The sequence below is a fragment of the Amia ocellicauda genome, chromosome 15 (genome assembly GCF_036373705.1).
Source record: "Amia ocellicauda isolate fAmiCal2 chromosome 15, fAmiCal2.hap1, whole genome shotgun sequence".
NCBI lineage: Eukaryota > Metazoa > Chordata > Actinopteri > Amiiformes > Amiidae > Amia > Amia ocellicauda.
This window is the reverse complement of record NC_089864.1, coordinates 19,268,738-19,340,826: the sequence shown is the minus strand read 5'-3', so window position 1 is coordinate 19,340,826 and position 72,089 is coordinate 19,268,738. Positions and strand designations below refer to the sequence as shown.

General features: G+C 35.7%; 1 protein-coding gene across 1 annotated transcript; it reads left to right on the top strand.

The window, feature by feature from the left end:
* Positions 1 to 31,533: 31,533 nt before the first annotated feature.
* Positions 31,534 to 63,552, top strand: LOC136771430 (solute carrier family 23 member 2). Its single transcript, XM_066723747.1, is given in 14 exon segments — positions 31,534 to 31,662; positions 34,467 to 34,624; positions 35,036 to 35,137; positions 35,139 to 35,184; positions 35,357 to 35,538; positions 36,910 to 36,997; positions 38,642 to 38,750; positions 38,753 to 38,797; positions 39,328 to 39,587; positions 44,640 to 44,804; positions 46,819 to 46,927; positions 58,029 to 58,071; positions 58,073 to 58,122; positions 63,135 to 63,552. Coding segments are annotated over 14 exon segments (1,563 nt in total). The 3' UTR covers positions 63,212 to 63,552.
* Positions 63,553 to 72,089: the final 8,537 nt, after the last annotated feature.

The window sequence follows — 72,089 nt, the reverse complement described above, 5'->3', positions numbered from 1 at the left end:
TTAAAACAACCTTACTAAGCACCTATCTATTTAATTCAATAACTTTCTACTAGATTTTCTAGCATAAAGAGCAAAATAGTCAACCGATTGTGATTCAGTGGAACAGACAAACATGATATATGAGATTATTGCTGCACTATTTGAAATAATGGACATAGCTTTTATGTATACAACAAGTCTGCCCTCCTTGAGTTATCGAAGTATTTTTTCTCTTTAGTAGACAGGAGGAATCAAACTTGTGTATGATAAATATCTCCAGGCCTTTGGTACAGCAGGTTTTCATCTGATTGGGGCTTTATGGGTCACGTGGTTGGACGTGCACCTGGGACAATGGTTAGAATCCCATCGAGGTCTGAAAATACATGATACATATATACCATACAGTTAAAACATTTTGCATTTTCCTAACCATTACACACAGACCAAACGATTGATGTCTGAAGAAACCGAGCGCACATGGTTGATTTAGCAGTGTTTACCTGTGTTGCTAATACTCTATCTTTTAAGTAAGCTTATACAAGAAAATGAGACACAGATTAACCATTGTAGAACAGATTTATTTACTGCATACACTGTGTTAGCTCTTACAAAAATGATTTGCTGAAAAACACGTCAATGTTTTTGGCTCCAGAGGACCGTATGATATTGGGGTAGAGGTGTAATTATATAAGTAAATCTATATTCTTTTTACTATCAGCTCCTGGCATTTCATAATTCCACAATACATTTCTAGAGTAATTACATAACTGGACCAGAATACCACTGGCTTGGATGTCTAGAAGCTCAGACTCCCTACTGGCATTGTTTATGTTATCAAAGTGTTTGCATTTCCAGGAAAACTACAAATACTATACACTCACCTAAAGGATTATTAGGAACACCTGTTCAATTTCTCATTAATGCAATTATCTAACCAACCAATCACATGGCAGTTGTTTCAATGCATTTAGGGGTGTAGTCCTGGTCAAGACAATCTCCTGAACTCCAAACTGAATGTCTGAATGGGAAAGAAAGGTGATTTAAGCAATTTTGAGCGTGGCATGGTTGTTGGTGCCAGACGGGCCGGTCTGAGTATTTCACAATCTGCTCAGTTACTGGGATTTTCACACACAACCATTTCTAGGGTTTACAAAGAATGGTGTGAAAAGGGAAAAACATCCAGTATGCGGCAGTCCTGTGGGCGAAAATGCCTTGTTGATGCTAGAGGTCAGAGGAGAATGGGCCGACTGATTCAAGCTGATAGAAGAGCAACTTTGACTGAAATAACCACTCGTTACAACCGAGGTATGCAGCAAAGCATTTGTGAAGCCACAACACGTACAACCTTGAGGCGGATGGGCTACAACAGCAGAAGACCCCACCGGGTACCACTCATCTCCACTACAAATAGGAAAAAGAGGCTACAATTTGCACAAGCTCACCAAAATTGGACAGTTGAAGACTGGAAAAATGTTGCCTGGTCTGATGAGTCTCGATTTCTGTTGAGACATTCAGATGGTAGAGTCAGAATTTGGCGTAAACAGAATGAGAACATGGATCCATCATGCCTTGTTACCACTGTGCAGGCTGGTGGTGGTGGTGTAATGGTGTGGGGGATGTTTTCTTGGCACACTTTAGGCCCCTTAGTGCCAATTGGGCATCGTTTAAATGCCACGGCCTACCTGAGCATTGTTTCTGACCATGTTCATCCCTTTATGACCACCATGTACCCATCCTCTGATGGCTACTTCCAGCAGGATAATGCACCATGTCACAAAGGTCCAATCATTTCAAATTGGTTTCTTGAACATGACAATGAGTTCACTGTACTAAACTGGCCCCCACAGTCACCAGATCTCAACCCAATAGAGCATCTTTGGGATGTGGTGGAACGGGAGCTTCGTGCCCTGGATGTGCATCCCACAAATCTCCATCAACTGCAAGATGCTATCCTATCAATATGGGCCAACATTTCTAAAGAATGCTTTCAGCACCTTGTTGAATCAATGCCACGTAGAATTAAGGCAGTTCTGAAGGCGAAAGGGGGTCAAACACAGTATTAGTATGGTGTTCCTAATAATCCTTTAGGTGAGTGTATATGCTCTTTCATAATTTAGGCTTACACAACACAAATTTATATTTTCTTTTTATGACAAACCATTCCTTGATATTTAATGTGCATGAGCTTTATTACATTTTGAAGCCCACAGCTATGTAATTGGGTTTAAAGGGAGCTACTATATAAGTAGAGGGGTGCTCTTTCTTTAGAAAGAACCTATGTAATTTAATTAAAACCTAAATATCTCCTCGAGAGAATAATGATTGTCTTTTTCTTACAGCAACATGATAGGTAAAATTACAAATTTAACTTAGTTTAAGTTGACATCAGCTTTCAGAATCCATGACAAAAAAACACACACACATTATGAATAATGAAAGAATGCATAGCTGCCACAGCAAAATGTTGTGCTTTGCATATTAATATTTATATTGGGACTTACTGCTATACATAAATATTTCAGAAGCCATTTTCTTTAATGACCCTCCTCCAAATTCAGACCTCATGCATATACCCCCGTTGTGTGACTGCAAATCACAGGGGGTTATACGTCAGTGCTGCAAATGTCTTTGAACAAGATTAGCTCTTTGTCACCTGGGAGCACTTTTGTTATGATTATAGCTATGAGTAAAGAGAAGTCCATAGAAAACAAAATCCCACAATCCTAGCCAGTGCAGAAACAACACAAGCTCCAATGAGTACATTGTAAACACCTGGACATCAAGTTTCCATGTAAAGTTTATGTGAGTTTAAATTTACATGCAAGGAAAGAAGTCACTCCAGTGGCATTTTGAACATTAACTGGAGTGACTATTTGTTTATTTATTTTCAATTCATGAAATGTTCTTTAAATGTTCTCTATTTTTTCCACACTTGCTTGCAGAGATTCATCCTGGTATGTTTATGCAAGGAGCAGCTGACTGCTTCTAAGAAGAAAAAAATGAACCCTGAGATGTTAAATCAGCCCCCACAGTGTTAGCAAGCTGGCATTTTATCAGCAGGAAATTAGACTTTGCATACACCCCACAGTTTGATGGCACACTCTTTCAGATCTCGAAAAGTGTTAGATTTGGATAAAGGTGCGAAGTGTTATTCTTAGCCACCATAAATGTTCAGGAACTCTCAAGTCATTTTCTTGGCAAAATATCTGAAAAGCCTCATATACTTAGTATTTGCTTCACATTCCAGCGTGAATTGTGATAGTTATTCTTGAAAACCAAGGGGAAATAATACTAGTGCTTGTTGTATATTGTATTGATAATTAAACATTTTTTTAGTTTTTAGCAACATACATTTTGGGAATGTTTCTTAACATGACTGAAAACCCAAGTGAACCGTTCCTGTTTCACGATCTTAAACATGGGGAGTATGAATTAGCAGGACAGATAAATACTGTTTACTTATTTAGTAACATACTTAGCATATATATAACTGAAAAATACAAAAAATAAAATTAGCACTTTACTTATATTTAGGGCTAGACCAAATCAAAACTTTGACTGAACTGCAAATCACAAAATACAAACCTGTATCATATCACTTTTTACTTCATTGTCAGAAGCCACTTTCTACTACTACTACTACTACTACTACTACTACTACTACTACTACTACTACTACTACTACTACTACTACTACTACTACTATTAAAACAGGAATAGGTACTAGTTTGCAATTTATGTTTTGTGGATAGGTCAAAGTTTTGATTTGGTCTAGACTTTCTAGCCCAGTAGCCAGTAAATATATCCCATCATGAAAATTCTATTTAAATGTACTTACAATGTAGGAACATAGATTAAGATAACTTTTATTTTTTAAATTTCCATTTGACTAGTATTCTAGTTGCAATAGCTACATCAGTTTTATTACAGTTATTATTATTATTATTAACATCAATAACAAAAATGATAATAATCCAAAGTGGAAGCCTTTTGTAGGATATATCAAATACATTCCTATGTCCCTATATCAGCTTCATCCAGGCCGCAGGATCGCAGATCAAACACATTCCATTTGCAGCAAACTTCCTGACATCCTTCAACACTGTATGGCTGCGAACAAGTTTTTTTTTTCTTTCTTTCTATCTGCAATATTTGGCCGGTAACTTTAACCCCATTCAAACTGAAACAATTGCTAGCAATTTACAGGCATTTTGTTGCCAGCAAGGTCTGTGTGAATGGGTTATTGCCGGCAAATTGTTGCCAGCCATTTTCCGTCACGGGTCCTAGGTCCCACATAGCACACTTGCTCCCTCGTTCCCTTCTCTTGAGGGGCGGAAGTACTATGTTGGCCATCTTAAGGGGTGTCCCAATCCCTTAGGGAACGAGTGAAGGAGCCTAATGCTGTTTGTGCTCTTCAGTGCTCCCTTCGACGGAGTGAACAAAATGACGTATATCTGATGTCAGATTATGGTTGGCATGGTGGGATAGCAGAAGGTCTGGGAGATGGATCATGTCCGACTAAATGCCGACAGATGCGATATCAGTGCAACTTGTTTTACTAAATGGACCTATACAACTTTAAAATGTCATACCTATGAATAATAATCATTATAAATATGTCTGATACTTCAAAAATGCTCCAGCTTCAGTTTTGAAAGTGCTCCAGTGCTCTTCCTCCAGACCACATTGAGAAGAGGCGTGTCCTCAGATGACGTTAGACCGAAGAGCCACTGGAAAATAAGTTCACCTTCATGACTTATTATTAAAATGTTTAAATTTACTGTTTAAATGTACTGAAAAGTAGAATATTTCATTGTCTGAAGTACCAGGTTGTTTTCAAAATATCAGATTTAAAACATCAAATTATAGGCTTTTTATTTTCTGTATCAATATATAGCCAGTTGGTTAAGTCATTATGTAAATGTATTTAAATTTGTAACTAAGTGAAAAACATAAGTGTTTACATTTTCTTCGCAATGTATTTTTCTTCAATGAGCCGGTTTCTTTCCTATATATAGGTGTAGTGTGTGAAGATGCCACGAAATGAGTTTTTTTGTATGTATTCCTAAGAAGACACTGAATTAGCCATGAATGTAACTTAATGGCTACAAGACAGAAGGGAACTTATAACTCATAAATATTAAAAAAGTGCTCAATACTGATAATTAAGATTACAGTTATAATAATTAATATGGCTTGTATTTATTGAATGCCTTGTAGTTTAGTTATGTTTTGTTTTTCTGTTTAGAATTGAGCCAAGTCGTGTCCAGAGGATTCCTGTGGTTCAGTTCAGGAACTCAGTCACTGGGAAGCAAGATCAGATGTTTGTCGTTTATTTTTTTAATGTTTCATCAACTATTTATGAATACAATTGGTGCTTGTTATTCCTAAATAATGCTTCTGTTGAGTGATTTGAATATACCATCATACATGTCTTACTATTGTGTTTTGATCTTGGGGATATGTAATTCTCCAAGTGGCTACTGCACATTTACTTATTTAATATTAAATGCGTTATTTAATTAGGCTTGGTTCTGTTATGTCACCCTTTTAAATAACTGAGTGTATTGGATCATACAAATTTTAGAAATACTCTCTCAAGCTTCCCGCATTCATACCTCACAGGGAGAGCGAAAACGAAGCATTGACACAGTGTGACTGTATTTATCTTTGGAGTTAGAAGCACTGCCCAAGGGCAAGGGGTTTTCAGCGCGCATCGCTGGAACAATGTTTTGTGGCAAAAACACGGAAGGTCCTGAGGTGTTACACCAAGCACTGCCGAAGTGCGCCGAACAAAGCACTGTACACTGCAAGTGCTGTGTGGGCCGTACAAGCCTAGTCACACCACGCGTGCCGGGGGGGTACCGGGGACATTGGGCGTCACGCCGTTCAGAATCCGGAGGGCTCACGGTAGAAAAACCACCAGCTGAAGCGGGGCTTAACACATCAGAACCACTACATGGATGAGTGAGCACAGCAGAGCTCAATCCAGTAAACTGGAAGAGCGAGACCTCCTACAGCAGCAGCCGCGGGCTGTAGTACGGGCACAATTTGGCGGAGGTCTCTTACGACAGACCAAGGCTTAGAATGGGCTCTGAAAACACTAAGGGCTATAGGACGAGGACAGCGATGGAACGAGCAACACTGGATACAGGATAAGAGCAAAGGATACTTTTGGGGATTTGCAGATCAAAACATGGATGGACTGATGCTGGACTGATGTTGGGCTGTCGTCATTTTGCTCATCGGGCCAACGTGGGCACGATGAACAAAAAGACGACAGCAACATCGTTCCGACCAGTCATGATCAGTCGGGCCAATGTTGTCCCAGCGCTGCTGTGCTATCTGGGTGTATATTTCCTATACACTTGTGTAAATTGGAATTAGTAAATTGCATTATGCTTTGAACTGTACTGTATTTTTACACTTTGTATTGCTCTTATTTGTAAGTTGCCCTGGATAAGGGCGTTTGCCAATAAAAAAAAATAATAATAATGACGGCAATGAAGTTACTACATGCAGTAGTCTAACACATTTGTCTACTTCTGATATAACCAATTAATACATGGGTGCATTCAGGTTGTGCAGAATGTGCGCAGATCTGACCAGCAAAGCAATTCATTTTGACAATCTAAGACAATTACTGAATAGTGACTGCACCCAACTGTCTATTTAAACACACTGTATGCAGTTATTGAACACAACAATAGGCCACTATATTTGTGAATTTAATCAGTGTTGTGCTGTCACAGTGTGACGTCTCCTAAATATCCACCTCGGAGTATTTTACTGCTCCTGCCATACCTTTAAACAGGAAATGTTCGCACTTGTACAAACATGTCCAGAGTGTTGGTCCGGGTCTCCTCTCCCAAATCCACGGGCTTCTGTAGTGTCTCAGTCCCATGGCTACAGCACTCTTGCCAGCAATCTCTGTTTTCTGTGTGAATGGATGGCATTCAAAGTCAGTGTGAATGGGGGGCAACAGGAAAAAAGCAGGCAAACATTACCGCAATTTGCCTGCATTTCAGTTTTTTTAGATTATTGAAAATATTTAAAGAATCAAACTGAGCTAATTGATTCCAGCCAGTTTGCTTGACCTGAGTCCTTTATATGACCAATATAATGAGAATTTTGAAAACCTGAATCACATCCCTTCTTATAACCTCTTGCATTGAAGATTACAGGAATTCATTTTCTAACTCTTCCCAGAACAGACATATCCTTTTTATAATATTATGACCCAAACTGAGCACAGCAGTTTAAATGGGGTCATAGTAGATCTATTGTACTGTTTTAACATCACTACCTATCCATGCATTTATTTTGAAGCAACGGAGAATAAACTATTGTTACGGTTGCAGTCAAATGCTAATAATTGTATCAACATTGAGCAAAGTTCATTGCCTTCTGGAAAAGCAACCACACGTGTGTGAACATGCTCGATTGGTCGGTAGCAACAGGCAGCTGTGTTTTCTGTGTCAGAAATGGTTTGATAGCATCAGCCAGGTTTGGGAATTAATCTCTATTGGGAAAGGAGAGATTATGATGCCACTGGTACTCACAGAGGTAGACAAAATGTAAAAATACTTCCTCAATTTTTTAAATCTCTGTGGTTTATGCACAGCGGTATTACTAATCCTATCATCCTAGTTTTATTTCACTGTTCACGGTAGATGCTTTCTCACATCTGGTCCCAAAAGCTAAAGTTCATTTCCTGCCTAAGGATAACCTCAAACAAAATAGCAGCTCGTGATGAGACACTCTTGGTAATTATGCCCTTCATTAGATTTCTGTTGCTATTTCAGATGTGCCCATGAGACAATCTGTTATAAAATTAATTCAGAGTTATTAGCTTTAAGTGTTCTGATACAAGTCTTATAAGTGGAGTAAAGTGCAAGGTAGGAAGTTTGATTAAGTAATTATTAAACATCCTGATCAAAGTGTTTTTTTTTCCACAATGGCTTTCTGTTTTTCTGACCTTTATAAGGAACAGCCTGAAAACTAGGGAGGAAATGATTTGTAAAACTGGAATAATTTGTACATATGTATTTTAATCATAAATGGATAATAAACATTTGCATAAACCAATTGTTTATATGTGGTATGGCTTTTCAGTCAGAAAATATATCATATAGAATAGGTTTTACTGGCATATTACCTCGACCTGTCCTAAGGAACAAGGTATCGAGCAACATACCTTGATGTTTTATAAGGTAAGTTACTATGGCTTCAAAGAAGGAACTACAGGTAATGATTATGTATCCAGAATCTCAATAATAATACTGACACGTGTTTAACCTTGAGGGGGCTTTATACACAAAGCATAATGAAGTTTGCATTCAATTGTAAAGCTGAGGTGTAGCTCCACTCTCGAGGGCCTTGACTAACTACACAACACATTCCTGTCTATATAACCCGACTATGAAGGACTACTTTGCAGGTACCCCCCTGGCGGTAGTCAGCTATTCGCACACACGTGACAAATTACATAAACCAATAACATACACAGAATACACCTGATAGGGTCTTAATTTAGTAGGGACCCACAATTACAACACAATGTGCCCTAGCACTCCTGTTGCATTCAACATATTCCTACACCATACGTAAACTGTTGCAGAAACATATTACTCTGACCACAAGTTGATGTTCTCTAACTGTTGCACATTAGCATTCCATGTACATTCCATAGAACCATCTCTGGAACATCAATACATACAGTACAATGTATTGTAGCAGGTGTTCCCAATTACAATAGTGCACGACTACGCCACCTTGTGTTAAAATGAGGACAAGGATCTCATCTCAAGTCAAACTGAGTCAGTCATATATTAGTAAAAAAAAGGTCACTATATCAAAGTTCATAAGAGAATGGGCAACAATTAAAAGTGTGCAAGACAATTAAAAAAAAAAACAGTTGCAAGAAGTTAGATAGCACAATTGTTTAAAAAAGACACCATTAATCTAGATACATTTTACCCACCTGATAGAATCAGTGATTATGTGAAACCATTAAAACATAGAGAAACACTCCACACTAATCAGTGTAGAAGTATATTAAATAAATGTCCACCTAAAACTAACCACTATATTAGAAAGTGGGACCCACGTATACAATCACAAACATCTGTTCACCAATTATAGCAGCAAATACACCATTTACAATGTTAAGGAAGACTTTAAAAATGTTATAGTCCTCTGAACCTCAAAATTATTGCACAAAGAACCTCTGCAGTGAGGCGTTCCTTCACAGAGTTGAGTGTCCATTATTGCAAAGGAACTAGGCTTATAAATCAATGATCTGCCTTAGATTGGGACAAATATCTGTCTCAAATATCACTTCTCACTCAACCTCACTCAACCTTTGCCCCACCCCATGTTTTACAATGCATTCAAATTAAACAGTGGTATAATTCTGCATAAAACTATTCAAGTTATTAGCCATCAGTCTTTAACTTGAGACAGGATTTTATATATTTCTCAGGCATAAATTGTGTTGGATGTTGTTGATTTAACCTGTTGAACTCCATGTTACAAATTAAAACACAAGATTAGGCAAAGGAGTGAGGCTTGTGCAGCCAAAGGAAAAAAAAAAACATAGTATGAAACAGCACTTCACAAGTCAAAGGGAGGAGTTTATTGTGGCGAGGGAGAGTGGGAGGTTGGGTTAGCTTGATTAATCTAGCTTATAGGCAAATGTACTTTAGCTCAATCAAAAAACAAAACCCAGTCACAGACATGTAAAGGCAGACAGTGGCTTCAACGAGATGAAAGGATAATGTCGTAAGGATACAAGCAAGTAGGACACTGGCTCTAAATAGGGCAACATCAGCTTTAAATATACAGTAATTATACCCAAGCATACATATCTGTTGCCATTCCCAGATTCTCTCCTTTATAACTATGCATTATTAGTCATGTGTTCATCCTTCTTGTATGTTTGCAGCAGTTCCCGCTTTATTGAGAAAGCAATATAACCTCTGCAACTTTCTATAAATATAAGATCAACCACTTATCATCTTTGAAATTCTGCTTCTATTATCTGATTGATCTGCATCATGTGTAGGTGCTGGCATGGGTTTAGTATCACTTTAAAGACCCTATGATCACACAATTATATATATATATATATATATATATATATATATATATATATATATATATATATATATATACTATATACAAATATACTATATACAAATATCAATCCCATCAGAGTCAAGAATGGAGGTCAAGGTCCATAACATGAGTAAATCAATACTGAACATTGTAGTGTCTCAGTGAAGACAGGACATGTTCATATTAATAATTTAAAAAATCACTCCAGAATGTGGAGACAACGTGGAGCCATACGTTCAGTATTTGATATATTGTTTCTGGGTGACAACGAAGAGTGCCTAACCTTATTCTTATTAATAGGAATTTTTTGCCGAAATGGTTTATCAGACAAATGCTGGAGGTGTTTGCCTCCAGGACTGTTGGATTGCAACTGCTTTTAACTTTTGTTTGGGACTTTTTATTTGTGTGCATGCAACTGCAATGAAACACTGGACACTGTTGAATATTCTGCATGAATAATTACACAGTGCATTATTTTCATGAACTGGAAAAATATCTATAGCCCAGTGATTTTGTATATTCATTATATTATATTATATTATTAAAAAACAATTGCCAAGGCTTGAAAGAAGAAGAGAAAAGATCACATTTAAATCTTGTCAGAGATTATACTGTTGACATGTGGTGGTGGATTGTGGCAAGACTTTGTGGCAAGTAACCATTGCTGATTAATGATTTCATAAAAACAAGTATACACATAAACATAATGATTTTATTTATTTATTTATTTGTATGTCTTGTGTGTGTGCCTTTTGCACCAAAATAGATTAAGAAGGACTATTCTGTTACAATGAAAGGTTTCTGCATGTTATCTTAACATCATTTTTTTTTGCTCCAATCCTCCAATTGGTTTCTTAGTTTTTTTCTATAGATTTTTTAGTACAATTGTTAAGACGGTTTAGAGGGGTCTGAAGCAAGCTCTGATTCCAACATTTCTTGTCGGAAAGATACTTTTCCTTTATGGAATATCTTACCAGACTAGAGTATAATGGATTGGACTCCTCAATTTGACTCAGATCCAAAGGGACAGGGGGAGGGGATGCGGCCAACTTCATGTTTACCTTTAGATCTTAATGAAACCTTTGAAATATTAATGGACTTGATCTTTGGGAAGCTCAGTGGGAGGGTTACAAAACACCTTCTTTCCTACGCGTATTGATGAGAGCTAGAAGGGATTCTCGGGAGTTATGTAAGACATTACTCATCGTGGCATGATTCATATTTTTCAGTCAAGACTTTCTCAAGTTTTCTACTTTGTGTGCAAAAATCTTTCAATGTTGACCCATTTTAGTCTGGGTCACGAGACAGCGATGAAAAAAGATGAAATCAATTTAACTCAGCGCATTTGATATCAAATGCATGTCAATCCAAAAGTATTTTTAAAATTCAGTTGAAAATGCGATGTGGGAAGGTTACAGTATTCAAACGGTATTTAAAACCTGGAAATCACTGTATGAGGTCAGTGCAGACTGAAGACATATCATCAAAATAAGACATGCCAATATGTATCAGGAAACTTTGCGAAAAATAATCATGTGTTCAAATTAAAATTATTCTGGACATTCTGCTGGCCATCAAATGCTTTTAAATGCTTTAGGACATTTTATTATGTTTGTATTTTTATCCCTGTCCTCCTCTGTCAATCGTTAGGCTGAAAAAAAGTTGACTATTTATACATTTATTCTAAAAATTACTGGCTTGATAGTGACATGTTTGATGTATCTATTAATTGGCATTGACATTCTCTTAATTTACTTGCACCTGTCAAACGTATGCAGCCCCAGAGGCAACAGCTCCAAAAACAACAAAACAGTAGATTAATTTCTCCAGTTTCACAAAACTGTATCTGTAATCTCATTTTCGAACATGTTGTCATTGCAGCCCTATAATAATATGTATACTGTAATGTTTCTGTATCATCCTGATTTAAAAAGACCCAGAATAGAATACGCTGATAGACCTATTAGTAATTTATAAACTTTCAATGCAATAGACCACTGAAAAGAATTAAACTAGCATAGGAAATAATACATAATAAATCATGTATAGGAAGTTCTGCCTTAGCTGTTCACCCCTTACTTTAACACTGCCCTCTCCCTAATCGAGGGATATTATAATTGGAAGTGGATTCCTGCTAGGATGACTAATTGTCTGTTATCCTGGCTACTGGGAACTCATCTTCCTAAAATTGTCATGTTCACCAATCAGTCGATCTGAGCCTTCCAATCACACCTCAACCTGACAGATTTCAGTTAAGCAGGGCTGTGCGGCACATCAACAGATCGAACCAAGTCTAGCGCAGGGGTCCAGCCTTGTTCCTGGAAAGCTGCAGGGACATCTGCTTTGAATTCCTATCAAAACCTAAATTACTTAAACAGATTATTTGATGTAAAGGGTAAAAGATAACATAATCTGAAGCTACAGATTGAAGACAGCCATGAAACCTGAAGCACTGGAGCTCTCTTGAACCAGGGTGAGAGACCACTAGTCTAGCCTTAGAGCCCATAAAATCGTTTTTGTTCATGTTTATAATATAAACAATTAGATTATCATAAATATTAACAATAAGACTACAATTATTGTTATATATTTAACCTAAATTATGGTTGTCTCCCTTAATATGAAGAAAAATGGGTACCAATCCAATATTCTAAAGAGAATATATATATTAGCTTGTATGTGTGTCCATGGTTTGAGTTCAACTGTGTTTAATTTATGTTGAAAGTTCAATGCAATTTGGGTTTATCATTAAAACCCACTTTTTTTTAATGAGAGCCGATAAACTGTTACAGTTCTGTGAGCATATTAAATTTACGGGATGGGTACGAGATGCACTACTGCAGTTATGAAGGCTGTGACATTTTTACAAGCACACATTTTACGTGCCAATCTACAAAATGCAATGTAGATAATGAAAGGTAACAACACTTTGTTTATAATAGTCCTGGAGAACTGATTCAACACTCTGCTGATGTGAGCTGCATAAATTAGCATTGTCTTAGAGTGAGGAGAAAAAAGATTAGAAACAACATGCAGGTGACAAAGGAGCAACAGCAACCAGAGACCCAGAGATGCAACCCGATGAACCACAATAGCAAAGACTTTCCATTTTTTTGCGTATGACGGTGAGTTTATGACATCTGTGAGGGCTGCTGAGGATTTGTACAGAGCAAAAAAACAAAACATGAATGAATCAGCTGCAGTTCTCACTCTTAATTTTTCTCTCCCTCCCTCTCTCTCTCTCTCTCTCTCTCTCTCTGTCTTTCTTCTTGTCTTCCCCCTCTGTGGAGCTGTGCTGTTGCCGAGCAGATTATGGGCTGTAATCCTCCGGCAGTGAGCTGCAGCTCAGTGTGAATGAGGAGAAGCTGCTTTTAGTCCCACGGGAAACCGGATGTTTCTGACTGGCTTATGTCATGGCAACGACAGCCATTAATATCCCAATAGGGTGTATACTGGCCAATCAGATGCCTCCCCCCCCACTCCCACACATACATAGTCAGAGCAGCTGCAGTCATAAGGCTAGGCATCAGGACTGCTCTCATTCAGAAATAATAAGAGGAATGGTTGAGAATGGAGGCATGCAGTCCAGGAAGGCCCCAGGGTGGGTTGTCTGTAGTCGAATGCTGCCATCTGTTTTGTCTGCTGGATCCTTGCAGCAAAAAGTGGGAAATCAGGGTACAAGCTGCTCCAGAGACCCACACTAAGGGAGGCAGCTGCTGCTGGGAGCTCTGGGAATTCATAAAAGGTGCTCTATTGTGGGTGGCAACACTGACCAAATAATTTTCATTTCCAAAGAATGCTGAATTAAATCTTAATAATAAAAAATGGCCTTTGAGCATTTATAAAGCTAATGTCCAAAAATGTATTTCCTCTGTGACATAAGTAAATATTGAATGGTCAGATCCAAGCAACTGAAAACCTTTACTTAATAGATGTGTTAATTTATTTTGTGATGTTGGAAACATGTTTTTCTGCCAATAAATACACCATAGTGAACTGCTATCAGGACTAATAAATAAACATGTATTGTTGACGCTCCAAAACAAGCACATGCACAAATGCATTTTGAAAGTGTTTTCTAATATTAAAAAATGGTGAGAGCTAGAAGCCTGAGACAGAGAAAGAAAAGAAGTCTGGAGCTTCAAATTCCTATCTAGCGCACAGCAGGAGTGATTTACACGGACTGTTTACATTTCAAGCACTGGTTATTTTATTTGCTTTTATTTAATAAATGTGGAGAAACATTTTATGACAACCAAAACCTACAAATTAAAAACTTATATGCCATGAACATACCTATAAAATGTAATGATGCAATAAAAAACGAGATGAAACACTAAGTTGTACAAACACAATTTCAGCTTGTATTCTTGTTTGCTTACACAAAACATAAGCATACATTTTGAAGGATGGTCAAACACCATGAACTTTAATTTCTTTGCTGACATCCCCCTCACTTCTGTGTCCACAGTTGTTTATCATGACAGTGAAGTAAATCACTAATTTTGTTGATTCTGGTCACCCATTCTTTCTTTATTTTCTATTACATTGAATGCGAAAGAAAGCACAGCAATGGGGCTAAAGTTCCAGTTGACCCAATTAAGGAAAATTAATATCAACACCTCCCTTCTGCTGGCTGGACAGTGACTTAATGGTAAACAGTGATATGATCATGAATATGTATATTATATCATGATGAATATTTGTTTGAAAATCAAGTGGAACAAGAAACAGGCTAAACTAAATGTATTCTCATTGCTATAATCCTCGAGATTAGGAAACACTGAACCAAAGCAATTATTAATGCACATTGAAAAAGTTCCCTGTTTCAATTTTCATCATGTTCACTATGGTCTCTCAGCAACAGCCAAGCCATAACACCATCTAGAATAGTGGGGCTGACTTAAATGTACTCTAAGAATTTGCTCAGACATTTTCTTCTGTATTCAAACTTTTCCAACCCCCCTCCCCTTGTATCTGGATTAGTAAGTGGCAGCACCTTCCTCGTTTTCCACCAGTGGGTGGGTCGGTGACAGCTCTCACTGCGCCTCTCAGCATTAGCAGCGTTGCTTTGCTTTCCAGCTCCAAGGACAAAGAAAAAAAAGAGAAAAGCTGAGCAGCTGGGCCCCTTCCTGTCACCTCCCTCCCCAGGAGACATATGTCCCATTAAAAGATAACCCATGAATTCCACGCCAGCAGATGCTGAACCCGACTCAGAAATAAGCGACTCTGTGACTCAAATGATGCTAAAGCAGACCTCTTCATTCCAGAAAAATATTAGTTCTCAGACTTCGACAGATATTTATTTCCCCCACCTCTGCAGTGGTTACAGTCCTATTTTAAGAACAGTAAATTGTGATCTGCCTCCGTGCATGAGAATCAGTCATTTCTGATACGGCATGGAAGCAGGCAATTAGATGCTACTCCAGTCGCTCTACTTAAAAGCATAATGTTGCTATTTACATAATGTTCTTTTTTTTAAATAGACACTAATGGTATTTTAACATCCAAATGAAATCATCTGCTAATAACAAACATAGCTTATATAAAGGCATTTTCAAATTATTCCGTATTACAGGTTGTACATATTTGATGCCCTTCTTTACTGATCACACACACATAGGTGTTTTGCAGTATATACCCAAATATATAGATCTATAAATACTGTACGTATTCCAAAAATATATACTTTTAATACAAATACAGTATTAAGGCATTTGTTACATGTACCAAGAGGCTAAATGCCATAATGTAGTTTTATGCCTGATCCCTCTCCTTGCTCTCCTGTCTAATTGAACTGCTCACCTTGCGTGCCTGTCACAGTACCACCTGCACATTTTAAACAGTGTGCATCACAGTGTTCTGCCCTGTGTATTCAGGGACGTTGTACCAGTCACCCCACCTGCTTTTGAAGACTGCTATTTTTAGGCAGGCTGTAAAATTAGAACCCCTTAATGAATATTGTGTGCATATTAAACATCCCATTAGTGGTATCTGACAACCTCATTTAAACAGATTAACATTATTCATCCTCTGTAAATGACCCCAGTGCAGTACTTTTACCGCATGATGCAGGACAGTATCCTGTCTAGATGCCAAATATATGCTTTGTATTACTGTTGCAGCAAGATTGTGTAAACTGTGCTCATTTCAGCCTTGTCCATCTTTCAGTTGAGGGATACATTTTCTCCCCATCAATGGACTTTATTCCAAGCCTGGCTTTGCATACTAGGTGTAATACTATTAGTGACTACAGTGGTAGGTCTTTAAAGTAAGTGGTTATTGAACATCTTCTTTGCCTTCTTCATGCGCATTGGTACCATTTAGTGAATAACGCCAGTATTATCACTATGAGTTGTTTCTCCACATGGATCTCTTTATAAAATTGCTGATGACTAATTAGTTAATTGAATGATAGAGTCTTTTGGTCTGAGTATACAAGCCCTCCAGTTTTGGGGAATACCTCCTGTCTCTGTTCAGGAAGAGGGACCAAACTTTAGGTTGTGTTTCTCTAGGGAGGTAAAAAGTAAAACCATATTGAAGAGACGTGTGATTACATGTACCGGAATTCCTCCCTGTCTTATGTTTATGGTTTAATGATGTTAATTTACTATGCAAATATAACACTTTTGCATTTCTCCATTTTAAATTTAAAACCAATATGATCATACATGTAATGACAACATTGTTTCTGCCTTTTTGGAAACATGTTGTCATGTTGCAACTGAATAAAAACGTGTGACTATCAAGAGAAATATTGGATTATCTGAGGACCTTGACCTCAATAAAAAAGGTGGCATAGTCATCTAGTTATATAGTGGCAGCTGCGCGGCCACGCCACCTCTTTTGTTAACGAGAGGACCTTGTTCACCCACTCTCTCCCCCCAGGCAGGCTCGACCTGACCCCAGGACACCACCACACAGAAAGGCAAGTTTCCAGCAACAATCACAATTTATTTACAAAGCTAGGACAGGGCATGAAGACTGTATTATAGCGGGGAACACAGTACATAAGGAAATGGAAAGCTAAATCTATAAAACCTAATCTAAAATTGCCTTTAAATCTAAATCTAATCTAAAAAACCCTACCTTAAAATAACACAAGAAAAATAATAAAGTAAGGAACTAATTAAGAATGAATAAAACCCAATTTCCTTGTTCTAAAATAAAAAACAGCAGCAACCATGAATTCACAATCTCTTAATTCGTTCACAGGAAAGTGCAAGAGCGCAGAATAAATCCCCCTTCCTCTTTGAGGATGTTGAACAAGTTTCTTTTGGCTGTAGCCGGGACCCCGTCGGCCAACTGGGACCCAAGCTGAACTGCAGTTAAGAATAATTATTAATGTCAAGTCTTCGATTACACAAGCACAAATGTAATTGATCAATATCTTTCTCCTTTTTTAATGTACAGGCACGGATCCACACGGCAGGGACTATGGAGCGGTAAAGCTGGCGACAGTTTTCACAACCCAGCACAGAGACCCTTCTCTGTCCAGGCACACACAGCCAGAGGATAAATGTCCAAAGAGTCTCAATAAAGAAGATTTGATATAAATGCTGTGTATGCTTATTTTCTTTTAACTATTTCCTTCTTCAAGAACAAAAGCAGAATACTTAACGCTCCGTGGACTTCTCTGTTGTCTCAGCAATTAAGTCTCCTTCTCCTCCGTCAGCGTTCAGTCAACCATGATGTAGAAAAGAATAAGTGCATATGTCTAAATAAATAAGTGAAATAAATTGTAATAAATCAATGAGGTGCAATCAATTAAGTGCTAAATTGCCCGTCACGCCCCGCCCATGACAATTGCATGTTCATTTGGATGGGATCTGCAGATACTGGTCATGGCAGAAGACTTTGCCATTAAGAAACTTATTGAGGTCACTGAAATAATTAGGAAATGTCAGTGTAGATTCTTTTTATAGAGAATCACGTTTACCTTATTCTTTCAGCAGAATAAGTTGCTGAGTTTGACTTTGTGCTGCGCTGAACTTTTACATATGTTACTTGGACATACTATTAATACCTTAAATAAACTCTGTAAAACTTGAGAACATTAACAATGACTCATTTCAAGATGCTGTAACACATGCAGTTCAACGCATTTATATATAATTAGGCCCATCTGACGCAACCAATTTTGGATAAACTTTCATGCATGTTCGAGGTGCACCTGACTTTTTTCATACCACTGTATTAGTGGGTTCTGTACTGTATTTCAAGTTACACAATGAGTAGTAGCAATGTGTAATAGTTGCAAAAAAATGCAAAAGTTGTCTGGACGTTTAGTGAAGGAAGGAACTGTTCTTAATCTATTATTCAAAATTGTGGGTCTAGGCCTATCTGATTTCCAGCTATATTATTGGGCAGCACAACTCTATCAGACCTATCAACCAGTGGTTTGGTAACCGACCAGCCTCTTGGGTACAGATTGAAGCCTCTGACATTTCACCCTACAGTCTGATGTATCTGCCTTATTTTGGGGTTAAGTGTTTGTAAAAAGTTATCGATCATCCATACAATGGAAATCTTCCCTTTTGCCTTTTGCACCTAGCTGGAAGAAGCCGTCTCTTCTATTGATATTCAATAATGGTACCTGTAGGCTTTGGTCTGACAGGGGTATACAGGAAATCAGACACTTATTTCAGCAAGGACCACATTCCTCTTTTAATCAGCTCCAGAAAGACTATAATATTCCCATAACATATCTTTTCTGATTCATACAAATAAGCCACTTTATTAAAAGTTTGGAAATCCTTGGGTAGACCTGAGCCCCAAGCTTAGAAAAGGTATTTTAAGAGACAGGGAACTCATCCAAACTTATATCCAGACGGTATTCAGTGTTGGCGGATTCTCTTCCTGACAGGATATACCAGAAGAGATTAGCCCAGTGTCTCTTATTTGGAGAATGCACAATACTGTTTATAGAACACAAGGCACAAACTTGTGCAATTTAAAATAATACATAGAACTTACTATACCCCATATACTTCATGAGATGCACCCTGAGGTTTCTGAACTGTGTGGGTGATGCCAGACAGAAATGAATTACCAACCAACTAAAAATGTTTCAAGTGAAGGGTGTGTGGAGTTTTGTAGTACTTTTATCCCCCAGTTAGATAGAGTTCAATCTCAAGTACACAGGGATTGAGAGGTCATGTCAGACAGGCATAGCTTGAACGTTTTTTCTCTTTTGGGGGGATACCTGTGTAAGTTAACAACAACAGGAGCATGCCAAGAGGTGAGGGGTTGGGCTTGAAAATACCAGAATCACATTTAATTGTAGAGGATTATTTAAAAAAAGAGGAAAAGACATTAGACAACATTAGTACAATGTTTGGACATGATTATTGCCTATAATATATAGATATACATAAACTAATAATAAGACCTGTGCAAATGTAAATATTGTGTACTAGAGGTTTATAATAATAATAATAATAATAATAATAATAATAATAATAATAATAATAATAATAATAATAATAATAAATACAATAAATATTGATCAGGAAACATGGTGGTGTTTTCAGTTTTCAGCCTGCTCAGTGCTGGCTGTGTGTCTTGTCACCCACTCAGGTAATTGTGAAGCAATCTAAAAATGCATTCACACATTAGCATCAATGGAAGCGATCGCTGCCAGCAATGCTGTTAAATATGCATAATCCCTCCTGTCTTCCCTTCACAGATCCATTTATAGGCACCTGCATTGGTAATGAAGTGTCCGTGCTGTGTGAGGGTCCCGCACTGAAACAGACACACCATCAGCAAAATCATGTCAGTAACCCCTCACTTGCTGGCAAATACAAAATCAATTTCACTTCCCTTCTGTTCTATTTTCCCTTTCTCAGTCCTGCTATTAATCATTGGTGCTGTTTTATAGAAGGAAATTGAGATTAATTGAACTGGTGTGAACAGGTCATCCAATATGTTAACGAAATGTTAAATTAGGGTGGAATCTAATTAATAATTATGCCTGGAATAATTTATTTTAAATTTAAATCTGATTACAATTTCACAGCCTTTAATTCCTCTCACAGACATCTTTTCTTTCACAATAAATAAATACAGTTCTTTCCCCCAAAGTTTCTTATAATATAACATTGGAACAGTATCAAATTAGGCACTCAACAGCATCCCTATGGTAATATGGTTTCATTTATTTGTTTCTGAGATTTTGTACAACTGAACAGTGGCGTGAAGTGAAGAAAAGGAATCTATAATGTTAGTTTAGCTGTCATTGCAATCTAAATTATGATGTTTATATTATTATATTTTCTAAAGGCTATGTGATTTACAGCTCTGGCAACATTAGGTATCCATTGTATGAAAAGTCTCATGCAAATTGTGGTTTAATTATACATTTATGTGTGCTAACCATAGTAATTAAAAAAATATGTTTCTCGCTTTTTATTTTATTAAGTTGTTCTTTGTTCTAGACAACTTTTTGACTCTAGGGAAAAATATGGAAGACATGGCTATTTACTATGAAGTGTAACATTATAGAATTATTATTTTTCTATCCCACTATGTGTTGCATATTAAGGATTAAACTAGTTTGCTGCCAAGAGTTCAGAAGATGTTTTTCCTTATTGTACAAATTGTAAACATCCCCCCTTGACCCAGTGGAGAAACAGTATAGGGGAATAAAAGTTCCCTACAAATTCACAGAATGTGGATATCTTACTCCCAGATTGACAACAAACTGTTCTGCGATGTTTGCATGACATTCTCTGATAAAGAGGATTCATCATTTGTAAAAGGAGGAGTTACTGTTTCAGTGAAGGGTTTCGGTGAAAATAGAAAATCATGAGATTTCAGGTCGTCATTCAAGAGCTGTTGCTGGATATCTGGCTACTAAAAATGAAAAAAATAAACATAGAAAGTGAAGTAATAAAGAATTAGAAAAAATGATAGCAAGATGTGTTTCCTGTGTGAGATTGCTTCATCTGGGGACAGCAAAAAACTGTATGAGATTTAAATATATAAAGTTATATATATAAAGTTATATATATATATATATATATATATATAAGGCTATTGTTACACTTGAGAACAGGTTCCTGACACAAACAAACATAATGAAGGATGCCTCAGTGTTAGAAATAATATGAAACTTGTCGAGCCAGGTTTTGTATTTCAGCCTGAAAGTCTGGAAGGTATCGCCACCATAGCTAATGGTCCAATAGTCCAAGATCTGAGGAGACCATAATAAAATCACAGTTTTACCAGTCATGGAGTTACACAGTTTCACATTAAATGTGAACGTGGAGAAATTCCTTCAAGATCTCCAGCTAGAAACTATGTTTTGGGTTAGGAAGTACCGAGCTACTCAGTACTAGCTCCTAGGTGCTCCCCCCCGCATTGGGGTGATCTTATTTAAGTCTGATGTTAAACTGCAGTCAGACACCTCAACTCAGCAGCAGTATCAGCCAGTTCAGTGCAGCAGAAGCTGTATTTATTATTAGTATTTAAAATTATTATTGTCTAAATTACACATTCCTACACAATATAAAAACATTTCTAACTATTGGCAACCAATTGTGTTGTGTAATACCTAAGCAAAACATTTTCTATAGAAAATGTTGGGAGTCAGAATCAATCTTATGGGTTTTGTTTTATGGTGGTTGATATAAAAATGATGTGGTTTTAACTACCAGTAGTCTAGAGATTATATATATATATATATATATATATATATATATATATATATATATAAGAATTGATGCTGTTTTGAAGGCAAAGGGTCACACCAAATATGGATTTGACTTATTTCTTATTTATTTCTGTTAATTCACTTTGCATTTAGTTAATTGATAAATATAATCTATTAACATGTCTATTTTTTAAAGCATTTTATAGTATATATCAGCAGAAGCTATACATAGTTTGGATGATCTGCTGGGGACCTCTTCATTAGGATGACATCATTGAAAATATAAATTTACAAAGCAAAATAGTGCATTAATAATAATACTTTCTCACAATATAACATTATTCCTGATAATGAATAGTGAAGTGCTTAAATTTTTCTGAAAATAATTGTCTGCTTAATTAAACATTGCTGCCATCTATTGGTCACAGTCTATATTAAAATTACTTATCTGAAAGAAAAATAAAACAAACAAACACTTTAAATCAGGGGGTCCCAATTTCTGGTGATGGAGGGCCAATTCTGGAGGCTGCATCGGGTGGCCGCAGTAGAAAATGAACCACGATGAATACAAAATATGTCCCAATTCATACCTTTTTATGAACTTTAATTGTTGTTTTATTATTTCCCCCCAAATTACATGTGCAATTTGTAACAGAAAATGTTCAGAAACTGTAAAAATATAGTAATGGTTCAGAAAATGGGGTGGTTGAAGATTGGCTTTGGGGGGCCGCACAAAAAACATCCTCGAGGGTCGCATTTGGCCCCCAGGCCACACTTTGGGAACCCTGCTTTAAGGTATTCAGATAATGCCAGCAGACAGTGATTATAAAATAGGAAGCTACACAACATACTACTACTACTACTACTACTACTACTACTACTAATAATGATGATAATAATAATAATAATCCATTATTATACGTCACTCGAACTATGCCCTACATGGTAACTGTGGTAGTGAAACATTTACATTCCATGCTGATTGTTTATACACAATGGCTTTTGAACATCAAATTTAAAATAACTTGTAAAGAAAACATAATATTTATGTATTATTTTTGATACAATGCCAGTGTCACAAATCAAGACAAATTAAATGAATGCTAATATAAAGTCTCCTCCACAGAAACAATCTCGCCCCTTGGTTATGAACTCATCCACTTTGACAACATCAAATTGACAACTTTTGAAAATATGAATGCAAATCAAACAGCAAATGATCCACATATTTTCCTTGAGTAATTCTTCACAGATAAAATGGTGAACATTGCAATATGTGAATCTAAATGCATTCTTATATCAGCTATTATGATTATTAATTATTGGATAAAGAGTGTCAGACATGTTCGTTGTACAGAATTTGTTTTTGTTTGAGTACAGAACAATATTGTAAATGTGTAGTCCCATTTTGTTAAGATTTGTTTATACAAAAATAGCACATCATGGCAATGCTAAATAATGCGACTTTAGAGATATATAACAATATTTATATTCCTAATCATCCAATGGTACTAATACTTAGAGCTAGACCAAATAAAAAGTTTGACCCACCCATGAATCACAAATTTTGAAATTGTACCCTATTGTGGTTTGATTTATAAATAGTTGAAAGTGGCTTCTAATAATAAATTAAACCAGGATATGGTACAGATTTGTACATTGAGATTCACGGGTGGGTCAAAGTTTGTATTTGGTCTGGGCCTAAGTATTCTCATGAGATTGTAAAAACACATGCATAGGTCGTTTGATGCATCAAACTCAATTGGAAGCTAGTAACTTAGTGATCCAAGAATCTCCGTCAACCTATTAAACAGTCACTAAACCTTGAATTGAAAAACAAAATAAAGCCAAAAAATACTGAAAATGTGAGAAGAAAATGTAATTTATTGAGCATTCTCTGTTGTTATCACTTGCTAATTCTTTATTAATCTTTTTTTGTTACTTATTTAATGACCAAAATGTTTTCTTCTGTATATGACTGTGCTAAGAAATACGAGTAAGCAGTTTTTCATAGACACTCTTCTGGTTACACATTACTACTCTGGCTAAAGGTTATATCTTTTATTTCAGGCTTCTGAAAATAAAAATGTTAGTCAGCATGTTTTCATTTATACTCAGTTGAAAACAATAAGTAATGAATTAATGTGAAGCCATTAGATGTTATTTAAATATTTGGTATCATAAAATCACTTATTTCAAAACTTTTTGCTTTGCAATTTTATAATATCCAAGACTAATCAAATGACGCTTTGGTTTTGACACAATTCATTCTCGTGCCTGGAAATTCAGCTCTTGACCCTCATGCTGCAATTTTGTGACCATGGGGCTGACTAATATCGCCTCACTCGGCTTAATTCCTGCAATCAGTTTTTACATTGGCTAAACGGTGATCATTTGACTTCTGCTTGCTAGTAGGGATTGGGAAAAAAACTAAAACTATTGAGCCCCAAGATGGTAAGCAGACAAAACAGAGGGTGATTATACAATTAGCTACCAGTGGTAAAAAGTAGTCCTTGTTTCCCTGATAACATGACGTATCATTTATGTTGAAAGGCCAGCATAGTTACTGTAAGACCCGGCGTACTTGTGTGCATAACCTTCAAAATAATCCCTTGACCACAACTCTGGATCATAAAACCAGATCTTTGCAGACATTTGAAACTATGCTTTTAACACAAAACCCAGTTGATGAGATGGTGCTGAAAAACACTGGCCCTGTTAACCCAACATTTGAGGTATGTTAAAAGCTGTCCATGTTCTTAATCATTCATTGTTAATTTTAATTGCACAAAATATAAAATGTAGTATATTGTGAAGTATATATTATTAAATGATTTTGCATGCATTGGTTAAAATTGTTATTTTCAAGATACTGGCTAATTCACTCCATATGTTTTATAAATAAATCAAATTCTGATCATGTTGTGAAAGGTTTGAATGAATATTACATTTGCTTTGTCTTAATATAGTACCTTTTACTTTTTGTGAACTTACGCAGTCTTTTAGTGGAATTATACAAATTCCCCAAGAAATATATGAACTCCAATCTTGCTGAAACATAAGATGAGTATAAGCCACTTAGGAATTGAATTTGTTAGATGTGTAGATTAGTGTTAGCAAAGAAACACAATGGAAGTACATTCCACAAATGTAGTATTCATCTATATTAAAATGGTACACTGTCAATTTATAGGCAAAGCAAAACATTTGTACAATATATTAATCTAACAATTACAAGTGAACTATTTTTGACACCATAACGTTGATGTTTCAAATGAAGATATGTATTGGTCTAATGTGATGTATGTGCTGCAACAATTTCCCTGTGGACTCATGAGAACTGGCCTTGTTACAAATGAGTTCAGTGGCAAAATGGCTCATATAACTCATTCACTCTTTTTTTGTGAACAAATACTTCTTGTTTGACCCGTTTGTTATTTAACACTGGCATTTGCCAACTAAGTGGACACAATGAACTATTAATGCCTTTAGTTAAGAAAAACAAGTCACAAGGGACTGTTTTGCAGTAACGTTTGGATAGAAAAATGATTTAAAAACAGACTTTTTCCAATACACACAGCTTATGCAAAATATACAGTTAATTTCTTGCTTTTATTTTTCGTATACCTTTTTCAAAATATTTTTCTCTCATGTATCAAATATATGTTATTTATTAGATTGCTAATGTTTAATGGAAGCCCAATAGTTTTATAGTTATTTTATGGTATATATCTGTTCTAGCCAAGTAATATATGATAGCCAGTGACATGCACAGGGCGAGGGGAGGGTTTGGGGTTTTTGCTCTAAAGCACTGAAAGTTAAATTTTTCTCTCAGTCATTCACCAGTTCTCCACATGTTGACGCTGATGCATTACAGTTTTTTTTTCCAAGTGAAATTAATATCACGTGAATGTTTAACAGTCTCTACCCTCTGAATAACCTCGATATTTCTGGAGTTCCATAGTTTGATAGTAATAAAAAAGGTATTGATGCCGTGCTGGAAATGTTTCCCATGCTTTGTCCTTGGGGACCACTGGGTCTCCAGGTTTGCTTTCCCCTGGACCTCTTGGCCACTAATCAGACTCTTTAATCAGGTTTCCATTTATTTGACTCCAGGCCACAATACAATCATTTGGCATTATAAAACAGCATTAACACTGAGCGGAACTTCTGGCGTTGATAACCCCCCTATTATGTGAAGGGTTTTAATGACCAGGTGTCTGTAATTTATAAAATACAGCCCATAAAGAAATACATGTACTTAATATTAGAGTGCTTGGAGCAATATTAACTTCCTCTTTCTGTGCATTATGTCTGCACTGATATGAGACTAGAAAGGTTTAAGAGAGCCATGCTATTTTGAACAAGTTATGTATAGACTAAACAGAATTGTGTTTGGTTAATGTGAGTCCTGAGGACCAGGCCGGCCAAACTCTGACTTACAGTACACACAATTAATATTACTAGAGCCTCTGTATAGGTAATGCTATGTAATGCTTTGCCCCTTATTTTTGCTAGAACTGATCTTTTATTTGACAGGATGGTGCAGCTCTGTGGAAAAAGTAAAATATGGTACAAATCATGTTTAGGAACATTGCATACACTGAGAACACAACAGCCAACCACAAAATTAAGAACATGTCGCTCAAATAACATTGGGCACTAGATAGAAACAATATGAGTATTTCTGGGAATCATTTTTAAGGGCTCACTCAGACACAATGTAAAAGTAAAGTAACAATTAATAGAGAAAGAAAGAAAGAAGCAGAATAAAGTAGTGTCTACATAATGTCAACTATTGAGCAAGTATTCTGGAATTGGTTGAAAGAAAAAAAAAACGTTTTGTTCACAGATACAAAACTAAATGTTTTTCTTATTTACACTTTGGACTTCAATTCCTTTTAATGGATAACTTCCTGTAACTCTCAACTACCAGGTTTCAACCACGGTATAGTGCTGGTCTAAGGGGGAAAAAAGATGTAAAGCTAGAGATATCCAGAAGATGGCAGGAGCAACTATTTTAACATTTCATTTAAATTTCAAAGATTTCATTTCAGGATAGGTGTTCATGAAAATAACTGCAATAACACAGTTAATCTGAGATTACATTTTGATATCACTAATAAATACCCTTTGACAGCAACATAAGCCACTAAGAATTTTCTAATACACTAATCTCTGCACTATTTCTAGGCCGCCACAGTAACTCATGTCACAGTATAGAGATTATTGGCTGCCTAATCACACAGAGAGCCACCAGTCACGAGCAATGAAAAGCCATATGTCTGTGGCATGCAGCATTCTTTAAAATAATGTTCCAGATTTGTGTTCCTAGTCATTCAATGTGTTTATGTGTAAGCCTATGTGAGACTTATGCAATTCAAGATGTTATCATTCTATATAATATCATCAAATAGGCATTAATAGATGGAAAACCCCAGAAATTGACATTGCAGCCTACATCGAGAAATCGCAGTGAAAACATCACAATAAATACATGCTGTAGTGGGGTTCAGATCACAATTTAAGCCAATAACCTTTGCTATGATATGAGCAGTAAGACTATGGCACATTATCATTTAGCGAAATCTTTAATTAATTTAATGATATCTTCAGATATTTCAAGATATCTCTAAATCACTTAAAGATACCTGCAAATCATTTAAAGATATATTTAAAAGGCACATTAATTAGATATCTGTAAATGGTTTCAAGATATATGACATTCAATTCAAGATATCTTGAAATAATTTAGAGACCTCTAAAAATATTTAAAGATACAGTGAGGGGAAAAAAGTATATGATCCCCTGCTGGTTTTGTACGTTTGCCCACTGACAAAGAAATTATCAGTCTATAATTTTAATGGTAGGTGTATTTTAACAGTGAGAGACAGAATAACAACAAAAAAATCCAGAAAAACGCATTTCAAAAAAGTTATAAATTGATTTGCATGTTAATGAGGGAAATAAGTATTTGATCCCCTATCAATCAGCAAGATTTCTGGCTCCCAGGTGTCTTTTATACAGATAACAAGCTGAGATTAGGAGCACTCTCTTAAAGGGACTCTCCTAATCTCAGCTCGTTACCTGTATAAAAGACACCTGTCCACAGAAGCAATCAATCAATCAGATTCCAAACTCTCCACCATGGTCAAGACCAAAGAGCTGTCCAAGGATGTCAGGGACAAGATTGTAGACCTACACAAGGCTGGAATGGGCTACAAGACCATCGCCAAGCAGCTTGGTGAGAAGGTGACAACAGTTGGTGCGATTATTCGCAAATGGAAGAAACACAAAATAACTGTCAGTCTCCCTCGGTCTGGGGCTCCATGCAAGATCTCACCTCGTGGAGTTTCAATGATCATGAGAACAGTGAGGAATCAGCCCAGAACTACACGGGAGGATCTTGTTAATGATCTGAAGGCAGCTGGGACCATAGTCACCAAGAAAACAATTGGTAACACACTACGCCGTGAAGGACTGAAATCCTGCAGCGCCCGCAAGGTCCCCCTGCTCAAGAAAGCACATGTACAGGCCCGTCTGAAGTTTGCCAATCAACATCTGAATGATTCAGAGGAGAACTGGGTGAAAGTGTTGTGGTCAGATGAGACCAAAATCGAGCTCTTTGACATCAACTCAACTCGCCGTGTTTGGAGGAGGAGGAATGACCCCAAGAACACCATCCCCACCGTCAAACATGGAGGTGGAAACATTATGCTTTGGGGGTGTTTTTCTGCTAAGGGGACAGGACAACTGCACCGCATCAAAGGAATGATGGACGGGGCCATGTACCGTCAAATCTTGGGTGAGAACCTCCTTTCCTCAGCTAGGGCATTGAAAATGGGTCGTGGATGGGTATTCCAGCATGATAATGACCCAAAACACACAGCCAAGGCAACAAAGGAGTGGCTCAAGAAGAAGCACATTAAGGTCCTGGAGTGGCCTAGCCAGTCTCCAGACCTTAATCCCATAGACAATCTGTGGAGGGAGCTGAAGGTTCGAGTTGCCAAACGTCAGCCTCGAAACCTTAATGACTTGGAGAAGATCTGCAAAGAGGAGTGGGACAAAATCCCTCCTGAGATGTGTGCAAACCTGGTGGCCAACTACAAGAAACGTCTGACCTCTGTGATTGCTAACAAGGGTTTTGCCACCAAGTACTAAGTCGAAGGGGTCAAATACTTATTTCCCTCATTAACATGCAAATCAATTTATAACTTTTTTGAAATGCGTTTTTCTGAATTTTTTTGTTGTTATTCTGTCTCTCACTGTTAAAATACACCTACCATTAAAATTATAGACTGATCATTTCTTTGTCAGTGGGCAAACGTACAAAATCAGCAGGGGATCAAATACTTTTTTCTCTCACTGTATCTTGAAATGCATTTTGAGATATCTCTAAATTATCATTTGGCTAATCACCATATTAGACAAACAGTTTCAATGCATCCTACACTGAAATGCAGCCCCCAGGAAGGCAATCAAAAGCATAATGACTAAACAAATGAAAAGTTAAGTGAAAGTCTGAGAGAAAAACAGGTTTTGAAATTTTACTGGTTTTGCAGTCCTTTGACTTTACATGCTTTGAATTAGTATCAGGAACTATTCATGGGAGAATGCAAAAATAAACACAAATAAACAAAAAGACTCGGTGTGTATGATCTTTCTTGTGATATCACTGTGCTGGATTCTCAAGAATGCACACAATTGTGGACCATAATCTTTTGGTAGCTGATACGATGCTTCTTTAGACTATGCAGCTCGGTACCCTGGGGCACGTCTCTGCTGACAGTTACAATCCAGCAAACCAGCCTTACTGCTTACATTTAATTAATTAAAATTATATCTGTTATGTACCATTAACTGAATTACTCTAATTAGATTTTTTTGTTTTGCTTGGTTGTATTCCATATTAATTTAGTATGAGTTTGAATTTGTGTAAATGTACAGAAAGAACTGCTAGTGTTATTTATAAGATATTTTTATGAACCAAAAGTTTAACCAAGAAATATGTTACTTGTATCTAGTCTTCTTTTTATAACACGAAGAATGTAAAGAAGGATGCAAATTTTAAGATCACTTATGGCAAAGCTTGTGGCAAATCAAGAATGCCACGATTAACATCTTTGGATGTGGTATGTTGAGACATCTTTGAAGTATTTTCTCCTTATTTAACTGAGGAAACATTTCAAACAAAGCGTGTATTTACCCTCCATACTGTAGCTGCTTAAAAATGGCCAAAGGCATGAGCAGGCTTCATCATTCCCCATTCCTCGAAAATAAGGAAGGAGTTCATGAATACAAATCTGTGTCACTCTTGTTTCCAAATGACTTCCTAGGATGTAATTTGTCTTCAAAGTATTCTTTTAAAGCATTGATGGAGCCTCTTTCTTCAGTTGTAGGGCTTTTGTCAGTTCTTCAGTTGATTTGACTCTAAATTAATTTATTTTGGAATATAATTATCATTCATTTCATGTTGTGCTCAGTATTAATCTGACAAAAGTATTCCCTCTACTTTTAATTTGCTTCTAACCTTTAAAATACCCCCCCTGCTAAAACATAAAATAAACCACTATTGTGTTTGAAGCCTCAGTAGGGATACATTATTATTATTTTATTATTATTTATTTATTGGCAGACGCCGTTATCCAGTGCGACTTACAAAATATAAGCACAATAGAAAGTGCAAAAATACAGTGCAGTTCAAGGCATACAACATTTTACAAATTCCAATTTACACAAGTGAATACATTAAAAGAGGTCTTACATCCTGGATTGTAAAAGCTAAGTGCAGACAATATGTTAGGTCACAGTCAAGGGCCACAGGAAAGGGAGCATAGGGAATATCAAAATAACAATATGAGTACTAATATTGCAAGAAGTATGATAAAATGTTGTAAAGTGCTATCTTACAGGAGAGTAAAGGACTAATATTACAAGTACTGTCTGAATACATTTTTTATGTTTGACTTCCCAAGCGACCTGTAAGCCCTGTTTCTTATATTATATATATATTTTTTTCTGATACTTTGGGAAGAATTAACACACCCTCATTGAAATAATTATTTCTTGCTCATGTTCAATTCTATTGAAATTGCCTTTCTTGAGGGCTTCAAAAGGTCTAATGCTGAATATTATTAACAGCCATTGTTACATTCGAAATATGTGGGACTAGTCTTTTATAGTTTTAGAAAAAGTCAAATTTGATGTTACAAATTACTTAATCCAAATTGTATAATTTGATTGACATTTGAACTCAAAATTAGAAATATATTTATGTGTCTTATTCAATTCGTTTTGTTACTGATATATGGTACGCATTTTTCATAACACTGTAATCGTTTCTTCTACAAGCTGTTTGTCAGGAGTTCAAGCTGTTTGTCAGCAGTTGCACAGGTGAAGGAGATATAGCAAATTAGAATTATGCAGAACATATTCAATCATACGCACAACAAGCTTGACGTGAAATAACTGGAAGGTTCAGATGATATCCGTAGCTCCACTCCATGTTGTGAAAAGAGCTACAAGAAAATTCCTACAAGAAAGCACAAAGGGGATTTTTTAAAGCAGAAATACTTTGTCGGTTTTTATAACTCTTTCCTGAACAATCGTGATAACAAATGTGTTTAGTATGACACAAGTTATAGGCAAAACAGCAAAATATACATTATAGCAAATTGCACACATTGTAAAGCTCATTAGTGGTTTTAACTTGGAATACAGAGAGTGGCAATCAATTATGATATATTTTACAAAGCACAGATTCCAGTCACCAGACAGAGATGATTATGATTGATGAAACCAGCCCAGAAAGTATGGAAGACATATCTGAAAGCAGATCACAGGGGGATCTCATGTATAGTATTAATGATAGACCACCATGGTACCTGTGCATCTTGCTTGGTTTCCAGGTAGTGTATACTTTATTTTTCTGTATGTCATGCAATCGTCAAGTCATCTTTTATGTTAACATTATAAAACAAAAAATGTCCCTTCTCTTGCAGTGGTCATGAAATGTAAATACTACTATTAATATTACCAGTATAGCTATAAGAACATATATTTCCACTGGAAATTATCACGTAAATAATCATTCTCTCCTTGAATTAAAATATGATGATTAATGGCTTTATTACATTTCTTACAGATGTTTCTTTATCAGATGGTTTGGTGGACGTGAACATGAACATGCACATGCTATTTGCATAGATTATGCAAATAAGCAGACAATAACTTAATTTGAACCCCCAGAATGCAGTTTTCTAAATTAACTTATTTACCTGTTAGAACAGCTTGGATTCTTATTTAGATCTTGGGCCGGATTAACTCGAAACTTTGACCCACCAGCTAGAAAACTACAAACCTGTACATCATAGCGGAAACATTTATGATTAGAAGAAAGTGGCATCTTACTAAAAATGAATACGCAACTGAGAACAGTTCTGTAGTTTTCTATTAGCGGGTGGGTCAAAGTTTTGATTTAATCCAGCCCCTTATTTCAATTAACACAGCAATGTATCTGTATGATTGATTGTTTTACTTCCGGTTTATTGTCTCTGCCATAGATGTAGTGGTCAACCTTTTCTCTATGCAATCTGGTGAAGAATTTCATTTTTGTTTTTCATAATGTTCTGTATGTAGTTAATATATAAGAGAGAAGCTGGATGACTAAATCTGTGTTTTTGTCATTGTTGTTGTTGTTTTTATCTAAAGACATTGCAAACTGTTGGCAAACCCAAACCACTAGGCTTTTTTGCACCCAACTTGTAACTTACAAGTTGTTAGTTGTACTTTATTTGTGCTACAGCATTAAAAAATATACTGATGTTTATATGTGTATCTGGGAAGTATGACCTGTGAGGTTTAACTTCAAGTTCTATATTTCAGCTCAGCAGACTGTGTAGGATAAGTATATATTCATGATTCTCCCAAAATACTAGGAACTATGTTTACTAGGAAATGGCTAGGTACAGCAAAGCAAAATTGTAATTTTCCCCTTTCAGTAACATTATGTAAATAATTACCTAAGAATTATGACTAAGAAATCATCCCTATTATTATATGCAAAGTCAAGGGTTAATTAAAATCCCTTAATAACTGTAGTTAAATATATCTGCTACTTTTGCAAGCCTTCTGATATTTAAACATGAACACTAATGCCATGTCTAACTGCCAATGATAATGAACAACCAGTAAAACTAAGGGATGGCCAACACTGGCCTTCTGGAGAGACAGATTTCCTATTTTGTGTCCCCTGGCAATTCAACCATTGCCAGATAAAAGATCTTCTGTTCAACGGATATGAATGACTGACTGAGATGACAAGCGGGAAATCAAAGAGTCTTTTCAACATGTCATGTAGTGCTTCACTGAGACCAAATCTGCCGCTAGGCATACACAAGAATTCCAGCTCAGTCTCATCGTGGTGATTCAGCTCCATCTATTCAAAAATAATACAGGTCAAACTGGATTAAGTAGTGGGACCTATTGTGAAAGTGCTCAGGCTGACATCCAGCATGTTAGTGGATCAGTTGGAGGGATGCACAGAAAATACAAGAAAACTCCTACATTGTAATGGAGATTATAACATTTTGCTTAGCTCTTATGTTTAAATAAAATGGACACTTCTAGCATTCGAAATTTTCTTATGAAATCTTTGTTATTATTATTATTATTATTATTATTATAATTAGTAGTAGTAGTAGTAGTAGTAGTAGTAGTAGTAGTAGTAGTAGTAGTACTAAACAATGTTTAAAACAACATAATTGATCATAAACATATTAAGTGAGATGATAATGACTATTTTAGGCTGACAGTAAAAGCAATAAGGAAACAACACATTAAGGAAAGGGGTGTTTAAAAAAACAGTAATTTTAAAAGAATGACAAAAAAACTAAGTATGCTTACATCCCCCTTTCCAATTATACTTCCTAGGCTGGATTAAATCAAAACGTTGACAAATCAGCTAACAGAAAACTACAGAACTGTACTCAGTTGCGGCTTCATTTTTACTAAGATGCCTCTTTCTTCTAATCATAAATGTAACCGCTATGATGAACAGGTTTGTAGTTTGCTATTAAAGGATGGGTCAAAGTTTTGATTTAATCCGGCCCCCTGTCTCCCCTTAAAATAAACAACAATTTTTAAATTACGTTTAATTAAAAAAGTTTTTGTTTACACACTTATTCTAATTACACATTTTTTGTAATAACCCTTTAAAAAACAAACATTTAAAAAAACATTTTTTTTCGAATTCCCATTTTTTTTTTTTTTATTAAGCCCAGTTTATTTCACAAACAAAACACATCTCTTAGAATGTGCATATACAGTGTGTGCTTACTTGTGGATTGTTTTACGGATGAAAGGGACTAATGTGCTGCAAAAATTTTTAATCTAATAACTGACCTGCTATTAGATACTTGGAAGGTGTTTAAAGAAAACTAAAAATAAATTATCATGTTGAGTACCAATGATTTAAAACAAAAAATAATCTCTTCATAAAATGACATGACATGTATGGAAACTTGGTGACATGTTTGAAATCAAATTCAATGTTTTTGCTTCCCACAGAATATCATTACGTAAGAAAATGTTTGTCAATATCACACACTACAGCTCCTTGTTGTAAGTTACATTGCGTCCTACAGATGGGAGTCCTGTTAGTTAATGCTAATTATATTTGGATAATGCTTTAATCTTTCCAATTCTTTCACAGCATTATATCCTGGCTTTTGGTGGCATTGTCGCCATCCCACTCATTTTGGCGGAACCTCTGTGCATTCAAGACAACAATGCAGCTAAAAGCCAGCTCATCAGCACCATATTCTTTGTCTCAGGCGTGTACACAATACTCCAGACAACTTTCGGGACTAGGTCGTGAGCAATTATTTTATTTTTATTTTTCTCCAAATATTATTTTAAATCGATAATACTTGCTGAAACTCATGAAATGTAATTGTGACTGAGCCAGTTATGGTGATCTCACTCTGCTAGCCTTTGAAGGGGGTTCAAATTCCCTGTGTTCCTGGAGGGGACACGAAACTAAAATAATATATAACGTGGGAATGATTTATTATATTGTGGGAACAATTTATTATATCGTTGGAGCGATTTCATTATATTGTGGGAACGATTTCATTATATCGTGGGAATTATTTAATTTCCAAATAGGCATATGTAATTTCATGTGGCTCATGATTAAAGATCAGTATAATAAAGTGTATCAGGGTTTCGCTGACTTCAGATTCTGTATGATACCCTTGCAAATCTATGACTGTATTTCAGATTGCCTATTCTTCAAGGGGGCACGTTCAGCTTTCTCACCCCTACACTGGCCATTCTAGAAATGCCCCGACCAGAATGCAACGTTCTCAAACAAAATAGAAGTTCCTCACATTGACAGAGATGAAATATGGAAATCCCCAATGCGTGAGGTGTTTTTTTAATTATTATTTAAAAAAAAAATTGAACTGGAGTTGAAGCATTTGCTTTTCAAAACGAAACCATGTCCTCCTTTATCCAAGACAAAGATTTTGAACCAGGAATACATCTTCCAAAGGTTTCAAAACAAAGATACAAAATATTCTCTCCTTTTGCCTTTTACAGATTCAAGGAGCCATTCTGATAGCGTGTTTGCTGCAGATAGTGCTGGGCTTCTCAGGTCTTGTTGGCTGTGTCCTAAGGTTTATTGGCCCCTTAGCTATTGCTCCCACCATAAACCTCATTGGACTTTCCCTTTTCCTAGAGGCTGGGAAGAAGTCTGGAGGCCATTGGGGAATTGCTGCCTTGTAAGTAAGCATCAATCACTGTGAATTGCTTCATGCTACATTAGGACTTAAATATCTTGGGTGGGCAAGACCAGTCCAGTGGATGCCATTTTTTTATTTTTGCTAATTGATATCCCCTGTTAAAATTGCCTCTATGTGCAATAAATCTCCTTTCACAAAAAAGCTAATATACTACAGCTTTTTGATAACCGTTTAAAAGTAGATAGTCTTTTTATATAACTGTTTAAATCTATAAAGGTTCTCTCTTGATCTGTGAGATTTCTTTTTACTCTTAGTTTTAAGAAGATTAAATTCGCTGAGGCTGTTTTTGTTATACATTTTACAAATACTTTCAACGATCTTCTAAAAGCATTTTTAATGAATGTACGGGTCATTAGTTGTGTTCCTGCTCTACTGAATTTTTAAGATTTTTGGTGGTTCGTAATACCTCTAAAAAGTAAACAACTATGTATTGTCCATAAACTGCATTGAAAGCATAATTTAATCTGAATTTAAATTCATTCCACCATGTCTTTCATATTTTCATACTTTCTAAGAAGGTGTGTCTCACTTTCTTAAGGGCTGTGTCAACCTGTTTAACAAAACATATCTTGATGATACATTTTATCTCTGAGACCTATGCAGCAGATCAGGAGTAAAGATTATGTTCCTAAAAAGGCCCTTCATCTATGTTTAGTGTCTTAAGTATTACCTTTGCTGCCCTTTGATAATACTACCTATAGTATTAATCATTTTAAAATATGTATGGGTTTGACAGGGGGGGTTATACAGCTTAACCTTTATGTTCCTAATAATTCTCCATTAGCTGATACCACTGTACGTTCATATGAATACTCCTTCTTGTCATTTCCTCATTGATCCTGTTATTGATCCTCATGTAATTCCCTTAGTGTAGAATAGATGGTGCATATATTCCTTTTTTAAATTGTTTTAATGTGGTGGATGTCTTTATGCAAATGTAAGATTATGTTCTTGTAGAAAGATGTTGCATGCCTTGTCTAGGACCATTTCAAAATTATGAGCTATAAGCAAATGGGGAATTGCTTTAGGTAGAAGGAATAATCCTGTCGAACAAAAAGCAGCAACCGAGTATTGGATCTGAAATTTGCAGGCTAGTCAAAGTTTTGATTTTGCACAGGTGCTTGTTATTTTATTTTGTATTTTCACGAGCATGAGGCAAATATATATATATATATATATATACATACACACACACAATAATAAAATATTCTTGTCCTATATATGCTCTTAACCAGATTTGTTTTGTTTTCCAATCTGATGTGAAATTAAATGAAAAGCTGCATAAAAGTAGCAAATGTATAGTCTGCAGTTAATTCTGATTGAAAGAATTATCTATTCCCATTTGCACAGGACAGTGGGTCTAATTCTTCTCTTCTCTCAGTATCTGAGTAAAGTTGATGTCCCATTACTTGCCTACACAGAGAAGAAATGGAAGGTTATCCGATACCCTCTATTCAAACTCTTTCAGTAAGTATTTCCATTAAATTTGCATTGTATTACTTCCTTTGCAGAGTGAACACTGTTGACTACAGATCATGAGTCAAGTGTGCAGAACTGTTTAAAAAATGAACTTAATGAAATAAATATAATATATTTATGTGACTAAACACAGAACAGTTTAGGGAGTGTCAGATGCATGATGCATAGGATTAGTTACATTCCTCTTTGCATGGCAGATTTATCACAGACCAGTTTGTTTTTTTGACAAATTGTCTTGGCTTAGTGAGAGTTTATTAAATATTAGATTTTGTGAATCACTTGAAATGTTCTATTTGCTTTTCACACAAGTAAAGAACACCAACAAATTCACCCCCAGGTGATATTTACCAGCTGTGCATTCTTTCTCTAAAAGTCAGAAACTGGATAAACCAACTCTTGATGTTGAAAGGTTGTGTTAATAATAATAATGTATTAAACTGCTAAGCTTCTATATCCAGAGTAATATATATAGTAAATGATCAGCTACCATGAGTGAATAACTTTAAATAGGTTAATCCAGAGGTAGCAAAAGAAAGATCTTTCCTAAACAGAGAACAGAGATAAACAGGTTATGCACAATCACTCCATGCTAACTTGTAATTAATGACATATATTGTGCTGTGTATTTCCAGGGAGGAAGCAGGACAGATATATGTTGAATGATTTAATCTAAATTAGGCTTTTTATGCAAAACTTTGAAAGGAAGAAGCAGTGGACTTGTTACAGTTAATCTACCGTAATACCATTGAGGAAGCAAATCATGCCAGTGTTAACATAATCCATAAATCCACCCATAATCCAGTTATAATATACTACTCTAATACTACTAGATATCTCACACTTTAGAGCCAACACCTGTCCCATGCTTTTGGCTAAATACCAACTGAACTCCATGTTACTTCAAAAAGCAAAAAGCCGTGATCTGAGGTGAGCTGAGGTGAGGTTAGGTTCCCAAATTAATTCAGTACAAAATAAATATACAGTGCCTATAGAAAGTCTACACCCCCTTTCAAAATGTTCACCTTTTGTTGCCTTATAGCCTGGAATGAAAATGCAATAATTTATTTATTTTCCATGTATCTACATATCCTACCCCACAAATTTCAAGTGAAAAAATATTACATAATTTTGTAGAACATTCCTTGAAAATAAAAACAGATATAGCTTCACACAGCCAAAACTAAACTGGAATGACTAAGGAACAAAACAGTAAATGTCCTTGACCCAGTCAGAGCCACGACCTCAATCCAATCAAAAATATGTGGCATGACTTAAAGATTGCTGTCCATCAACTCTCCCCAAGGAACTTGACAGAGCTTGAACAGTTTTGTAAAAAGAATGGTCAAATATTGCCAAATCTAACACGTCTTCTATGTCAAAGGCAGCCTACTTGCTTGAGTGCATAGAACCACCTTCCTGAAACTCACATGAACCCGAGTCTGTCCTGTATATAACACAGTATCCAAAATAAACTGGTTTAAATCAACAATTCATTTTTTTGACAGAGAAGCAATACAATGATGCATGTCATATTCTAGTGCTTGTTATGTTTTGGAAAGATTATATCTTCCCTTTCATTTCCATAGGTATTAATTTCATACACAATCACGCATTTGTGTTTCCATGTATACAGGCGTTATTTGGAATGTGTGGGTCTTGGTTCGTTTGCTTCTTACTGACATACTTCAATGCACTGCCATCAGAACCTGATGAGTCAACGCTGTAACAAGTGCACCATGGTTTCATGTTCCTTACCCAGGTGAGCCTTATCAGACAGATATATATATATATATATAAAAGATCTATTCAAACATGTACAAACATGACATATGGAAACAACCAAAGTACTTTCAGAATGGGTAGAATTATTTATTTATGTATTTATCACAGTTTGTTATGCTTTGATTTACTTGACATTTTAGTGTAATTCTTATAAGTATCCACTTATGATTTATTTTCTTTATTCAATCTTGAGAAACATACTCACGCCCTTGTAGATGTGACTGATTTGTATAGCTTTATGACAGCATCTTCTATCAGCCCTCCTGCTTCATGCTTTAAAATAATGTAACATTCTGAAGAACCAAATGAAAATTTGATGTTGTCAAAATGAGACTTATTTTAGAATTTGTGGCATTTCCTCCAAAAGAATAAAAAAACACTTAACATTTTAAATGGGACAAAACTGAAAAAAACTATTATAGGAACAATTCATGGTAAATGTTGTAATTGAATTCTGCTTGTCGGACGTCAAAAAGCTGGTCGATTTTCTTTTTATTTCCACAATAGGTCAATGGGGTCTCCCGACTGTGAGTCTGGCTTCTGTGCTTGGCATGATGGCGGGTGTCATCGCTTCAACCATGGAGTCAATCGGGGATTATTATGCATGTGCCTGTCTTTCAGGGGCCCCACCCCCACCCCCACCCACTCATGCCATCAACCGTGGAATAGCAATAGAAGGGATTGGATGCTTTTTAGCAGCCATCTGGGGAAGTGGGAATGGAACTACCTCATACAGTCAAAACATTGCTGCACTTGGGATAACTAAGGTATTTATATATATATATATATATATATATATATATATATATATGTCTATATCTACACTACCGGTCAAAAGTTTTAGACCACCACAATTTTTCCAGTTTTTATTGAAATTTAAGCACAGTTTTTAGGTACAGTTTCTTACACCATCAAAAGGCACTTGCAAACTGGAGGAAACTCTTGACAGGAAGATTTCTGGGAGACCCAAAGCCACAACAGAATCAGAAGACAAGTTTCTGAGAGTCAACAGATAGCGTGATAGGCGGCTCACAGGACAACAGCTTCAAGCACAGCTTAACACTGGTCGAAGTAAGCAAGTCTCAGTTTCAACTGTGAAGAGAAGACTTCAAGCTGCAGGTTTGACAGGTCCAGTGGCAGTAAGAAAGCCATTGGTAAGATGGCAAAATAAGAAAAAGAGACTTGCTTGGGCCATGAAGCACCGCCAGTGGACTACTGAAGACTGGAAGAAGGTCTTATGGAATGATTAATCAAAATTTGCACAAAAATCATGCAAGGATGGTTCCTCAGTGTGTGACACCAACTGTCAAACATGGAGAGGGATGTGTGATGGTCTGGGGCTCTTTTGCTGGATCCAGAGTCGGTGACTTGCACAGAGTGAGTGGCACCCTGAACCAAAACGGCTACCACAGCATTTTGCAGCACCATGCAATACCCTCTAGTACAGGGATGGGCAACTTTGACGGTGGTGAGGGCCAATACATTTGCATCCTTACTACCAGAGGGCCAGGTTACAAACCCGCACTCTCATTAATAGAATATTGTAAACCACCTTCCTCTACATGGCTAATATAACTACTAATTAATTAAATAATCCAACATGTCTGATTATTGTTTTAGTTTTTATTATAAAGCACACCAGTTGCCCAAAGCTTTAGTTTTAGTTTAAATGAAAAAGCCAACCCATTATAGTTATCTCTGAATTATAACACAAAAGCAACAAAAGCTTACAAAAGCTTTAGTTTTAGTTTAAATAAAAAAGATAATCTGTCTCCCATTGTATCATTGTATCCCAGCTCCTCTACTGCTGGCTACAGTAGTTGTGCCAAGCTTGAAAGTGCTTTTAATATTATCTTTAACCTAATGCTTCTTGAGCTAGCGCCCTCTAGTGGTTGATTGTAGTAATTAACTGAGCAAGCAATTATTGCATTGAACTGCGTTTGTAGCTGCCTGTCTGCTGGGAGGATGAAGCACAACTCCAACTCAATTAGGCTGTCCATGACAGGTGATGCGGGCCGTATGTGCGAGTTGCCCATCCCTGCTCCAGTATATGCCTAGAGTCATCCTACAGCAAGGTAATGACCCAAAACATGGGATGAACTGGACAGAGGAGTGAAAGAAAAAGCAACCTACAACTGAACACATTTGTGGGAACTTCTGCAACAGTGTTGGGAAGAACTTTCTGAACAATATTTGATTTCCTTTGTAGAAAAAATATATTGAGACATTAAACCTGCGTAAATTTCAATAAAAACTAGAAAAAAGGTAGTGTATATATTTCTATATATTTCTCATTAATATTAATAGTTATTATGAATACTATTTACCCATCTTATTTCAGACCTGGGTTTCACACTACCACAGAAATGAGAAACCAAAAGACATGTTTAAACAATTGCAATTGGTTCAACTGTCTTGGAAAGTTTTGAAGACTTCCATGAAGTTTGATACTAATGGTTTTAATTTATTTCATCTCAGCTCAAATTACTGTAAATGATCCCTGACAAACATGTCATCTCAATTGAGTTAATTGATTTCATTGTTTGTGAAAAATGCTTTAGTGTGCAGCGTGATTATAGGCTATGTATCCGATGATCACAATTACCATAATATGTTGTTGCATTTTTTGTTTGATTGTTTTATTCTTTAGTCTTTTCTAAAAAACAAGCTCACCACAAGTATTAATCTGAATCTATCTTATTTATCAAGTCATTTACAGTGGCCACATGACAGGAAAGACTCATTACTTGATCTTATTAATTATCAAAGCATAACAGTATCTTGCTGTCATGTCTTTACAACAACGACAATAATTAAGTAGGTATTAGGGGTGCAGTTTAAAAGAAAATGACTCAGCTGGGAACTTATTTTGAATCTGGTGTTTCTTTACAGTTCTCAATTATGTCACTTTCAGCCTACTCACATGTCATCCAATTTCCACTAAACTGTGAAATATACAAAACCAGATCAGATTTCTTGTGCAAATCTGACCTCTATCATTATCTAATAGTTGCCAAGGATTTACACATAATTAGCAGGGATAGATGGGTTAAAAGTGACCAGAGTTTCCATCGACACCATTGTGCAGCAGTATCTAGCAATTCAAAATATTGTCATTGAAAAGAAACTGATTACAATGTTTAAATACAGGCTTTAGTCCAGTGAAGGTGGTGTTGCATGCTGAAAATTTTTGTGGCCTTCTTTGGAATTACGCCAAATTAAACAGGAGTGAGATGCAGGCAAAATATAATTGTGTGCTATTCACATATAAGCAAAAGTGACCAGATAAGAGAAACATGAGCAAGAAACAATTATAAGCATATAGCTTATATTTCAAAATGACCTGTACTTTCTTAGAACTGGTTTGAAATAAGAACCAAGACATACTGTGCCAAGAAGCCTTACTATCACCATATTGAATATCAGAAACCTTTCCTGATTGGTTAATTTAGTTTAAGTTTTTCGGCAAGGCTTTTCAAGAGGACACATTTGATTCCTGCAGGTTTTCAATGTATCTTTCAATTAGCAACTGATTAATATCTGGAAATGACAGGTGACTTGACTTAATACTCAAACAATTAGTTCAATTTATTAATTAAGATTTGGGATGGACCGAAACTAGAGGGCACCGAGTACCTCGAGGCCTGGAGTTGCCCATCCCTGCTTTAGACAATAAAAGAATGAAAATTATACAAATGCTGATTTAATCAACACGAAGAAATGAAGGCTTTGTGTGGAACTGGTTACAAACAGTAAGAATCACAGTAAGAATGATACAGTGACAAGTTAACATGTGGTAACAAGTTAACTTTCTTTCCCATCAGCTGTCATGCATGATACATTCTTGTATCTTACAACCTCTACAAACAGGCATAGATAAAAACATTAGTGTGACTGCATGACATTACTTATCTTGATCAGCATATCGTTCGCTGTTTTGATGACCTGCCTGCCAAGATTATGTTCTAAAGGTGTCACATGGCATGGCCGCTTTATATTTGCCTTAGCATTTTGGGTTTGTAATTTTGTGATTGGCAGGTAGTTCAACATTTTGACTGAATCCATGGCTTTGTCTTCTTTTGTACCATTTTGCCTCAGAAATCCTTCATTGGACAAATACTTTTCTCTACCCATTGACTGTTATCTGGTATGGAAATCTGTACAGCCAGTGGAAATGTTGCTGAACACATTGCTAAATTGTAGTCCTTTACATTAAGCCTACATAGCACTTCACTATTTTTAGATTATACATACTTTCATCTCTGTCACTCACAATGTCTTCATTTAATAAGTTATAGCATTCTATATCTTGTTTTATTGGGAGGACACCTATTTAAATCTCCATCAAGGAAACACTCACAAGTATCCCATGTTAATGTAGATGAATAGCAAATTTAAATTGACACCACCCATCTGGGCTTAAACTCTTTAAGAATGGATTATGTAATAGGCGGATGTAACAAGGAGTTCACCACATCATTTATCATATGAGCATCTTTGGGGAAATAAGACTTTTCAGTTTCACTTGATGGTTCATGAATTCCCATCAAAAACAATAAAACCACTGGATTTGTCTTCCCTGCAGCAACTGGAGTCATTAGTATCAAGTCAACCAACTGTTAGTGTTTCTTTCTCCATATTCTAACTCCTGATTGTAATTATAGTTTCCGTAAACAACAAGCGGTGTTGCTGTATCTACGGCTGCAGGAAAAACATTGAGAACAGAATTATTATGTTGTTCTTTCCAAAAACAGAGATTAAAAGTGGAGATTGCTTGTGCAAGTAATCGCTCCATCGTTCAGAAAAGGGAAAACAAAATCTATAATCTGCAGTGATCATAATCCAACATCTGCACCACTCGAATTATGAGACATGGGCTGATTTGTATGAATAGGATAATGCACAGTAATTAATTTCATTTTCAATTATGTCATTTTCTTAATCAAATATCTTGCACAAACAATCTCCCCTGTGGATGAATCACATCTTGTTGAGACCATAATGCTAAATGTATGGCTGACTTGATAACAGTTGCCATGGGGAAGACAAATCTGTTGATTCTGTAGTTTTTCTGCTATCCAGGAAGTTATGACTTGACACATCCAAACAAACTGAGAGCGCATACATGCTTAAATTTGACATCTGCCATAATTTGTTAAGTTTTAAAGTTTAGATTTTTAAATGTTGCTTTTATGAGAGACTCGCTCTGGAACAATGGCATGTATTTTTTTTTACACTGTAGGACATAAAATAATCATATTCTTGCTATAATATATGTTTTCTTTGATTAATTACATAGTACATTAGAAAAATCTAAGAATTAAAATTGGCCAACTCATCAACTGCATATTACATACAACCTGTTTCTCCTACCTAGTGGAAACACACATCACATACATACTTATTTTAATTTTGATTTAGTTTGGGCCTTTTTTTTTTAATTTTAAGAACAATAGGTCATACTACTTAATTAAGGTAATTTTATGAATTTTCCTATTAGAGATTATTTACTTTTTAGACGTTTAAGAAGTTTAATTAACAATAAAAGTAATATATTTATAAAACATATTAATACATTTTACATTATAAGACAATATATAATGATATATTTTGCATTAAAAAGATGATTTACTGTTTTTTCTAAAGGTATGCATTTGTGTATGCATGTTACAATTAAATGATAAGTTATATGCAAATTAAATTGCATTCATGTAATACATTGTTTCATATTTAATGTACAGAATTTTTTGTTAATTTGGAATATTACAAATATATATATATATATGATTTACTGCTTTCTACTTCCTTCCCTCTTTTAGGTTGGTAGCAGACTGGTACTGCAGACTGCAGGCATTTTAATGATTGTACTGGGAGTCTTTGGAAAATTTGGTGCTATATTTATTACTATTCCAAATCCAGTTATTGGAGGAATGTTCTTGGTTATGTTTGGAATGATTGTAGCTGTCGGAATATCTAACCTTCAGGTAAGGAGCTATGCACAAATATAAGATCTTTAGTATTTTCTGTTCTCCTAAGCAATATCTATATATATATATATATATATATATATATATATATATATATATATATATATATCTATATCTATATATATATAGATATATATATATGTTTCATGACTGTTCATTAAAGTCATCTTCAGCTAAATCCATTCATTAATGTCTCTATAACGTTGTGACAATATTGTGAAATAACATTTTGACATTTTTAAAAATGTTGACAAGTATTTTAAAAAGGATAAATAATATGGAAAACAATATAAATCGATTATATAATAACCATTAAAGATGGGTATTTATCATAGATGTATTTCCATTATATCATCCTATGCTAGTACCAGCAACCCCCACTCTTATGAGTCGAGCCCTTGTACATCTAACCCTTATTTCATAAATGCAAGCTATGGATGTAAATAGGTGGGGTTTTAGGGGCTCTCTCACATTTTATAAATGGTTGTAAATCTGTGGGGTCATAAGGGTTATATAAACACTGCCTTAGCCACACCACAACCTTATAGTAATGTTCTGAAATGTTGTGTGTTAGTGGTGAACCAGTTACTGGAATCTCTTTAGTATATACATGTAAAACCAAAAAACACACAATGATAAAGAAATGTATGGCAAACTACATTTACAAATAGTGGGAGGAAAATCGTGAATAGCCGTACTTGCATCTTCATTTGAAAAAAGGAAATATTTAACAAAATGTTTTAAAAACTCATTCCCATGGCAAATTCTGGCACAGACTCAGAAGAACAGCAATATACTAGTGACATCAATAATGAATAAGCTCCTGGAAAATAATAAGCTGCCAAAGTACATATTCAGTTTCACATCATAGGCTGGTATGATCCATAATTCAGAGACTTGTGTAATTTATTTGTAGGAAGTTGTCAGGGTGCAGCTGAGAAGATTAAATGTTTTTGTTGGGCCTGGTTGGGTTGGGTCAATGAATGTCATTGCGGACTCTTCCAAAGTTCTTCTATATTTGCGGTTTTGACAAAGTAAGAGCCAGCATGGCAATTCACAGTATTCAATTAACGGTGACACACCTGGCAAAGCTTGTAGTTCAAGCAAATGTGTTGCATGTTGTATTTAATGAAGTGGCCTTTGTGATGTTGGTCCTAAAAATGACAAACCTAATTGGAGACAAACCAAGTTTTCAGGCAATAGACTGCAGTCCCTAGGAAACAAATCACAAAACAAATTCACGAGTTTTTAAGTAACACGATTGCCAATCCAAAAGACAACAACATGTCATTCCCATGAGTATGAAGAAATTCATAGGTTGTATTTTTCATTAGGGAGATAGTAGATAGTGAGTACAAACATAGTTATGAGATTCATTCACTTATAATTTTATGTCCCGTGCCATGGGTGAATTGGCACCAGAAAAAACACCTACATTTTAAAATCTAACTACGCCACTCTGATTTCACAGACAACTATGTGCGGTGTGTCCAAAGGAGAGCACGTGATTTGCTGGGTGATGAAGCAATAACAAAAACACACGTGCAAATAATAAGGCAATTAAGCAATTAAGTGAGAAAGTAATGAAAGCAAACCAAGTGTAAGTGAATAATTGAAAACAAATGCAAAAGTAATATAATAGTGAACACCCAGCTGTTACCGTCTGTGACACTTACTCTGGTGCATCATTTTATCTCTTTTCAGAAAGATACTGGAACAATTACACAATATTTGGCTTTTCTATTCCTGGTGACATCATGCCACATGCAATGCATGTATTAACAGTACAAATTGCATGCCAGAATGTGTACAAAAAATGTTTTATACACCCATTCACTCTGACAGGCATGTTACATGTTACAGCTGTTACTAATATAAAACTGTTTTTCTTAAACACCACAAAGAGCTCTCTGACTGCATTAGTCATTACAAATTACAAATAAGCAACAGCTAAATAAACTTATACATTCATGCATGAAAATTAATTAACTTAAATCTGCTTTGATTTTAGTATGTGGACTTGAATTCTTCAAGGAATTTGCTGATCTTGGGATTTTCAACCTTCAGTGGACTAGTTCTTCCGACCTGGTTTCAATCAAATCCTGGAATCATTGACACAGGTAGGCTTCAATTGACATTCATAAATTAATATATTGGTTAATGATTAACTGTATAATTGTACTGGATTTATTAGGTTCTTTGGGGGGGGAGGATAGATTGCTAAATCTATTGCCACACATGGCATACATGTATGAAATAAATACAATTAATATATCTTGTTGAGTTTTACACACCTAGTAAAAAGAAGATAACTTAAGACAAATCATAGATCACACATTTGTAGATACATCAATACATTTAATCAATTAATTGATCATGATTGATGTACAGACCTTGTTGACAATACAATATTATCCAAACTAGTTGGCATGGTGTCCTTCGCAAGACAGTGTCTGCACTCTTCTCCTATTTCCCCCTTCCAGGTCCTCTCAGAGGAGTTGGTATTACTCTTCATTGTCAAAAAGCACACGTATTCAGCACTATAAATCATTAAAACAAATCATAATCCTAAAATTATGTAGAAGGCCCTAACAGACTTGGATCCTGATCAGCTACTCTGCTTGTTTAGAGCAGCCCCAACCACACCCTGCTGAGGCAACGATCAGTTGTTACTAACACAGCTCAGCCTTTTATAGGCCCTAGGCCAGGTTTGAGCAAGTAAGGAAAAAGCAAAAATGTAAAAAGTTTTCACAACAAAGGAAGTAGCCAAAACTATCCACCTGTCACATATGCTCAGCAATTCATATTACTTACATGATGACAATATACAATTTTTTAATCTAATCTAACTGGATGAACATTACCTTGTGACTGAGTACAAGGGTGCAATGTATTACACATGACTCATGGAATCTTTCCAGTTTAAAAATGTATAGGACTTTGTACGGGATGCCTCTACATTCCAAAGCTAAGATTTGTTTTAGTTTCCATCAGAGAAAAACAACAACTCTGTTTCTTAAAGTTTATGGGAAATGCCCAGTCACTGCAAAGCATAGCACATTAATGCTAGCTTAACACATTGTTTACCAGCCTGCTCAGAAATGTTACCTCCATCCTGAGAACGGCAAATTCAGTATTAGGTAATAGGCAGTATTTTCCAGTTGTCCGTGGCTCCTCAATGCAGAAATACCATCAGTGGATGGAATTCAAAATAGTCTAAAACTATTTTAATATTCCTGACATAATGCATAAATACATTTCTTTGTACATATTGGCATGCAGTCCATTTTCCATGCTTTTTTTTTCTGAATGTTATCTGGCAGGCTCTTGATAAGTCACCTTTGCCTTTACGCAGTGAAATCTATGTTCTTATTCATTATTTCAAAATGCAGTACATCTGTTATTAACACATATCGGCAGGTGAGATCATTAAAGTGTATTAGATAACTCATCTAATCTTGAAATACTATTGACGTGGGTATGCCTAGTCACTCTGTTTTAGCTTTAGTCTTTGGTACATGATGTTTTTCCCCTGTGTTGACTAAATCCAAGAAAGACTACCATTATAGAGACATCCATGTTTCTGAAAATATGTTACTTAAATAAATGTGTAGTTAACTATACTGGTTTTCCTCCTTATTTGACAGTAATCCATTCCCGAAAACATTTCAGATAGCAAATTTTCATAAACCGAACAGGCTTTTTCCATTAATTTAAATGGGGAAAATGATAATCCATTCCCCAAACATTCCCAAAAGTCACCCAAACATTTCCAAATGCCCTAACATGCCTTAATAACAACAAGTAAAGCACTTCTTTCTAATATTTATTTCAAACACCAATTGAATCATTAATAACCACTAAATGGTGTACAGTAATTATCTGGTATGTTGTTTGTGTATGTGCACTCATATGTTACAGTATTGCTGGCTATGGGATAATCTTCTTGCTAAACAAACAGATCTCACTGGGCATGAGTCTCTCTCTTATGTGTGGTGAGAGTAGAAAATGTGACGGATAGAATCTCGTTGGCGCGCAGAGTTTGAATGCTTTTTTTGAATGCTCCGAAGCTTTATCTTTGTTAAAGCATTTTTTTTTCAGCTGTGGAATAGTAAGGTAGTAAATTAAAGGCTGTATCATTTGTTTGTAAATTGATCATTCTGATAAGGAGAGAAACCTGTAGTTAATATGAAAAAAAAAACCATGACATCTATAGCAGGGGTGCACCATGACAGAAATAAACAACTTACAAAACATGTCTTGTTTCATATGAAATTGTTTTATTAAGCATCTGAAAGCCAAGATAGTTCTACGTGTCTCAACATGTTAAAATTAATTAAACCGAAGGATAAACAGTCGTTTCATTGTGTCTGAAATGTTTTTTGTTTTTCTTTTACTCAAATCAGGAATGTTTGATCACTGTTTGCACAATTTAAAACTAATTTTCTGTTGCAAGGCTAATATTGTTAGAAGTTACAGACTTAGTCAGGTGATGATTTTAACTTAGACAACATTTTATAACAAACATGAGATAAAGTATAGATTCTTTGAATGCCAAGCAGTTACTTTTCATTCAAACACACAATAGCTTGTTATGAAGCATTGACCAAAAAGACTGTATGGTGAGGGTTATTCTGTCGACATACTTCCCTGCTTTATGGAATAAAAGGTTTTGAATAATTTAGAAAAATCATGATATTTATGGAGAATTTGAAAAAAGAACAAACAAATAACCTCTGGTTTGAGTCAACCATATATCAGTTTCTGGATATGTCTCACCATCAAAACAATCTTTGTAAATCAATCACCTCAACTTATTTTGTTTCTAATCTTTTCAAACTAAAGTTAGGGGCATAGCTCCTTGTTCACCAAAAATCCAATGACATCATTTATTGATGGGTCAAAATGGTACATGCTCAGAATGATGTGCTGGAATTCTGAAAAGTCATCAGCTTTGTCATCAGGGATTTTAAGTATTAAAGAAATTGAAGTATGTGCATTTGTTGGAACCTCAGAATACTAAAACACTGTTGTTGTGAATGCCATACCAAAGCCTAAAACTGGAATCAAATTGCTTAGGTTGCATGGCCTCATTAAAAATTACCTCAGCCTATACTAAGTTCTGCTGGTTTATGGTCCCATCTGGATGAACAATGGAGAGGATGGAATCTGTACACATTTATGGTTTCAGTTTTCATTGGTTCACACACATGAATTATGTATGGCATATCAGCTCCTGGGAAATCTTGCACTGATGCCTAATGTTGCATGCGGGAAACCTATTATGGTGAAAATTGTGAAATTGTGTGTTTGTATTGTGTGTTTGTCAAAACTGTTACATTCCATAATTTAGATTTGTTTCAGTCACTCCTTGATTAATATTTTGTTTTTTAAATTTTATATCAAAGCATTCTTGAATAATGTTTCTAGCTGGCCACCCTAATTATATTGTTTTTATATACTGTATATATATATTATAAATTTCAAAACAACAACACAATAATTATAATAACAGCAATGTAAAATATTTTAGCAAAAGCTCAAGACTTAAGTTTTTAAAATTAGGAGAAACTTTAAAAAGGCATCTTGTTTTTGGCGTGTGGATCATATGGTGTCAGATTCTTAGTTATGAAAAGCTAGCTTGTTTCTTAAACCATAAGCCTTACAGCAAGCCCAAACTGCATACACCTATCCTACACACATGTCCCATTGTCTCCTCAACACTGTCATTTAATTTCTAAGTTTGTTAGATGAACACCTACTCTAACTCAATTAATGTAGCATTTGCTGAAAGCATGATGACAATATTGAGCATTATTAGAGGACATTAATTCACACCATAATAAAGAAACAATACCTTCATGTTTATGGTTGAAAAACAAGCATGTTTTCCTTGTGAATTCCACAATGCCCTTATTAAATGTGCATGAACACTGAAATTCAAATTTATCAATATCATATTTGTAATTCATAACGATATATGGTCATGTTCTTTTTTGTGGATATGTTGTTCACTTATTTGTTATTAGATAACAAAATTGATAAAATGACAGTAAAAGAAACATTTAATCTTCTCACTTGTGAATGTACATCTTAAAAGACTCTCCCTTTAGCACAAACACAAACGAACAAAAAACATGGATATTTTTTTTCACAGACACTTAATTGTTTTGGTGAGAATTGTACTTTTCCCATCTCAGGGCCTAAAGACTGATATACACAATGTCCTTTCAACGCAGTGAATCACATGTGATTGGAATGTACTTTATTCCACCCTTAAAATTGCCGGGGGAGAAATACTATGCTATAGATTGGTACAATTGGTAAAATTGCATTCAATGCTGACGCAGAAGGTTCTGGTAGTGAGGTTAAATAACAATATATATACATAGATACATGTTCCTACAAATGTATTCAAGATTAATAACAAGACTGTTGTTAACGTAAATGATGACAGTGATGCATTGTTTTTAATTCAACTGTGAAACTTATCTAAAAATCAACACAAACTGTAATATAATCTACACAAATGGCACAAAAAGTATGTATCAAAAATAACTTAACATCTGTGTTCAGACTACCTGCAGGTAAGTTCATTGGCATTATCAAGGTTTCCATCTACTGTATATCTTTCCATCTTTCTTTGCTACAATTACATACAAACCCAGCGTAACTTCTGCATAGATTCAAAATGTGTGTGTGCGTGTGTGTATATACAGCTCTGGAAAAAATTAAGGGACCACTCCAAGTTCAGAAATCAATGTTAAATGGTATAATTTTTTTCCAGAGCTGTATATAATCATCACCATAAGCCCATGTCAATCCACTGCTGGATGAAGGCCTCTCCAAGTTTCCACTTGCATCGATCTACTGCTTCTTGTTTCCAGTTGGTTAAAATGTTCTGATGGTATACAAAAGAAACTATAGCCATTGCTTGGCTGCAATATAGAACATAAGAACATAAGAAAGTTTACAAACGAGAGGAGGCCATTCGACCCATCGTGCTCGTTTGGTGTCCATTAATATCTAAGTGATCCAAGGATCCTATCCAGTCTTGGACCCCGTTCACACTTATTAATTTAGTCCGGCTTTTTTCACACTGGCAGGTTTAGGAGCCTCAGCGCGTCACACATGCGGGCGAAAAGGCGGCCTAAACGAAATGCATGCCGGGAATAAACACATCTGCACAAACACACCAGTGACGCAGGACATGAGGTCTGTTACAGGTGTGTGCGATGTGTTTATAATCACAACTTATTAATATCGATTGGCTATTGTTCAGTTCTATTTTGTATTTGAAAGTAATCTTACCCTTTGCAGCCGAAGCTTTCTAAAATAATTAAAAATGTGCTGGTTCAATGGGGAATCTAATTCATATATTTCCCTTTTCAAATGTCTATCTTTGGTTCTGCACGTCTAAAAGTGCTGTTATACATTCACCCGAAAGCAAAGCACCTTTATTAGGACATCTGCATTAAATCACAGTAAATCTTGTGCATTAGTGTGCAATCGTGTGCATGGGAAGCAGCCTCTGACGCGTGTGTAGTTTTATCAGACAGCAGCGCTGGACACTCCCTGCGGTTTCTGTTGTAACTGTATCTTCCGCATTGCAAACGCTGGCATTTGTGATCGTACTGCTCAGCTCAATATAACTGCATTTCGGATTGCATAGTAAATAACCGGTCTCGTATTAAAATGCACTGATTTGAATGGAAACCTGCTTCGGTTAAATTTATATCGTTTTAATGCAAAATGCGGATAATTAATAAAGTTACCTGGTCCCGTTCACAATTTCACAATGCAATTTCCACGTGTAAAATGCATACTGTTAAATTTCAGACTTCAATCATACTTAGTACAAGAAAAAACAATAGCAAGTTTACCAGCTACACACTTTTATTTTAATCGACCGAGTAGTTTGAACTGTTTACATTATAACTCATTACTTAGCCTAGACTTTTATAATATATATAAAGATGCGAGCTAGCGAAATGTAACAGTACATTTAAGGCTATAGATCAATATGACATTCAAACAATAGAGACAATACTGTGTCCCGCAGTGTGTGAGCTGTGTCGGTGCCCGTGTTTACTCTGTGTTTACTCTGTGTTTACTCCGCGTCTCTCAGACACGTGTCTCTGGGGGTGGGGCTTGAGTTGCGTCACAATCTGACGCTTTCCACCGGCCCAGGGCCGGCGTGTTCACAGTTATATTTAGGCCGCATTAGGCCGGGTCGAAAAGCGGGAGTAGTTTTGACCTGGCCCAGGGCCGGCCTAAATCTATGACCCTGTTCACATATGAGTTAGGCCGGCCCTGGGGTGAACGGGGTGAACGGGGTCTTGGATCAAGTCCCCACGTAGTCTCCTCTGTTCCAGGGTGAAAAGGTTCAGTTCCCTCAGTCTCTCAGTAGGACATTCCCTTCAGACCTGGAATAAGTCTGGTTGCTCTCCTCTGAACTGCCTCTAGAGCAGCGATATCTTTCTTGAAGTGTGGAGCCCAGAACTGTCCACAGTATCCAGATGAGCTCTAACTAGTGCAACTAGTGCAGTCTAAACATCACTGCCCTTGTTCTCAATTCTACACTTTTGACAATATACCCTAGCATTGTGTTTGCCTTTTTTATGGCTTACCCACATTGTTTGGATGGAGAAAGTGAGGAGTCCACATAGACTCCTAGGTCTTTCTCATGCGTTACTTCATCTAGTTCTGTTCCTCCCATAGTGTAATTATAGCGGACATTGTTGTTACCTGCATGTAATACCTTGCACTTGTCCACATTGAATTTCATTTGCCAGGTGTCAGCCCACAAATGAATATTATCTAAGTCCCTCTGAATAGCCTGTGCTGCCAAGATTGTATCTCCTGAGCCACCTATTTTAGTATCATCTGCAAATTTGACAAGTTTGCTAACTATCCAGAGTTCAGATCATTCATATAGATTAGAAAAAGCAAAGGCCCTAGTACTGATCCCTGTGGAACTCCACTAACAACCTCACTCCAGTTAGAAGCGACTCCTCTAATCGACACCCTCTGTTTCCTATACAACAACTAGTTCATAATCCATCTACTTACATTACCCTGAATGCCTACAGCTTCCAATTTGAGGATCAGTCTTTGGTGTGGAACCTTATCAAAAGCTTTCTGAAAATCTAAGTATATCATATCATATGCTTTCACATGATCTACAGCTGCAGTTGCATGTTCAAAAAATTCTAATAAATTAGTAAAACGTGATCTGCCTCGTCTAAACCCATGTTGACCATCTCCAAGAATATGGTTTTCATTAAAATGCTCCTCTATTTTCTGTCTAATCATTTTTTCCAACATTTTACAAGTAATGCAGGTGAGACTGATTGGTCTGTAATTTCCTGGCTCAGTTTGGTCCCCTTTCTTGTGGATTGGTATGACATTTGCTGTCTTCCAGTCAGTTGGCACATCCCCTGTTCTAAGTGTCATTTGGAATATTTGAGTTAGCGGCCTAAAAATAATTTCCCTCATTTCTTTAAGTACTGTTGGAAATATCCCATCTGGCCCAGGTGATTTGTTTGTTTTTAATTCTGCTAGTCCCCTTAGTACCTTCTCCTCATTTATCCTGATTTCTCTTAGGGTTTGACTGGACTGGTTGTTAACCTGTTGCATGTTATCTATTTTTTCTTTTGTAAAAGCCTCTTTTGGAACATTTACCACATCTTGTTTGTTTTCCAAGATACCTCAATTTTTCACTTCCTCCTTTATTGACCTCTTGCTGTTGTAATATTGATAAAGCTCTTTGCATTAGTTTTAGCTCCAAGAGCTGTTTCTTTCTGTTTCCCTCTTTGCTTTCCTGATCCCTTTCTTAAGATCTCTCTGCAGCTCAACATATTCTATGTATTTTGTTTTGTCTCCATCCCTTTTATATGTGCTTACAACATTTTCTTCTTCTTTATTTTTTTTTTTGCATACCTCTATTAAACCATTTTGGCCAGTGTTTTTTGGTCCTCAATTTGCTAAGTTTTGGTACAAATTGCTCCTGAGCCTCAAGTAGTATATTCTTAAAATATACCCATCCATTTTCAAATGACTCTGTATCCAGTGTGCTCCACTCTAACTCTAAGTGCCACCTCATACCTTTAAAGTTTGCTTTTCTAAAATTATAGACCATGGCTTTAGACTTGGTCCTTGTTTTTTGAAAGAATGCCTCAAAGCTAACCATATTGTGATCACAGTTTGCCATTGGTTCTCTAACTAGTGTCCCTCTGACTCTATCTTGGTCATTTGAAAAGATCAAGTCAATACATGCGCTCTCTCTGGTTGGTTCCCTGACAAATTGAGTTAGAAAGCAGTCATTTACCATCTCAACCATTTCTATTTCTGCTTCTGTTGTCCCCACTGGGCTTTCCCAGTCTATGTTTGGGAAATTGAAATACCCCATTATAACAGCCACATCCTTGCTACATGCAGTCCTGATTACACTGTACAATGCAGCATCTTTCTGAATATCTGAGTTGGGGGGTCTGTAACACTCCTACCACTAATCCTCCAGATCTTTTATTCAAAGGTTTGACCCACAAAGATTCTGTTCCGTTTCATTCTGTGAAATAATAAATCAATAAATTTAAGTAAATGGACACTTTACTTTCACCTTGAAATTACAAAGCTTGCCTGAAGTTATACAGTTGTTGATTCTAAGCCTGGTCTTTATTGGCATTTCATTAACACATACATTCTTGTGAGTTCAGCTGTGTAAACACCAGTCTTGGTACATATCCATTTTATTTCAGTGATAAAGTCCAGGGGACCCAGATTCCTGTCCTATTTAGTTTTAAGAGCTGCTGCTTTAATTACACTCTTTCTTCTGGTGTGTTATTTGCTTGTGTAAGTTTGTGTTTTAAATGACCTAACATTCGGTAAGTCATTTTTAACACTATATAGTAATCAATCATTTGGAATAGTGAAGTTACTCAAATAAATGCATACTTAATCCTTTTAATGCAATGGAAAAGCAAAACTTTCATTGATAAGCATAATCATTTGCATCATATTTTATATCTGAACCTTTTTAGCTATGTTTTTTTTTTTTTTTTTTTAAATCAGTGTGTATTCAAACACAGCCTATATAGTGATAGTTTTGCATTGCTCAGGGTCACTACCTTGTTCACAGATTTAAAATGTATCAATCTGATTGTTTCGACCATTTTCATTGTATGCCTTCAAATTGGGCGCTATTCTTTTCAAAGTGTACAGCGTGATAATGATCTGCTATCGTAGCTGTAACAATGCACATGTAAGAGCAATCCGATCACACACAAATGACTGCATATTGTATTTCAGCCTTTAGATATGTTGATTAAACTGCTGTGTTTCTTTCTTTCTCTAACTGTATTTCCTAGCAAAGTAGGAGGTCATATTGGGAATTTCCTGAAAAACATGTCTAAGCCTGTATCCCAAACTGCTCCCTCATTACCTTCCCTTGTGTGGAGAATGTATAATAAGGGGTGTCCCAATGCTTTAGGAAACAAGTGAAGGGTGATCTATGTCTCCTCCAAGACACCCTTCCCCCGAGTGCACACAGCAGTACACTTCTGCATGGCGGATGTCCCAGATTTCCTGTGTTAATAGCGGTGACAACTAGGCAGACATGCAAATTGTAGATTTTGTTAAGTTATATAACAAGAAAATTAAATGTAAAATGTATGTGGTATTGGTTTGCATAGCTAGTAAAATGTATTATATCAATATATGATTTCAAAAGTATATTAAAAAGCATTTCAGAATAGAAAGCTGCCGGGGATTACTATTATGTATGTATGTATGTATGTATGTATGTATGTATGTATGTAAGTATTTGATTATTAGCAGATGCCCTTATTACTTACATGTCAAAATAAACATTGTTAAAAGCATTACAAAATACAGTAAATACAACAAGTGTAAATACATTAAGATAACCATATGTCCCGCTGCAAACAGTAGAAAATAGTCTACAATTGATAAATTGATAAGCAGCTGTAGTATTACAGGATTTAAGTGAACAAATATAAATTAACGTATAAGTGCACATCAGTCAATAAAGCCTCGGTCCAATAATTCATTGAGGTCATTTAGGTGATTTAACTGTAAGTTTTTTAAGTGAGTAAACAATTCAAAATATTTCCTGGCAAGGTGTGTTTTCTATATGTTTTAAATGACTTTCTAAGATATATCTATCTTCACCTTCAAAATATTATATATCATACAAGTGAAGACATGTAATTTCATAAGTAATAAATATGCGAACATAGAGAAAGAAGACATGATTGATCATGCTTTGAAACGGCTTCAACTGCCAACTAGCTACACCGTGCACAGTATCATGTACTACATTAAAATACTAACTATGTTTTTTCTACAGATATGTAATAACTTGTTTTTCTATAGACATACAGGGTTATGGGTCAAGCTATATTAATTCTTTGTGGATAAACAAGTTAAAAATACAAGATTACACATTTAAAATAGCTTATCCTAGTACATTTGAGGACATGTTGCTTCTGAAGATTGCCCCGAAAAGCTAATCCTCCATTGACTGGAATTGTCTGGCTTCCTGAGGTTGAGGTTACTTAAGTCATAATCTCCTTTCTAAAGTAGTAATAATCTCCTGTTAACACATATAAAATATTGTCTATGCAGCTCTTGCTTTTCATTCCAGTTGTGTCCTTCACCATGTGTAGCATGACTCAATAAAAACCGAATGTAATACACTCTGTCTAGGAAATGAAAAACAACTATTAATTATTAATTTGACTCCATTCATAAATACCAAATCAAACAGTACACAGAGTTGATATCTGGTTTGAATTAAACTACCACATGGCAACCATAGTTTCCAATTGGCAGGTGGTTTATAGTTTTATTTAGCCTGGTTTATAGTTTTTATTTTGACCTTTGATCACACTTTTGAGTCACTAGTTACACAAATGTTTCTATGTGAACTTACAAAGTGCATTTTTTATTATTATTATTATTATTATTATTATTATTATTATTATTATTATTATTATTATTATTTTAAATGATCCATAATTGTTTGAGCTAATTTTCAAATAGCATTCCTTTGTTATTTGTAGAAATATTGTAAGATTGTTTATCACCTGAGACAGTAAACTATACTAGTGTATATATGACTGAAAGAATCTTTATTTTGACAAAATAATATAAAGATTGTGTTGGGCAGTCTCTAACTGTATTTGTTTTTATTCACAGGAGTCAAAGAATTGGACCAAGTTATAACAGTGCTCTTTACCACTCATGTTTATTGGAGGTTTCTTTGGATTTATTTTGGACAATACTATGCCAGGTAAGTTTCAAATACAACTTTGTTTTTGGTTATATAATAAAATTGTCTGGAATTTCTTTGACCTGATTTGGAAATTAGACATCTCCTTTGCTTACAATACATCTTTCTCAGGTAAACATCTGATAACATCTGTAATATGTATGATTTGGAAAAAACAAAGCAAAATATGTTGGCCTTAAATGTATTCATGTATTAATTCTTTGCAGTGCTTATTTTTTGAGTAATATTCATATCTATATTTTGGTTATGGTCATTAAGAGATCATTCATTAGATGTCTAATTATTGGGGAATGTTCATGTAAAACAATTTGCACCATAAAGACATTAGAAACTATTTATTGGAAGATAACAATCTTTCACAATCTGGTCTCCATTGTTTGCGTGACTATCCATTTAATACAGTAACAATGAACTAAAGCATGGCTCCAAGTCTCTACTCCTGCCTAGAATAGGAATCACTATCTGTACAAATCTTAATAAAACATAAGTTAAAGATGGTTAACAATGTATAATAAGACTGTGTCCCATTTTTCAACAATTATTTTTCTTGGCTTAACTCCATTTGAAGTAGAAAATGACACAAAGACAATACTTTAATGTATAAAGACATAAAATACATTACTAATACTGTGGTTAATGAGAAATCAAAAACACAATTCCAAATAATGTGCGATATATTAAAGTGATAGCCCCGGGTTAGTGATCAAAACCAGAGCTTCCGTGGAAAATTGAATGAAATGGTTTCATCAGAAGCATATCCATATCATTTAAGGGTAATTATACTACAAGTTTAATCCCACATTGATCCCACAAGCCGGATTAACAAGTCATTTGGAATGTGTCCATGGAAATGGATCAAGTCTGATACCAAGCCGAAGAACGTCCGGTATAGTTCATTTGCCAGAGCCTGCTTGTCAGACGTCTGGTCAGGCATAAGTAGTGAAGGCAATCTATTGATATAATGTTACTGATGTGTGGCATTTCACAAATACTTATTAAAAACCATAGAGACGTGGCATGAAAGATTTAAAATAATGTTTTGATGTTCATGGGTTGATGGTTTATAGCAGACTTTTTGTTTACCTTTGCTGTTTTCTTCTTTTTTGTTGCATTATAGTTAATCGTTTTTTCACTGTTTTGTGTGTATTTCAAAAGTTTGGATGGGGGGATTTGTTAAACATATACGGGGTTGCTAAGGAGGGAGAGATGGCTTCCAATTTGGACAGAGAGATCCTAGTGATGCCAGTGGGGCACGTGCTTCTGGCAGCGAGCAAACAGGAGAGGTATGATAATATTTTTCTCACCTCTCTTATGGATAAAGCAGTCATGTTGTTTTTTGAGAGCGGTGTTTTGATGAAGGATCTTTTTGTTCCCGTAACCCCATCATCAGTGCCAGCAACATTATCTTGAACATGTTTTTATAGAATGAAGATTTGGAGAAGGAAATCTTGAGGTTTGCCAAATGCACCAGTGCTATTAAGATGGTCTTGCTGGGCTGTAAAGCATGCAGAAGTAAAATATGTACTCTGCTTTAGAAGATGTGCGTTTTCAAACGTTTCCAGTCCTTAAACTCTTCACCTTTCTTGGTCATCATGGGGAAAACTGGTTCTGAGTGTGGCAACATTGGGCTTTATATTCTGGCATGTCCACGCAGAGAGCCCAGTGGAGGTGTGAGTAGCTACGGTACGAAGGGTAGGATAGCTAGGAATGACGGGAGGAAAGTGGAAAGTTTACAGTCTCTAGAGGAGGCACAACCATGGGAAAAACCTCAGACGAAACACAGAGAGAAAAGAGTTGGTGTTCATTTACAGCCGGAGGGTGTGCTGGAGAGTAGGCAAAAGGGCTGTTCACTGTCAATGTTAAAAATAAACTACGGATTAAAATGCTAAATGTAGAGCAGCCAGATCAGGCAGAGCTTCAGTTTGCCAGGAACGAGTGAGAGCCACCGCCTCTTGCAGTGTTTGTACCCAGCGTCTAGAAGCTCTTGGGTGGTGGGGGGCTCTCCCCATCTCTCCAGTTCTGCCTGTACTAGCAGTGTGAGGAGAGCAGAGTGAGGTAGTTTAGGATGTCAGAAGAGGAGGGTGGGGAGATGGGGACAGAGGAGGAGGGCTGTTTTTTTTTTTTGATTAGTCTAGCTTCTCTGAAATACCAGGGAGTCAAGTAGGGAGAAGTAATCTATACTTCAACAGCATTTTTAGATTAAACAAATGTAAGAGTGGTCCAGTTTTCCTTTTTCTTCTCGAACAATAATACGTTTGTGCTGTCGGTGAAGCAGTTTTGTATGTGGGCTGGATACGATGTGCTGAGTAGGTAGAAGAGATTTAGGCTGAGGAAGTATGTCACAGCTGCACAAAAGATGATCGTGTCATCACAGAAACAGTCATGTTCTTCACACACACAAACTTTCCTTTTCTACTTTTTATTTTTTCCTTTTCTATTCTTTATCTTCTGAAGTGAATGAGCAGCTTACGTGTGGGCTCTCAGTGTAAATGGTGCCAAACGTTTATAAAAAAAAATGTTGTTTAATAAAACCAAAAATATTCAGGATTTGAATGCAGGTGTTGCAGTAGTTTGACCCAGAGAACAGCCTTGTTGCCAGGCGAGACTGGAACAGGGTTCAGCATAATGAAGTTGGGTGATATATACTTGACTAAATTACTAAATACTTGTCAAAAAAAACATCCACGATGTTAACGTAGCTAACGCTTTCTGATTGGATAACAAGGCTTCTATGGTTCCGTGTCATCAATATTGGCATCACTGTAAGTTTTCATCGCAATGGCAATATTAGGTTTCATAGGTAAAACATATAATTTACCACGGATCTCAATTTTTTACTGATGTGCATTTTAATTTGGTGACACGCCTTTATGTTGACTAAGAGCAAGCTTTCTGTATTAGTTTGATTGCATTTTGGCAACAGTAGAAACAGAGGAAGTGCAATTTTGAGTCCTTGCGGCAGTGGTGGGATGTGGGGGAGACTCAAATTAGGCTGTTTGTCAACAGTATACAGAAGGCAGGACCGCAGCGCTGAGGAGAGCAGAGACACAGAGAGAGACATAGGGCAGCTGGAGCAGGCGCTGGTGAGGCAACATGACCTAGGGCTGCAGCCAGTAAAATGTTGGGTATTCAGAACCACAAACCTCCAAGTGGTCCACATAAGTACTTATTTATAAACCAGACTTAAAAACAGTTTTTTAAGCATATTTTCACATCACACACACAAATGATCCTGAAAAACTACGGGTTCTCTATGCTATTGAATCACAACAGATTTGTGAATAAGATAGATTAATACATATAAAGTGAAAGCCGAAAAGGAACTATTGATTGCATCCAACTTATTTTCTGAAGTATACTGGACTGTCTCAAAGAATAAAGGTGGAGTACATCAAAAATCAAAGGATGACATGTGAAGCACTTTAAAAAAAGACTGGTTTATCCACAACTGCAGGATTATTCACTGGTGTTTTGCAACTATAGCAGCTTGTTAGACCACACACTGTCATTAAACCACAAGTGGTAACTAATATTGTGCCAAACAAAATTGCTTAATAGAATATTAATAGTGAATAATTGCACACAGAAACAATGCATATAATGTTTTGTGTCCAAACAGAACATATATTAGCCTTTTATATTAGATTTACAGAATAACAATTGTGCAGTGTATCAACTGCCAAAATCATATCCTTATTGAAATAAAAGAAGAATGCAATTGCCAACTGAAATACGGTCGGCAGCAGTATCTATTTCAATGTTATATTACAATAAAACAGTAGATAGTAAATAAGTGTCACCAGATTCATTTGGTCTGCATACTGTATACACCCTTTTTTAATCTAAACCCCAGTGTATTGTGGTTTTAATTCTGTGATATTGCACTAACGTAAAGCCTCTTCTATTTTCCCCTGCGCAATCTGTAAATGTAGTGCACAAAATCGAAGTTTGTAAAGATATACACATAGCTGGTGACACTCAGCCCAGATGGCCACTAGCTGCTGCTTCAGTGTAAGCTGATGGATGTTTTAGTTAATTGTAAGCTCTTGTCTAGCATAGTTAAAGGAAATGTCTTGAATTTCTGTTTGCAAAAACAAAACATGGTATCTGTTTTACCTGGAATAAATTGACAAATGCTCACTATTTCCACTCACTGTGTTGGCCAGAACTTAGCCCTAGTCCTTAGATGAATTTACCAATTACATATGACCTATTATACAATTTTCAAAGCCACTATCAGCTCTCCAGATTTATGAGATTTTTAGCATCAAGTGCCTGGAACATGTTGGTGCTTGGTGCACCGAGGTTTCAATGTAATCTTGGCCCTATTGCACCATTTTATCACTGTGATCATGTATTGGCTCAGTTACATTGTTGTGATGTGAAGGAGTTAAATTTTTTCAGAATATAAAACCTCTTTACGTGTATTAAATTAATGTAATTTTATGAAGCAGGAATAAGTGAAATCAATACTGGTAAGCTTATCTTGTATATCATCATTGTTGCCTCCATATAAACTTTCTAATGAATGTGTGTATCTTGGATTTATATACTTGTAAATTCCTACGAATGTGATGATATAATTGTAATACTTGTACAGTAAGGGTATTTTGTATACTGTAAAAAAACAACAACAATAGAACAGGAACCTTAACTGTGATTAATTTAAAATGATATTGATGCCATGTTAAAAAGTTTTAAAAGGATTGTATTACATGAAACAATGAACAAGTCATTACCAGTTCTCCATGTATGATTTATTTTGAGGCACAATAGAGTATCAACATACATAAAAGGTTACAATCTAGAAAAGCCCGGGTGGCCTGTATTGTTCATTTAGTTTTAAGTGGGTTATTGATCCAAATAGTTAACCCAGATAGCACTAAGAGAGTCCGCTTCATTAACATGTCTGGGTAGTTTATTACTGAATTCTACATTTCCTGTATACATTTATGCAGTAAATCACTCTTTCACATTTGATTTCAGCATTGCTTTTGTTTTAAATCTTCTAGGCACAGAAAAGGAAAGAGGGATTAAAGCTTGGCGTGAACAAGTATGTCAGGACACAGGCAACAGCAGGACAGACTAGTCTTGCTATGACCTGCCATTCTGCAATGGATTTCTCCAGAGACTAAAGTGTTCTCAATATGTACCTTTCCTTCAGACATATAAGGCTGCTGAAGAAAGGACATTACACTAAAATATCTTGTGCTAATAGTATATGTAAATTACAGTTCTGCTTACACTATTTAAATTAGGTCAGATAGTTTTGTTTAATTACATCTGTTACACATGAATCTTTCGTAATTGTTTTATAATTCACCCTTATTACTCATTAAAGCAAAGGCTGGAAATAAATAAATTGTTCAAAGAGATCAGATGCTCCAAGATGTCTGTTAATATAAAAAAGCATGTACAATGTGTCCAATATTAGAGTGATATACTAGTTTAACTTTAATAAAACTTTAACAGCATCAATTGTAGCAAGTTTTGGTTAGTTTCACATAAGAACATAAGTAAGTTTACAAACAAGAGGAGGCCATTCCACCCATCGTGCTCGTTTGGTGTCCATTAATAACTGAGTGATCCAAGGATCCTATCCAGTCAATTTTAAATGTTCCCAAACTTTCAGCTTCTACCACATCGCTGGGGAGTTTGTTCCAGATTGTGACAACTTTCTGTGTGAAAAAGTCTCATGTTTTCCGTCTTGAATGCCTTGAAGCCCAATTTCCATTTGTGTCACACTTCATATGAACTGCAGCCTCAAAATTGGTTAATTGGGTCCTTCATCAGTGTTATCACGCTATATTTTGATTGGTTTCACACTGCAGAGGTTCCCTTTATCTTGGTAAAAAATACAGCGACAGTTACATGAGAAACAGTTGTTCTAAACCTGCCAAAAAATATTTTCTCTGAACGATTTAGGTGATACAGTACTTAAATGTGGCCTGTACTCAGCACTGCACCATGCAGAAGCCACTCCATCTGTTTTCTACATCCTGTGTACTCCTGACTCCAAACTGACTACGCCACCCTTGTGATTAACAAGGAAAGGGAACCTCATCACCACCTAATCCCCACAACAAGTTCGGATCTCGGGATGCCCAACACTGTGTCAAACTCTCCCTCTTTGCCTCATTTCAATGTGCAACACCCAGAGCTTGATCACCTGAACCATACATCACAATGTTGTGTCTCACAGGCCTTGTGCTTTGGTAAAAGTAGATTTCATTAGTTAATCGTCAATGAGCAAATTCATAGTTTTACACTCTTTTAATAGGTCTGATAACAACAAGGAAATGTGTATTATACATATATGCCACTATCTGTGCTTGTCCACCTAACTAAATACATATGTATTTGATGGTTGGAATTAAGCCAACCTTTCTAAACAATAAAATGCACAGTGTGGAAAGTTTGTCTACGATGGTCTGCCTGAGTGGTTCCTTAGTTAGATAATTTGATAAGTAAATAAATAAATAAAGTTTAGTCTTGAGTATACATTTTTAAACTTTCTGCTCCAAGTTCACATTGCAATAGAAGCAGACTATGTAATAAATTGTTAAAATATTGGTAATATATACATGTTAAATCCATAAATTTTAGAAAAATAGTATGTAGCGCAGGAATAAAGGTTATCCTTCAAGTCAAGAATACCACCCAAAGGGGGAGGGGCCTGTCATTACCATGAGACCTCAGTGAAAATATTTTTATATAACAAAGCTTCCTTTTGGCCACTGTGCACAGCCATCCCCTGCTTGCATATATCCTCTTTCTAAGATAACCAGGATTGCATTCACAACCTGTTAATATAAATACAATATTTATGTTTTCAAACTAGTAATGAAGCCCATGTTCATTAATCTTACATTTATAAATGTCATCTGGCATAGATCTTGTTTGGGTGTTAATTGGAACAAAATCCATTAGCATCATGGTCCAGTGCGCTTTCTTCCCTGAATCCTCAATATAAAAATATTTACATACCACAAATTTAGGAAAGTCTTTAAAAAATGAAATGCGGTTGGTGTAAATTGAGTTTATCTCACAATCAGTTATGTTGGAGGCTACATCTGTCAGATACATCTTTTAAACTTTTAAAAAATATTTATACTGGGGTTACAGTTTGGTTATTATAAGTTGTGTAAATAACATGAAATCACTGAGATGTTTTACATCTTCCATTTAAAATACATGTAATGCATGGTCACATTTACTTATTTAATTATAAACCTGACCATTCAAGCAGAATATTATGCTTGAGCTTCTGGTTGTGATGATTCATCCTGTAATCTGATCGGAGGCATTTACCATATAGAAGCCAATTACTGTTTATTATCTGTTCAAAGAAATTACTTACAAGCAATAGATTTGCGGTTGTTAGTTTTTTCAATATTCAATCAGGCATCATAACATCTCAGAGAGTGAGTAATATTTCATTCATGTCAAATAAGTATTTAACTTAAAATAATATCTTAAAATAACAAATCTAGGTTTACTAGGACAACAAAACACTGAAAGAAAAACATATTAAGGAAAATCACAACAAACAAAACTGTGTTTACAGTAACAGCTACAGTATTACTAGAAATCTGAACAAATGAGACAATTATTCCAGAAAATCTTGAAACAGTTATCTCATATATGCATATATGAAATATACTGAATTGAAACCAATAATAAAAGATTTAGAGAAAACATTGACAAAATGTCTTGGGTTCTTCTGTGCTCTCTGCATTGCATAGTTATAAAGCATGGGGTGTGAATTGATTATTTACAGCTGCCTGCCTTGGGGAGTGTGTCAGCCTTTAATCCAGCAGAGAGAATATATCTGAAAATTATTATTAAAATCTCTTTCCTGTCTCTTTTTCTTTTTTTTTTTTTTGCTCCTTGCTATGACTCAATTACAGAGACCTCAAGTATAGGATGTGAGACTCAGGAGTTAATCTCACTCATACACTTGTTTCCTAAAATCTCACACACAGGATACATCTGTATTCGCCTGCAACCCCCACCCATCAACAGCTTCACCCACCAGCACCACCACCGTAATGAACACAATGTCATGCACTGGAGTTTTCAAAACCATTCTCTGCACTTAAAATAATTCCCATCCACCAAACTAGCCTGGATGGTTGACAACCACAAACTGAAACAGCTCCCATTTCAGTAGAAAATATTTGTATATAACAAAGCTTCCTATGGGCCACTACAATGCATTACATTCACTCAGAAACAACTGATAAATGCAGTACTGAAATCTCCAAATAATTTCTCTATCACAAAAACAACAACATTGTCATTAATGTGGTGTCATTAATAAATTATTGATATATAGTTTATAAAACAGTTAGGAACCATTTATAATTCAATGTATTAATGATCAATCCACTTTTATAATATATGATTAATCATTTATATAATATATATATATATATATATATATATATATATATAAAGTGTTTTGGGAGCTGCCGAATCTGTTTCAAATCTTTATTATTCTCATTCACAAAGTAGTTTTAATGGACTTTTCATCTTAAGTTTGGTCTTAACTTACAGGCCAGTGTGTAGGAGGTCACATCTAGTTTGTTCAGTTGTTTTGAGTAATGTGGCTCAAAAGATGATGCTGTAAGCTTTTCTTGAAGAACACACAAATGTAGAAAACTGCTATATGTATATATTGGACATACATAGTGATCAAGACATATTTGAGTCTAAAACAAACTTGTTTGTTTATTAAATATGTAATTGAGAACACATTATCTTTATGCATGCTTTATTTTTTGTTTTTACACAAGACCCTGAGTTATTTATTTTTCTTATAGGATTTCTATCCCAGTTATTCAACCAAGCAACTGGGATTAAAGTTAAAATTAAATTCATTTAATGAGATCAGGACGGAAGACAAAAGATTTGTGCCTGACGGATGTGGTTGATACCACTCTTGATAATTAAACCTGATTTAGAACCAACTTTTAAAAATAGTAAATAAAAAAATAAAAATGAAAAAAACCTACAAGATAATCTTTTACAGAAAGCACAGCTACATACTAACAAGGATATGTAGCGTTATGTTGGGTGTATTTGGATAAGAGCATTTGGGCTCTGAGGTGAAACACTGATCTAAAGAAAACCTCCCCCCCCCAAAGTTATCAGATTCCCTTAGCTCATCAGCTTGGAACTGGTTTGCATCAAAGTGACAGTTTTGGGGAGGATGGCACCGAGAAGAGGCCAAATAGGTTGGAATTCTGCTATGAGATGTCTGGAGAAAGGGGCCTGTAGGTCTGTTTGGAAAAGACTCTACATTCGCAAAACCCCAACTTCCAGGTGCATCGACTGAGTGGAAGTTCTTGGACAAAGCCGAACCGGACTGCCTTTGTTCCAACCACACGGACCTCATGCCGTGTGCTGTTATCTGAGCCCGAAGACAGAGAGGCCTCTCTGCGACGAAGTTCAGATAAGTTTAACAGTTTGGAGTTTGTGATTCATGACATTTGAGAAATCAATTAGAAATGTTAATCTGTGATTCATAACTATAGAATGTGTAATATCATTTAGTTTTCTTAAATATGAATGTGTGTTGCATTAAACTGTTTTGTTGATAATTTTAGAAATAAAATCTGTCAACGCCGAGAAATATCTTCTCATTCCTGTTTAACTGTTTAGTCTGAAATTGACACAAGTTAATAGACATTAGATTATTGGTGGCCCTGCCTATCCTTAATCATTGAATAATAATCAGTTAAGGGAAATTGTGGTAACAAGTAATGATAGGATCTTTCTCGGCACCTAAACGTAAATGAGACTGATATATATATAACGAGAAGTTACCTGACATAAATACTAACCTGCGTAGTTATTTAATGTCTGACTAATACTAACGAGAGACTCACCTTCGTCTTACTAACTGGTATTGTAGTCAATGTGTTTATAACCTTTTTTGTTTAACGATTTGTGTTATCATATGTGATCCTATGGTCTTTGATTTGGTCACGGAAGTGATTTGTCTTCGATTTGTTGATCTAGAGTTGAATTTTAATTAGTTTTTCCCTTTTGTATAATTAGAGTAGTGCTACATTTAGTCTTTGTTTTGAATACATTTGACAATTTATATCTTTGGAATTGGTGTCTGCGTCCAATTATTACAGAAATTGAGTTCTACAAGATTCCAGGATTCGTGATAAGGTGATACTATAAATTCACTTCTTTAATTGAAATTTATAAGTGTACCTTACGCTACAGATATATTACTGAAATATTTGACATCTCATTCTTAAGATATTGCCCTTGCCCTTTAAAGATTCCCTGCTTGCAGATCAACTCATGATTGCTCTTGTGTTTAAATGGCAAACCGTGGGTGGGGTTGTACTGTAGCTGTCTCTAAGGAGAAGATGGAAACTGAAGAGCAGGCCAGTTGGGATGCTCAATGGGAATGGATTGGTATAAATCAAAATTGTGACTTCCTGTAAATTATTGAGGAGTTTACTAGCTGAAACAACTTGTATGACTTGTTCTGCAAGTACTAAGATGAACACTACTTGCCTCTTATGTTTATTTTCGAAGTGATTCTTGACTTGCATCCAGTGGGGCAAAGTAAGTTCCCTGCCTTAATCAAATCTCGCTTAATTCCATGTCTGATTTTCCCATTATTCTGCACAAAGATAAAAAGTCATATATGCCCCTTTAATATTGTGCATAATTCCATACAACATATTAAATAATTACAATTAGCACAAACTGTATATTCTTGATATTATTAATAAAAGAAAATAAGACAATATTGTTCTTAATAATCATCTTTCATGCTTCATTTCTTCCAATTAGTAAAAGATCCCTAGCCTTCTGGCTCACATCTGAATCTACAGTTCAGTACAAAGGGTAACTGAGCTAAAATGCCAGTGTGACATCCACTAGTAAACAGAGGTGTGAAATAGATAATAAATATACAGCTGGTTTCATAGACTTTGATTAGCAATCAGAGTCTGTGAAATCACCCCATAAACCAGTCATATGAGTAAAAACTGTATTCATGAAATAATCATAATTATACATGGGTAATTAGAGGTGTAGTGGAACTAGAGAGTCAATTATGTGATCTTTTGAATGGCCTTCTAGATATCTTGATTAACGCCTGCGCATGAATGTCCACATTGATGTCTCCCTCATTCGTCTCTAATGCCTGTGACCCTGTAAAGGATCCTCTCATCTCTAACCACCTGGGCACACTGCGCATGTCCAACCCAACATCTCCATCACAGGACTTTGGTATATATTTTTGGTGCAATGTGACATTTTTTCTGGTATGTATTTTTTTGAAGAGTGACATTTTTTCTGCTATATGAAATATCCACTTTGGTATATGTGGTATACATAACCGCACAATTCATGTTGTGTGCAATAATAAGTATAATAATTATAAGGCTGCTCTCTTATTGTTATAATGATAACAATGTTAACTCATTAGCAATTCAGGATGAGTCAGAGTTAATGCATAAATCCAAGTTTTATTGTATATACAAACATCTACAGTGTAAACTAGTATCTCAGGTATTAAATCTCTGAGAGTAATGTCTATTGTGACATCTTGTCCTCTGGGAACACACATACTAATTATATATTAACTGATGTGGTGAATTAGTAGGAGGATCAAAGGAAACTTGAAACTCAAATTACGTGAGACTGATTAATTATCACACAGGTGGATTACAGTTTGAATACATATGTTTCAAAATAAACACAAACACCACCAAGTAACAATACTGGGGTTTTACAGTCGTTCTTAATAGAAGGTTTTTACTGTGTGACTTTAGAGGTACACATTTGGGGTGAAATAAACTCAAAATAAACTCTCCTGGAAAAAGCTATATTCAGGTAAATCCCAAATATAATGTATGATTATTATTATTTTGATTATGAGAGAATCCATTTTAATCCTAATGTTATTATTGGGTATCAGTTACTTTAAGTACCTAAATATGGGAGCCTAATGCAGTTTCCTACAGTGACACAGTTTCCCTCTGCTTTAGAAACAGAGGGATGACAGACATTTCCTTGTCATATTCCTTGTCATATTTCTGGACTTCTGTTAACACATGCTTAATAACATGCAATAAAATACAATTAAGATGTTTAAATCTTGGCAATTTCACATAGAAACAAACTTTTTAAAAGAGATTAATAGTTTGTGTCAGTATTGTTTTTATAATTGCTTTCATGTTTATGGCTCAAACTTTAAATATTTTTACATTCATACAGCAAATTATTTGACCACTTACATCATACTGACATGATTCAGTGTCAGATGTGTACTACTACTACTACTACTACTACTACTACTACTACTACTACTATTACTACTACTACTACTACTAATAATAATAATAATAATAATATAATATTAACACACCATTAAATGCTATTAAATATTTTGCATTTTTCTGTATCCGAACCAAAAATTTGTGTTTGATGCAAATACATCCTTTGTGTCCCTGTGCATGTGTTTAGTGCAGCTTTGCTTTATGTGGATTTGTGATGACATTTTAATCAAGGCGCTTATGGCTGTAACCCACATGACACTTACAGAGTGTGAATAACAGCACAGGCAATAAAAATGACAGCAAGCCCATCTGGACACAACTGGTAAGGACTCGTCTGTGTAACACCACTGTTTACCCATTTAAATTAATTGTCATGAAACTCACATATGAATGCAATCAATGAGTATTGCACCTTTTCTTCCATAACCAAGTGACATTCCCCACTTCTTTCAAGACCTTCCAAAGACATTTGTCCAAACACTTCCATACCGTTTCCATGCTATTGACATCTGGGCTTTGCGGGGGTATTCCATGTGTTAAAGCAATCCAGCTTTTAACTATTTTGTTTCTATTTGTACTATATGTGTTCGGGCAGGAAAAGTCAACAATACGTTCAGAATAAACCAAAATGAATTAGCAATTCATTTAACATTCAACAAGCTAATCCTAGTTTAGTTTTATAGCTTCTCCCATGCAAACCCCACGTCAGATTATCACTTCAAAGGAACTTGTCCTAACATACGGTTCTCCACCGCTAATGTATCTAATCCAGATCTCACCCTTTACCCCTTCTCATTGTCTCTACTCCAACCTCCTGGCCATGCCATCTTCTACTTCCGGTGTGTACACATTCTCCTGCCTTGCCCCCCTGTGGTGGATCTAGCTACCTGCAAACTTCAGGACAGTCTCTGATCGCTCACCTATTCAGACTCACCTACTGGGACTGCACACATAGACCCTACAGTCTCGATGCTTTACAACTTATAAATTGTCATCCACATCACTGGCACTCCTTGTCCACTACAGCAGACCACAATAACCCTTTTCTTCTCTTGCATTCTCCATTGTTCAAGTCCATTGTATTGCAATAATGTAATGTATTTGTTGCATAATAATAATGGTAACTTCCCACCGCCTTATCAAAGACTTCATAATCTGTTTAAAAAACATAGGTGAATTGTAAGATAGATTCCTGGCAGTGGATGTGCTATTAAGACATGCCTTAAACAGAGTGCAACCGATTAAGCTTATTAAATCCCTAGATAAATATATCCCAGGGTTCTAGTGTCACTGAATTCTGTGCCAGTATTTTTTATGTAGCAACACTACTAAATGTGGCACCCAGACAACACTAATTTACCTGATAAGCTCAATAACAGACTATATAAAACACTTAAGATTAAAGATAAAGATTAAAATAAAAAATAAAATAATTAATTGCCTGTATATTTCAGAGAAATTTACTGACAAACTGTGTTACAGTTTAAAAATGTAACATATAAATGTATAATCCCTTCCAATTAAAGGAATCAAAAGAAAATTTGGTAAGACTTTACTAACTGGTTTATAAACTATTTACCAATCATTTATTAATGATACTGTACATGTTACTGAAAAATTAAAAATGTAACACATCAAACTATTTTGAAA